Raw genomic sequence first — 72,089 nt, forward strand, 5'->3', positions numbered from 1 at the left:
CCTAGCTATGGAATGACCTCCCAAAGATGCTCACCTGGCACCTACATTGTACTCTTTCCAATGCCAGGTGAAGACCTTCTTATTCCCCCAGGAATTGTAGTTTCAGTCTGTTTTATATCCTATATTATATTTTTTAAAATCTTTGAGCTACTGCTAGGCCTTACATTAGCTTCTACTTCTATTTTATACCATAGTTTTTAAACATTAAATTTGTGCATTATATAAATTTATGCTGTGTTTTGTTATATTACCAGAAAGCTTGACCTATTGGGCAGTATAAAAATGTAACAAACAAACAATGCATTATCTTGCAAATCCCCATCCTTACATTGGAGCCATAACATCTCAACTATTTTTATTAGTATTTTTCATTCCCAACTCCTGTTCTTTTGTACCAATCTGTTTGAGGCCTCTGGAGGACCTAGAAGTTTGCATACTCTTTTATGACATTTTTGTTGACCCTAACAAAAGGTATTCCTCAATTGTGAATTCTGGATTTTTTCACTCATGAACAAACACTGCTATCTTTGCTTTTTATCAATGGAATTGTTTCTCTAGATCAACCAAATGCTATTTACAAAGAAATCCATTGTTATATTCTCTAGGGTCACTTTTTTGAAAGCTCATTAGTTAGCTATTTTCTATTTATTTTTCTTTTATTTTTCATTACTTTTGTCCCTATGAGTAATGTATGTTTATCAGCAATACATTTTATTTCTCTCATGTCAGCCCGGTTACAAAGCTGATACAAATCTCGTAAATCTTTCTTAACACTCAATGTGCGTTCATTATTCCTCCAATCATTGTGTCACTCCATTTAGCTAGTTTACAGTCAGTTCGTGAAATTTATGTAGATTAGAAATCACAAAAGTAGACCTGGAGGCGTCCCAGTAGGTATTCTAAATGGATATGATTCTTTCCTTGCTTTCTATCTTAATGGTCTCATTTCATTATCAGAATGAACCATTTGTAATGACACTTCAAGCATCATCCTGTCTGCTGCCCATAACCTTCCAGTGGAAGCTTGGAGGAACCCAGAGGTGAGGGCTTCTGCTTCACTCATCTTACCCTCCTGACAGTTCAGAAGATCAACTTTGACTAGCTAACTGTATTTGTCTTCTTGTGAGGAGAAGAGGCTGAGGCCCTGCCAGGATTCCTCAGAGGATGGTGGTGACCCCTCCACTCTCCATTCCCTGGAGGGCTCTGTCCACACCAGTTCTTTAGTGCCCAGCCACCAGGCAAGAACCACACCAACTATGAGGATTAGCAAGGACTGGGGAGTTAGGAGGTGCTGTGGTTGAAGCTAGGACTCTGCTCTATACTGTACAACAACCCCCAGACAATGTCAGGAAGCTTTAGTAGTGTCCTTTAGGAATGGGTAGGCAAATAAATCTATAAAACCCTGTATTCACAGCAGCATTGGAAAAGAGAATGGTAAGATCTGCAAAGAGAAGGAGCTCAGATTACAGGCTGGCTAAAGAATGGATGAGACCTGGGTTAGGCCACTCGAGGTTCTTCAAATGTTTTGGCCTACAGTTCCCATCAACCCAAGCCAGCAAAGCCAATGCTGAGGAACAATGAATGTTTTAGGCCAAAACTTATGTAGAACTGTAACCAGTGATGTGCCATTTTTTTACCATTCTTATTCCATTTGATAGAAATTAAATTTCTTTCCAAAATGAATTCAAAGGCAAATAAAATTTCTATGGCTTAGATTCAGAGTCATCGTGTTTGACTTATTTACAGGGAAGTCAAGGAGGGTATGAGAACATCTTCCCTTGTACAACCATTGAGTTTCTGCACTTCAGTGAAAGCCCAGGAGAAGGGCTTTCAGATTAGGCAGCCTGAATAGCTGCAGAGCAATGGAAAGTTGTATAATAGAAAGAAAACACAACCCATATCACTGGCCATCACACAGTTAGTAGATAAAGGGAAACCACCATCAAAAGAACCTAAAGTGAATAATAAAATAAGAAGGCAGAAAAATGGATGCCTCTTCATGTGGAAAGGAAATTTTTGCGAACTAAAGGACAGATTCTGGCATGGCACAAACAGCAGTTTTTTCATGGAGTCAGATGCAAAGCTGTCCTCCTTATACTAGTTAATGGGCCTTCAGGGAAGTATCAGGATTGTAAATATCTGCATTACAGACTAAATGTACCCACAATCACTCTGCACAGTTGATGCTAAAGTAGCACAAAACGACAACCAAGTCCTTGTGGGGAAAAGGCTGTAATATAAAACAGCCTTATGGTGAGCCTTACCTGTGAGAAACTTTTGAATAGCTTTTCCTGTCCTGGGGGCAGAAATATCCTTGAGATTGCCTCCCTCTACCATTTGTGAACATTTAGTATTAGTATTGCTCACTAATAGAGATGAGAATTTAAAAATGCAATTAGTGTTCAGTTCTATGCACAAGATGCCCACAAAGTTAGCCAAAGAAGAGAGAAATAGGCTGGCCCTGTAAATTTTTATAGGAATCAGGGCTTGTCACATAACTGATTTTCATCTACTGGGTGTTCAGGGTATACACTTTTTAGTTAAAGACCTAGGACAAGCATGTTAGCAATAAGCAGTTTGACTAAGAGTTCCAAGTTCTACAGAACTTTATAGATATCAAACACACAGAGAGATTATATTTAATGACCACTTAAACAGTATAATATAAAATAAACTATACAACAGTAAATCTAGGGAGGAAACTGCCTCTTAAGAGAAGATATGATATGCTGAAAGGCACTGTGAGACAGCCCTATAACCATTGTTTAATGGGCTCATTTCTAATTCTATCAGCCTTTCAGCATTTCTGTTTATTTTTGTTGATTCAGTGCATTGATGGTTCTTGTTTTCAGTAGATAATTACCTTTGGTTTATTTCCATCCCACCATCCACCCACACCCGCTATCTCTTATTGATATTGATTTTTGAAATGCAAAGCTAGCTTTAATATTCCAAAAATACTAACAGAGTCATAACTCACCCTTCATTAGTAAGCACATTATGGTCCTCTAACTCAGTTTTCTTTCCTCGTTATTAGTAATAGCTCAAGGGCAACACAGTCAAAATGTAGGCAATCTATCTTCACCTCCCCCCCCCCCCTCGGCTTTGATGGCAATGATGAGGCTTATAAAGTCCCTTGTCTAGTTTGCATGTGAAAGTACATTGCTGGCAGGTGGCTGGTGGAAGATCAGAAGCTGACTTTTCTCATGTCAGCAAGGGCAAACTCTTCTGACTGACATGAATTGGCAATAAGAGACATATTCAAAACAATTAAAGAACCCCTCCCTTCTTTCTTTTCAATCAGCTCTACCAGCTTCTGCTAGCCAGTATGTGGATCGGCTATTTCTCATGGTGTCACTTCTTTACCTCTCTTCTACAGCCCTGCACCCTAAATTCCTTTCTGCCCATCACTGCCTTTTAGCATGTGGAGTAAAAATCACCAAGGAAGTTTGGATATGTAGAAAAGGAGTCAAAGGTGTACATCTGCTAGCACTATTGATGTTGTGCTATCTGAAACCAACACTTGTGCAAGGGTGATAACATTTGCTAGCACGACTGGTTTCCTGTTGTGCTAGTAAGCACTACTGATGTTGCACAAGCATTGGTTTCCACTAGCACTCTATCAGCATTACTAGCACACAGACGCTGTTGGGTCCTTCCTATATAGTTCACCATTCCTTTGCATTTGGGGATGCACTTACATGTAGGGTTGCCATATATTATTCTTCACAAAGGCAGACCTTTGCTTGAAAGTATTCACTGTTTGAAAGACATCCAGTTCAGGTCTGGTTGAAAAGCGAGGAACCATGAGAAGGGAAGAGCAGGAGCCGTGAAGCTGCCCAGCAATCGCCCAGCAATTGGACAGCGGACCAGGCAGACGCCCAAGTTACCTAGTCTTCCTTACTTTGCTGAAAGCATATTTATTTAATGAACAGTAATCATCTCTGAATTTGTCTCTGAACATTGCACATGCATGTTAAGATCTACATATTTTATGCAAATCCGTATCCTCATTTGTCCTTTTTCTTGGGGACACGTTTGCTCTTTTGGAGCAATGCGTAAGCAGCCACTTGCTTATAACGCCACATCCTTTCTCCCGTTTTGCAGCAGAGAACAAAAACGCTTGAATTATGCACACATGCTCAAAAAAGTCATTTGCTATAGAAGTGTTTTATATTATTAAAGCCTTGTAAAATTATTGCCATACATCGTTTTATTATGTAGCTCATTTTAAATGGGGCAGAATATTTTAATAGTCTAAGAAAAGTAATAGTTTATGGCTTAAAACTGAAGATACATCTGTAATTTTTTTCCATTAAATATGCATGCATGATTTTCAGCCCCATTTAACTAATGTGTTTTGGAAAGACTTTATAATAGTAAATGCAACAAACTTCAGTCAAGGCAAAAAGTAATATATAAAGTTTGATTAATAGCAGCTGTGATTTTTTTTTCATTCTGAAGAAAATTTGAATTTTGAGGCATGAATTACTTTAGGTGGATAGACTCAGTATTACCATGCAGTTTAACAAAGCTGTATCCATTAGAGGCTAGGTAAAGAATTGAAAATTATGTTGGAGAATTAAACTGTCAAAATATCGTAAACTACTCACAATGTATTTACCCAAACAGAAAAAAATAGAAAGAAATGCAACAGCTCTTTAAATTGCTTAGAAAAGCAATCAGAAATTGCATATCAGCTGTTGAGAAGATGCATTTAAAATACATAGCTTTCTCAGTCCACATGTGAGGATTTGAGATTGAGGATTCCAGAAAGGACAAGCTTTTGGTTCTTTATGAACTAGCATGACGATATTCCAGGGATGTAGAGCTTCACTGCCTCAGCCTCACAATGTAGCAACAGGAAAAGATAGATGTGTTGATTTTTTTTTCTTTTCTTTTCTCAGAGCTCTTAAAACGAACTAGTCCACAAAATTGTGAAGTGAATAGATGCAATTCAATTAAATCCCAGAGTTGCTTTGAATGAGGCCCTTTGCATTTCAAACACAGCATGTAATGTGACTACATTATAGCCGTGGCTTGTAACCTCCTACCTGAACCATGCAATTAGTGAGGACCGAGGCTGAAGTGCAGGCTTCATGAATGTAAGGCAGATGTTCTACCACCACTGTAGTCACCCCAGGTGGTCCTTATGAGTTCTTTGTGTAGCCACAGGGTCACTTGCTCCTGGCAGTGCAGTGTTTGTATTCTGCAAGGAATCATTATAAAACAGCATCTGCATGATGTTTGAAGCCATTCTAATTTGGGCCTATGAAGTTAATTTGTTTCCTTTTTGCAAACAATTAAAATGTGTTTATATTAGAAGAGTTGTATAGTTCTCTTGCATCCTCCTTTGATGCCTTGATAGTTCTCCACTGAATTCAGATAGCTGAAATTTAAATTGTATTCCAAGTGGATTCTCACAGTGCCATTTTATAGCCTCATTACTAATCAGTATTCTGATCTTTATTCATAAGAAGCCACTGTTTCTTATCTCACACTATGTGAACAATTCTAAATGTAAACTGCTGAACTTCTAGGAATCCCTGAAATAAGAGACAAACCTCTCCCTGCACTGTGGCAGGGAAAATAATGTTGCTTCATTTTGCAAATTGTTTCTTACTTAGTTATATGTCAGATTACCGGTCATTAGGACGATAATTTCTGTGAATGAAAATTTAAAAACCTCTTAAAGACCTTAGCCTTAAACCAGGAACAAACAACATTTGTTAGTGCTTTCTTGCATCTCAGTTCCTCTGGCAACCATTCCCCTCCACCACCGCTAAGATGAGCGTATAGATCTACCAATCCACAGTTAAAATTTGATGCATCTGATGAAGTTAACAGTGTCCATGAATATTTACGTCAGAATGTGTTTGTGAGTTTTTTATGAGCAAGGACTGCATATGGCCTTACGGTCCCAGGCTGCCGACTCCTACCTTGTATCATCATATTGAGTTAACACCTCAATAAAACCTCATGATGAAAACGATGGTAGAGAAGCATGCAGGTCTGAGGTCATATCCGTGTACCCATTGTTGCTAAACCTCATTTTTCTTCTCAGTATCTAGTAGCTGTTTATGGCAAGTGGACCAGCTAATGTGGTTGTCATGTACAGAACAAAGCTTCCACTTTCGTACCAACAGTGCATCATAGCTAACGTATATCCAGCACTTGTCAAAAGAAATGTATGTGCAAAAAACCATGGAGTTTGGTTTTTTCTAGCAATGAATGTATTAAAGAGACTTTTTTCCCTTGTAGTATTCTGAATAATTCAGTTTCAAGAAATACTTGTCTCTGAAAAACTACATTGCTCTACTTATGCAGTATTTCTTACAGGACCAACCTTATGTGATTGCTGCCGCAAATAAATACGTAGCCAGATTTGCAATGAGGACAACTAGGTAAACACAAAATTGCACTGGCATTAGGTGTCTTAGGTGATTGTGTTGGAGTAGTAGATGAATGGAGGCCAATGAGCTGATTGCTCTTATGAAAGCCAGACGTGGCATTATAGCAATGTGCAAAACTGTTACTTTGCATGGATAGCAATGAACAAGGGACAACTCTCTTATATCTGGAGAGCCAGTGTGGTGTAGTGGTTAAGAGCATGGGACTGGGACTCAGGCGATCTGGGTTCTAGTCCCCGCTCAGCCATGGAGCCAACCGGGTGACTTTGGGCCAGTCTCAGACTCTCAGCCCAACCTACCTCACAGGGTTGTTGTTGTGGGGATAAGATGGAGGAGGAAATTTAAGCTGCCTTGAGCCCTTTGTAGGAAAAAGGCAGGATATAAATTGAAAAATAAATAAAATAAATGTTCATAAATTACATTCAGCTGCTAGGGAGCCAGACATATGGGCACAAATTCATGTGGATTGTGTCTGCAAAGAAAGTAAGAAGGAAAGCATGGGGTGTAGAAATCAATTCCTGTAAGGTATAACTGAAAGAATTGGGAATGTTTGTCTTGGAAAACAGAAATGTAATGGGATAGTCTTTAAATATAGAAAAGGTGCAACCTTGTTCTTCATTGCTCCAGAAGACAAGACTAGAACCAGTGGGTGAAACTTTCATGGAACTATTAGGGGAAACTTCCTAATCATAGCAGGTGTTTAACAAAGGAACAGGTTGTAACTGAAGGAAGCAGGTTCTCTTTGACTGGAGATATTTAAGTAGAGACTAAATGTCTGTATCTGCATTCTGTGTTGCAGATTCCACTCTGAGAAGGACGTTGCACTAGATAATTTCCAAGGTCCTTTCCAATTATTCTGTGAGGAATCATTCGAAGTCATATACATGCAAGATCCCCAAGGAAGTCAAAAGACTTTTATAGAACAAGATTAGTTCTACAGTCACAGCTTTTATAGAACAAGATTAGTTCTACTCTGTTTTGGAATATATTTTGATAACCAAGGACAGTCCAAGATATTTTGCTGAGCCCAGGTACAAGACCCTGCCTTTCTTCCATCCCATGTACACAAGCCAACTAGATTGGCAGTTGAATTTTTCTTCAATACTCCCCTTTACCTAACAGCTGCAGGCCATCTTAGGGAGCAGAAAGCAGATTTCATGATCCACAGCTCTGTCCTCCAACACTTTTGTGCTACCTCTCAGCATCTCCAGCCTGTGGCAACTGCCTCATTCTTCGTAAAGGTAGGGCCAGCCCTGCTGGCAGCACCACACAGAAACAAAAGTTCACAGGTCATGAAAGGCTCCTGTGGTTTGAAAACCTGGATACACATGTTCTTACCTGTGAATGCATGTTCTGACGTGTACACACACAGAACTTCTCTGGGTCATGGTTTTTATCTGTTTGTGCATATTATAAACTTGATAGATCAGGAACTGTGACCAAGTAATGTGAGTACATTAGAAGGGTGAGAAAACCTTCTTGTTGTCCTCCAGAAGGTTTATCCTTGAAGTGGTCCACTCCTGCATTAAAAAGATGAGGTAAAGTTCTTTAAATAAGTAATAATTGAGTGAAAACACACTTCGACCTGGTGACAACAGAAAAGACCACAGAAAGGGAAGAGCCAAGAAGTGCTTCTGGCAGTAAATTCCACTGAACTCACTGGCGCTTACCTCTGAGTAGCCATATATAGGATGCCCATTAAAGCAATAACCTGGAAAGCTACCTGGCAATGGAAAGTCATCTCATATTTGCAAAGCCTGACAAGGCAAGCACATCCTAACAGAAGCCAGGTGTTAAAACTAATTTCTAATTTAGCCATAAATAAAGAGAAGAGAAATGTGAGTCCTTTGAGCCAGTTGTTGTATGTGACATTATGGAATCCATCAGCATGAAGGAGTTTACCATACTTTGCAGGAAAGGTTAACTCTACAAATAGTATTGCATCAACAGAAATGTTAATGAGTTTGTGTGTGGCAGCAGGTAAGCGGAGAGATGGCAAAAGGAAGCTATTGTGATAGGCAGATAATTACAATGGAAGTCATGTCTTGGGTAATGACTAGGATTCACATCACATATCTTTCCAGTCGCAGTACAATTTCTCCAGCTCTGTTTATGGTAATCTATGGGATTATTTGACAGCAAGGTGACATTTTGACTTTGGAACAAATTTCTTTCATAGACAGTGCAATTACTCACTGGTACTGTGACATTCAATTAGGCACAGAACTGCTATGCAATTCATTTTTTTAGAGGCGGAATATACAAATATTGAGTCTATTTCTCATTAGTGCATGGGGTCTTTTGCTGCTTAAGATTCTGGCCTTCTTATGCAAAAAGGGATAATCTTACTAACATAAGTGTCCTAATTTACAAGAGAAATTAAGATCCTCGCTGTTTTTTTTTTTAAATTGACTGGACTGTAATAGGTAATGCTAGAAAAACAAAAACCAAAAACATTTTTTAAAAAATCCAGCAGTGAAATAATGTGCTTCAAAGACACAGTCATGCTGGGAGTTAATATTGCAGTTCAGAGGTAAGGTCCTTCTATGCCTTAAATATGCTGGGAATTAATACATTGTGTACATAAAAGGAAATATTGTACAAATGAGGAAATTTGTCTTCTAGTGCTCTGACCACAACAGCTGGGAAGCTCCCATATAGATACCTGGAGCACAAGCTGACTGGCAGGAGTCTTTAGGCAGCACAGCAGGTTGATGTGAGTGGCTCTTCCTCTTTGTAAAAGCAAAAGAGGCAAATGCCAGGCAGAGGTATGTGCATGTCTGGAGAAAGAGGCAAGTGTCACATTACTGGAGCATCTTAACAAGAGCAGCTCTTCCAGAACCATTATGGAAGTAACCGGCATACTTTACAGCAGCCTTCCAAACACAGTCCCATAAATCACATGGCTTATTATGCACTCGGTACTCTACACTTGGAGTTCTCCCATGATTTACTCCAACAAAACAAACGAAGCCAGATGATGCCATACGTGCAAGGAAATTGGTGTCTGTAGCTATCAGTGGTAGTGAAGAAAAATGCTACTGACACAGATGATTCTGTCCCCAGTATTAGAACACTGCTTTGCACCTGTCCAAGAGCCAGAGAATGTCACTTTAATAGTCCATAAAGTAAAAAGTTCACCAAATGATAAGATTCCACTTGTTGGAGGTACAATAACTCTGACACTTTTCTCAACTTCTGGCAAATGTCCAGATGGGTTTTGCTTCAGCAGACCTAGGCAGCAGGGATGTACACCAACTACATTCTACAAAGCAACCACAATATATACCACATTGTGCTTTGAAGTTTTTGACACTAGCTGGGTGAGCTGCTGTGATCGTATGGAATGTTCATAAACACACCAGAGCTGTATGGAGAACAAAGTGGTTGAAATAGTAGCTGTACAGTCGCTGAACAGGAAACACAGTAGCTGAGCTTGGGATTAAAACTTCAAATAGGGCCCAGGGCAATAGAGGATGGACTGTTGTCCACATGATCCCCCTTTTTCTCCAGGGTTCCAGAAATCAGTCCTTCAGTCCTTGACTCTTCAGAGAATGTGAAAGCCTTCACACATGCATAGCTGTAGGGAAAACAATAGAGCTGCCACAGTTTTATCACATTAAGTGGTATATAAATATTATTAGCAGTAAAATAAGCTCCAGTGAGTTCAGTAGGACTTACTCCTGGGTAAATATAGAATTGTAGCCTGGCAGTGCAATCCTAGGCAGCATCTAGCCTGACAAAGGATTTTTGGAGGCCTGGGTACAAAGTCAGAAAATTAACCTTTGCAGCTAGCAGGGAAATAACTGTGCTGGCTACGTCTCAGATGCTGCAAGAGCAAAAGCGACCTTGGACGTGAGGCGTGGGGTGAGGAGGGGAGGAGACAGGCCCCACAAAGCTATGAGGTATCCTGCTAGCCCCTTGGCCTCCCTCTGTTCCAAAGTGCCTCCTTGAGACAGCTGAAATCTCCAGCTGTGTTTTGGAAGTAGGAGGAGAGCAGAAACAACTTGGAGATAATCTGGTGTTCAAAGGATTACAGGCATCCCAAATGGATTTTGCCCAAAATTGTATTAAGTCTAATGATACTTGCTGTTGTAAAAGTGTGTTAAGGATTGCAAGGTTCATATTACTCCTAAAGTGCAAAATGTATGCATAACTTCCTAAAGCATCCTTCTGCAATAACAAATCCAGTTCTGCTATAAACAAATGTTTTTGCAGAGACAAACTATAATGAACATAAAATTACACTAGAATTACAGGGAAAGTAATAAAATATTTTGCACTTAAAAATAAGTCTATACATTTTACTTAATATTGCTTTAAAAAAAATCCTAACCAGCATCTTTCTTCAAAAGTTTGTCCACAGAAAAATATCAGAGAAGGAGAGATCTTTTCTCATTCAAAATATTTGTGTATGTGGCATATGATAAATAATCTGTATAAAAAGATGGCAAAGCTTATTAATCATTTCCATATTATTCCTTCCATTGGCTCTTGATTTAAATAACTAGACTGAAATCAGCTTCTGAAAAGTTGACGTAGGTAACTTATTTATAGTCATAGTGTGGAAAAAGACAATTTTCTATCAGTATCCCATTATTTCCACTTCTGTTCAGTAATTTGTGACCTGAATGAATAAAGCCTAAGGCTCTAATAGGCTGAGGATGCTGAAAAGATTTATGAGACCTAGTTAGGAATATCTCACTATTTTTCCTTCTGAGTACCAAGTTACCATGATAATGATCTTACATTTATTTAGAGTCTTTCACATCAAGGGATCTCAAAGTACTTTGCAAATATAGTAAACTATTGAGATCTTTTCATCCACCCAGTGCTACAAGTCTACAACCTCAGCTGTGAAAAAATATTTAAACAGTGTGCACAAAAATCTCACACCTCTGTGGTGTAACTAGTGTAAATTTGTGACATTTGCCAAGGAGAAGGAAGTGAGTACTCATTCTAGAGCAGAGGTCGGCAACCCGCTACTCTGGAGCCGCATGTGGCTCTTGAATCCCTCTGCCGTGGCTCCGTCGCTCAAAACACACGCCAGCACAGCCGCCGATCTGCAACAAGTGCCGATTTACTGAGCATTTCCCCCCAGTAGGACACCATGGATAAATTGAAGAAAAGTTTCTGAAGAAAACCAAATGGTACGCGGGTAGATTCATTTGCTTTTACTGCTGACGAATTTATGGGGTTTGCTGTTTAATGCATGCAGCCCTTTAGCACTGACTTTGACTCTGCAGGAAGCTGTTCTCCTATTCAAAATATATGAAAGGAGTCCTACTAGTTTATAATGTAAGATTTAAAAAAACAGTTTTTAGTGACTGAACAAGAGCTGCAGCTAAATCATAATGAAGATATAGATCTACTTCCTTGTTTTAAGAAGATTCTTATAAAAATTCCAGCAACATTATTGCATTGGGAGAGGGATGTTTGTTCAATATTTCACCAGACTATTATTTATATTTGTTGTATTGCAGAAACTCTACTTAATGTATGAAAATATCAATTAGTCCGTTTTTAATTCAGGTTGACAGCTGACTGCACCCTCCAGGACATGTGATAAAAGGATGAGGGCACACAGAAGCAGACAGCATTTTTGGTTTGCTGCAGGTGGATAATTTAAGTTTGGCTTTTTATTCCATAAATACAAGAAGGACTCAAATAGACATTGAGTATTTTATTTGAAAGTAACCTTCAACCCAGCGTCTTTTTTTCGGAGTTCAAAATGTTTTTGTTGCATAAAGAAATAAAAACCCCCCAATTTTTTTTTTTTTTTATACATAGCATAAGGGTAAAAAACGATATATGCAGTGTTATCTTCATTTTAGATGTCAAAAGGGTTTTGCGGCTCCCAGTGTTTTCTTTTCTGTGGGAAACAAGTCCAAATGGCTCTTTGAGTGTTAAAGGTTGCTGACCCCTGTTCTAGAGTTATATGTTTAGCCAGCCAACTGACTAGCTGGCTGGCTGGTTTTTTATTATTCATAAAATGAAGACAGTAACTTATTTTTTTGTAAAATGTTTTCTCATACTCTAGACAGTGTCTACAACTGATGCAAGAAATTAAAACCAGTCTTCTGAAGTCATCTTACAACACACACTTGTTAATACTTTCAAACACTACCCATTGAAATTGCATGGAAAAGCAGCTTAGGCAGCAAATGAAAATATTGCATGCACGGCTTTTCTGGGCTACTTTCACTTTAGACTTTACAAACAAATCCCTTCAAAATTAACTCCAACCCAGTACAACCTGGGAAAGTGATGGAGAGTCTTCCTGAACATTGTTGCCCAGTTTCAGATGGAATCTTTACATCCAGTTTTCAGCAAAACCTGGAACATGAAGTCTACCTCACAAGCAGAGTGGGAATTCAAAGATGCAAGAGTTTGAACTTCAGGGCGTTTCAAACCAGCCTTGGATAGGGAGCAGGGATAAGCTTGTAAAGCAACCAATAATATAATTTTATAAAGGAGAAAAATGTGCAGAGCTTGTATGTTTTAACAAATATTGGATAAAATGAATATGGGGGAGGTCTGGTGTCACCAGAAACATACCTATAAGTTGCAGGATACAAACTGTATTTGTGTGCAAATATACACACATACCCATGTGTATGCAGTACACTTGCATTTTTATGGAAATTCCATTAACTTTCCTTTTTAAAAATATACTTTTGGTTTTCAATGCACACTTCTTTCCTGTGTTTCTTTATTGAGTTTTTTTTACTGCTAAAACAAAAATAATATAAAGACTTTGGTGCTTCTCTTGCGACGTTCACTGTTACACCTAAGAATGAGAAATAAGTCAAGGAAAAATTGCTACAGAGTGAAATGAAGCAAGTGTATCCGTATGACATCTGTCTTTCACTAACAACAAAAAGAGTAGCTAGACTTACATTTTTAATCCACAGCGAATTTTAGTTGCTGCTGCTGCTTTTTTTCCCAGCAAGACACCCTTCTGTTGAGTTTACTTACTAGAACAGAAAGAATATAATTTGAGAAAAAGAGCAGCTAACACTCTGATTTATTTACCAAGGTGTACTCAGGATATGAAGTGACCCTGGACTAGGTTCCTTCTTCCCCCTTCTCCATGTGTTTACAGGGGCCCTAGGGGGCAGCGAATGCCAAAGCAAGTGAGCCCAGTGCTAATAAGAAAAGTGGCTCAGCTACTGCCATTGTTGACCCAGAATGTTCTAAGCCTTACGTTGGGCTCAGCGGCTTTCTAAGGAAATGAAGTTTTGTAGCAGCAGACATTTCACAATGTAATTAAAAGTAAAAATTAAAGGGTAATAAAAACTGAAAATCATTCTGGGTTTATTTTATTCATTCATTTATATATGAGATTTCTGTACTGCCCAAAATCTAAAGGTGGTGTATCTAGCAGCATCCATGTAAAAGTGGGATGGGCATGGTTGGTGGGAACATATTGGGGCAGTCTCCAGAGCAGATTTGTGGTGGGGTTGTGGCGAAAGGAAAGTCTCAATTCATGAGTAGAGCTAGCCTTGTGTGATGTTGGATTTGGCTCCCAAACTCAAGAAATGCAAAATAGAAAGAGACTAAAATGGACAGGCAGCAGGTTTCTCCTAAATCAAGAACTTTACATTCTGAGATTGTCTATATAAAGCTATTAATCTGCTGTGTCTACTTCTGATGTCATCGCAGAACTGAGATCCAAACATTATATAAAAATTGTTTCCTTTCCTTCCTTCACATAACCTCTAGGTGGCACTGTGGAATAGTGCAGTTACACAAATAGAAACAGCCATTCTTTTCACATTGATGAATAATATTGCCTTTTCTCTGCTCCAACCAAGACCACCAAAATGCTGTTTAAAAACAGAAGCAAAACTGGAGGGTCTAAAGAACCTATAAATATAATTATCTAAAGAATGTGTAAACAACTCTGAGTGGGGAATAACAAGTGCTCAGTAACTGTTGTTTCAGAAAGCTCTGTAGGAGACTTACAGAATGCAATGGCATTTGATGGGATAACGAATGATAACATAGAAAGATTTTAGAAAAAATACACTACATCCTACAAACAGAAGCACACTTTCCATGTTCAGTTAAAGACTTGACACATTTTTTGCAGTGGGCAATGCTTGAGTGGTGGTAGCACTGCTGGCAATCTATGCTCTTATAGCAAAAATCAGAGGCATAGATGTACTTAAGCACAGCTGGAAATGTGCTTTATTTCCCTCCTTGGTGCTGGAAAAACGTAGCTTGTGACATGAACCATGGTGTATCTCTCTGTCACAAAAGCTGGGTTTCATGGTGAGGTCCACCCAGAGCTAAGCACATTTTAGACTGAGGTCTTCAGCAGCCTTTGTATGATCTAGGGCCTGCTGAATTCAGCAAACAACCTTAGGACTGTGTTAAATGTCACCCTGCTTTAAATAGAAAACGTTCCTGGGTTCTCTGGAAGTACCAGGTTTGGCGGGATTATGTTCACATTCTTCAATCTGATTGACCTCACAATGATCAGAATGGGACACCAAGCCTATCCACATTCCCTTGAATCACGTTGGCACTAATGAGATGAAATATATTTGATTCCAAAGTCCTCAAACTCCGCATCATTCCCCAATGGAGCATGTTGTCTTCCTAATAAACACATCCTCACTACAAATACAGCAGCAGCATTGCTAAGCGAAATATATTCCACTTGCATTCTCTAGATCATTATTATGAGGAAGTAAATATTTCAATTTTTTGAACTCTCTGGAAGCTGAACAATGCAGTGGAAGTGTGTTTAATTTCTAATCTATTTTAACATTACAGTTATGTAAATTTGATTAAAATGCGGATTTGAATAAAAATGGAAATGCATGCTGAAGCCGCGGCAGATTTTCTGTTCATTGCAGCGTGGCTTTCAATGATACTCCAGCTCCCTCTGCTGTACTGATGCCTTTCCATGTGTTAAAGGCAAGAATTCAGCTTTTCTTGGCCTTTTCCTACCTTCATAATCACAACAAAAAAGATGCAGATGAAGATTATATAGAAAGCAAAGAATGAACAGCTTGGCACGATAAACACTATATTGGTTGCTACGGTCCTCTTGTCTTTCCAGGTTAAGTCAAAAAAGCCACCAGCACCATCCCCAGGCCTCTGTGTGACAGAAGGGCCTATTCTGTGCTAAGAAGGAACATCAAGTTACATATTTTCAGAAGAACTTGGTCAGTGTTCCATGGTGCTTCAGGCCATTCTGATCCCTGTCTCCCATTTTTGCCCATGCAGGCCAGATCTGCATATACCTGTTCTGGGAAATGAATGATTCTCCATATCCTACTCAGAAAATCTCTTTTAGCAGATACAAAATGGACACCTACAAGTTTTTAAAAATAGACCTTGGTGTTCTCGACAAACCAAATTTAAGAGTTTGGAACAAAGTAATTTCAAGATTGGAAAAATGAGAAACTAACAGAAGCTAAAATGGTCATATTCATCTATGAAAATTGTCATATTCATCACTACAGAAGCGAATGAACTTCTGTGGATAGAAACTACTTTTTAGTCATGGTCAAACTCTACCAAGTCACAATACAGCAAGATTCTATATCAACCTGTTGAATTGTTTCCTGCCTCCAAAAATAATTTATGGATTCTTTGTCCATTCCACTGTCTTTGGGTGGTTCTACAATTCATTTTACCAAGCATGTCCATAGCTTTGGTGATTTTTCTCTTTTAACTGTTCTTCCTTTAGCATCCCAGATTGCTTTGCAAAATGTTTTCATTTCTAGTGTGTTGACCCAGTCTCAGTCATTTTTAGAGTAGACTTATTTAGCTGACTGTGCTGTGAACATGGCTACATCTGGGTGAAACTAAATATTTCCAGGATCCAGACATTTTTCAACTATTTATTCTGTTAAAACACTCTCCAGAATAGATCGTTACAATTTTCTTGGACTTTGATTTCTTAAGTAACTGACAAATCCTTTGGCTCATTTCATTTTCCTTTCTGCCTTTTTGGCTTTCTCCTTTATGTCCTTGCCTTGGCTTCCTCTTCTGTATCCTATAAAGTGATTTGTATTCTATTTGTGATGCTGTTTCTTCATGTCTTACTCTTTGTTATATTTTATCATGGCACTCTTTTTATATAACTATTCATACAGTACTGCCAGAATCCTATCAATGGATCCTATGCATATGTACTGAGAAGTAAGCCCCGCTGTGTTCAGTACCCCTCACTTCAGGGAGAATGACTTCCGAATACACATACATAAAATTAGGTGGCACTGTTCTTTTTAAACCTTGTCTCTCATGTGCATTTATCAGATCTATTTTTATTTTCTTTATTAAGTGATAAAGTATAGATATGCACCTTTAAATATATAAGAAAATATAGCAAATCAATGCTATTTGAATGAATCCAATACAGACTTGAGGAGCAACTATGCTGACAATTGTTTTTGTTTTTATGCTCCACTTAGAATGCTTTTCCCACTATCTTTCCTTCTTTAGAACCTCATTTCCTTCTTGCAGGGCTCCACATTGATATTTCTGGCACTGTTCCTCTTTCCTCTCGATTCCTCTCCCTTGTGTATCATAATTTATTATGTTGCAAGCTTGCATCCATAAGGTCCTATTTCTTAACTTTGTGACATTCAGTGAAGCACAAACGATAAACATTAGTGAGAATGTGTGTGTATGAGCAATGGATGCTATTCTTCATCCCATTCAAACCAACGGCAAACAGCTGCATACTTCTGTTTTGCTCTTCTTCTTCCCATCCAGTATGATTAATGCAAGCATGGCAGAACACACGTTTCTCTGGAGCAGGAGTTTCACCATGCTTGATTGGTGATCTCTTGAAACTGCACTGAGCTTCAAAAACGGCTTGGGAATTGGACATCATGCAAATATGGAAAAGAAGAACAGCAGTCCATACAGTTGTGGCATATAAAGAGCTTGGTATTGTCACCATTATATTGAACAAAAGTCCATTCATTTCAGTAAACATAATATCACATCACAGCTGTGACCTAGAGACCTTGTTCTCTGGCAGAAGAAATCAAGTGAGCATCCAGGGCTTCATCTATGCCAGTGGGTATACACTCTAGTGTGATTATGGGATTTTGGACTACAAGTCTCTGGCAATTGGCCATGTTGGGTGAGGTTTATGGTAGCTGCAGTCAAAATGTCTTATGGGCATCAGGCTGCCCCAGTTAATATCTGAGTGGAATTATTCAGGTTCCACTGAATAATTACAGGTGACAGAGCTTACCTGACCAAGAAAATATGAAAATCAGAGCACATTTGTTTGGCATAAACTTAACATCATTATCAGTTGTAGTGTTATCACACTTGGATTCAGATGGAAGAAAAGATTTTATATGTATGACTTGTGTGTGTCTCCTGAGCATGCAATATCCTGCAAAACTTCATCTGAAACGGGGATCTGGCAAAGAAGCCAGGTTAAAGAAATATTAACAGGCAAGATCAGGCCACTGTGAGGCTAAAATGATCCCTGAGGAATTTAGAAAATGCAGACTGTTGGCTAGATTACATAAAAGGAGGGGAGCTTTTAGAATTTAGTGAGCAATTTTCTCTATAGGTGCAAAAAGTATTTTTCTGACTGCTTTTGTTCTCATATTCAGTCACTTTATTTATTTATTTATTTATTTATTTAGGAGACTTCTATGCCGCCCCATTCGCCGAAGCCTCGGTGAATTTACAGCCAGCAGCTATGCAACAGTGGGCTGCTGATAAAATTACCTCTTCAAAACAAGATTAGACAATTCTGCACATGAAATACAGGTGCAAGAAATGTGAAGTACCATTTGGCAAGTTAACTAAGTCTGCAATCCAATGCACACTTACCTAGAATAAGCTTTATTAAACAAAGTGGGGCTTAGTTCTGAGCAAGCATGCATAGGCTTGATATCTGATCTTCCAAAGCTAGTATCAGCCCTGGATATAAGCAATATCACATTTGTTAAAAGGGAAAATCAACTTTCATGGACAACTTATAAACACACTTTTAAATTTCCCTTCACAAGGTAAGACTGTGTTATTCATTCTCACCTGTACTCCCCATTCAAAGTAAACTCCGTCCATCTCTCCCAGATAATAGCAATACACTCATCATGGAATTCTTTTCTCTGAATCAATAACTGCGTGATGCTGAGGAAAATGAAGTATAGCACCATCAAGCAGTTACACTTCACCTATCTAAATTACCACTGCGCTTATAATTGACACACTATCATATACTTGGTTACACCATTACATTTTTGCAAATGTAGTTTGGCACTAACTTTCCTTCTGTGCACAGAGTAGCGCTGTAATCCACTGTGGCAGAAATAGCTAGAATGATTTGGTGTGACCTTCCAAGGACCCACCAAATTCTAATTTCAATGTATCCAATGAGGCAGCATGCTGGAAGAGTCAGGGCAGACAAAAGGGAATTGAACTTTGCACAGTGTATTGTTAAATGTAATGGAATTCACTGGTATAGAGACTTATGCAGCTTGAAACAGCAGTATCTGAAGCAACCTTTCCCAGCCTTGTTTTCCTTGGCTGTTGGGACTTCAGTTGCCATAATTCCCAGTGATCATGGCCAATAGTCAGACATACTGGGAGTTGTAGTCTAAAACACTTGGAAGGCACCAGGCTGGAAAAGCGTAGCCTAAATGAAAGTTTTCCCACTTATATGCCCAGCTCTGCATCAAGATTATCAGTGGAGACTCTTCTCCAGACTCCCTTTCAATCTTTGTCTAGAGGAAACCATGAGGAAGAGGGCCTATTCGGCAATGGTCCCCTGCTTGGGAGATGCTTTGCTCTGAGATTCCATTCTGGCATCTTGCTAATGTTCATTTGGCACAAGGCTATGACAATATTTTCCCTGACACTTTTAACACCATGCTTACCTCATTCTATTATTAGTTTCTGTTGATGATGATCAAGTTTAGCTTTACATAATTATCAGAGACATCTGGTGTGGCTGCCCATAACTTTCCAGACTGAAAGGATTTTGAGCATCCTGTCATGGGGAGGAAGAACATGGTGGCAAATGTTGCCTCAGTGCATCTCCCACTCTGCAAAAGAGGAATGTTCACCATCTGTCTTTTGCCCCACTCATGGGGAAGTTCAGACATTGCCAAGACACACTGCACCCAGTGGATCTTCACCCCTTGCACCCCGCCTCTTGGAACACCCATCCAACACTAGTTCTGAGGTTATTCTTCCAATCTCAGAACTGCAGACAGCATGGAAAGAACCACATTGCAAAGGTGGAGCAAGGGCATTCCAAGGCCAGAATTCCAGCTCTGACCTTGGAACACAATCTGTCCTATGACCATCCAGTTATGTAGCAGCCACAGGATTCTGCCCTGACTCTTACTGGTGCTGGTGTTTATCATATTCTTTTACAGGTGAATTGGATTTCAGTGCTAATTGGCAGTTTTCTATTGTTTTAATTGTATGTATCAAGTCATGTATATTGCCTAGAGAACTGTATTTTATAAAGGGACAGACAATTGTAACAAATCACTCTGCCACCTTCCCTTGCAAACATAAGAGCTATGGGTAATGGCAGAGTATTTTTCCTCCCAGAACATTTCTATATATTTTCTAATCAATTCACAATGCAGAGCCTTCTTAGGGGTGCTCAGCTGTAAGACAGATTCCCTCTCTCCACTCAGTCATAATTTAGGTTGTCATTTCCACAAGAACTGGATTTATCTTTTCTCTTTATGTTAGGTAAAAACACTATGCATGTTGGTGCCACTATACCAAATCTTCCCAATTAAGACTGCAGTCCTCTTTACATGTACCTGGAGTGAGTCCCATAGAATTCAATGGGATTTATATCTGAGTAGAGTTGTATAACAGTAGGGCTGTTAATTTCCTATTCACTTAACATAGAATGCCCACCAAGGGCTGAAAACCTTGCAACTATAAAAAGAGAACCTATTTCCTTTGTTAAATACTATGCAAAATATCTGTGGCAAAGTTACTGCAACAGATGGACTTCCATGAGGGAGTCTGATACTGCAAGTGACTTCCACCACCTCCAATAGACATCTACATATATCCCATTCTCATGGCTAGCTCCACACATATCTAGAATAGTTGCCTAAGAGATGTTGACAAGACTCTTAAGAACTACTTCTACTACATTCATCTGGACTCCCACTTCAGAATGGTATGGGAACACCATTTTCAAATTACTAAAACGAGTAACAAGATTACATTTCCTAGACAGCATCATGATCTGAATTTACATGTAGCACTTGAAACTACCAGATCAAACTTTTATGAATAAGGATTGCTTAGAACTCTGCCTAACAGCACATCCTTTCTACAACCAACCACACCGCTCAAAAACCTGCTCTTGAGGTTAGATAGGAAAGAATCAACCCACCCACTTCCACTGAGTGACACAGTTCCATCAATGGTGAGGCTTCACCATTTATCTGCTATAGTTTGACCCATTATGCAAGTTGTAGCAGAGGTCAAATAAACACCCAGATATTCTAACCACCTGGAGAGCTTCAGCTGTTGAACAGTATAGAAATACAGCAGTTGGAATCTCCTGCTTTTCTATTGTCATCCTCTAGCCTATTATTAGACCCATACAATAAACCCACCTTAGGAGTATCATTCATAGCCCTCTATATGCATAGGACTATTTCAGTGGATCAGTCATGCAAATGTCTGTACTTATCAGTAAATTATGCTTGTTTCAGACACACTCATGAACAGAAGAGTTAACAAATTTCTTCAGGAAACATCAGTGAAGAGGTGGTACTTTCATAGTAAAGCATTAGCAGCAAATTTTAGACCTGTTTACTCTGAAGTCAGGGGTCAAGCCTAAAGCTTCATTTCTATAAAGGCTACCTGGCAATTGTGAGCTTCAGCTCCTGGGCAGCCTCTGCATAAACAAAGGATATCATCCATTCCAAACTCTCAGGTTGACTCTAGAAATGTCATTCCACTTGTAGATACCATTCATGAAAGGGCCTAAAGTGCGCTAGCTGCAGGTTACATGTCAAAGGCCACTGAATTTGCAAATGCACTTTTAACATGTAACCTGTGATTTCAGCTACAAGTCTCCTATCATGCACAGCAGATGTGCCTCCAAGCCAGAACAGGCAATCTTTTTCAGTCAAGAGCCACATAGTTGAGAACTGGCTGCAGACAGCATGGGAAAGCAAAAGTAAGCTGATTACTCTGCTATTTTCCCATCCCTTTTCCTCTCCTTCCTCATCACAGAGGGCTGATGACATGCAGAAGGCTTTTGAAAATGGGATGGAGGTAGGTGTTAAGAAATGTATCTGGGGACGAACTGGACATGAGGTAATTGTTGAGACTGCTTATGAAAGTTTTTCACTTAGGGTTCAATGTTGGACTTAGTGAACTGCATCTTTGCTCAGCCGTGCAATGTTGTTAAATATATCAATGCACTGACCAATAAGTTAGGCCCTACAAAGAGAGTGTGTATATTAGATATAACATACCTAACATGTTTATATTTTCATATAACATATGGACCATTTACAAAATGGCATTTAAACCAAAGAAGAAAACAAACATTTGCAAATCAAATTACTAGTAGAATTCTCATTTATAACTTTGTTATAATTGAAAAAAATGCTACAGCAAATGTTATGCCGAATGAAACGCAAGACAGGAATTAAACAACATGGGTATTCCCTGCTCATGGACTCCAGTTCTCTTCACAGTTCATCTTCTGCAAATTGTCCTCAAATGATGCAGTTTGCGCTAGAGATGAACAGTCTATAAATTTGTATAGTATCGTTCACGGTTCTGGAACTGTCTATATGCATAGTTTGCATCTGATTTGTTGTGAGGCACTCTGTCAAATGGTTCGTGATCATTGAAACAGGATTCAAAGACTTCATCCACAGCTTGCTCTGCCATCTCTTTGCTGACTTTTCTAACAGCCAATATGGAGCGAATGGCTCTGTCTCTTACACAAGTCTGAGAAAAGGTAAAAAATGAAAACATGGCACAAATTATGAAATTTATTTCAAAAGATATTGCTAACTGGAAAGGCCTATTTTCAGCTTTCCACCTGAAGCACCACCCTCAGAAAGACAACAAGGGCTCAGTCCAGTGAGGCTGAGTGTAACCCGCTGATCTCGGGCCAGCTCTGCACTCTTCCTGCAGACTGCTGATTTTGGCAATCTAAGTGTCCAACCCTGAAATGGACCAAAAGAGTGCAAGGAACCACCAGGATATTCTCTATACTGGTCAAGCCTGTCTCCAGCCTTCTTGATTCCCACCCCTGCCCCACAAAGCCTGGTTCTTTCTGTGCGGGCTGTGAGAGTGTTGGGAATATGTTCTGAGTTCACAGTCCCAGCTCCAACCTTTAAGTAAGATTCTTCAGATCTGAGACTCCAAAAAACTCTGTGGCCATATAGATTCTGTCTAATTGGCCAATACTCAACTCAGTAGTCAATGTTAGATTATTTATAATAAATGCCTGTCACCTCTGCCACTTCTGGAAGAACAGCTGCAATAAATGGTCCTATCAGAAGGTGTAGCAATCTTTGTTCAGCTTCTGGCCTTTCAGTATATTAAGCAGCACACACATTACTTGGGCTTCAAATAATTGGATTTCCTGACAACTTGAATTCTGGAAATATTGACCTAAGCTTGGCTATTGCAGATGCAAGCTCATATAAAATACTTCTGTTTTTCTGGACATACTCTTTCCTCCAAAGTGCAATGTTTAATTCTTCCAGCTGTCTAAGGTAAAGAACAGTTGCCCTAGGGAAGCAAGCAATTTATATTCTCACTCCTTCCAGACACCACAGTATTTCCTCAAACTGGAATCAGCATTAGACTCAGAAAGGCAATTCACAGCCTGGGCATAATCAACCAAGGGCCTGGATCCGGTCTGTAAACCAGAGGTTCCCTAACACTCCTTTATACTGTGAGAGAACAGACTAGCTACAGACTGATGGGAGCATCACTCCAGGCTCTCATGTCCCATCATGTCCCGAGGTTATATAGCGAGGGGACAGCATACAAAAACTTTAAATAAATAAATAAATCACCCAGACCTTACAGTCCCTGACATTGATTCTTTCCTTCACATGAACCTTTTCCTCCCTTTGAGGCTGACTGAACCTCAGAACGCAGGCGAAATGCCAATGGAGAAATGCCAATGGAGACACCATTTGTAAATTTGATCCTCTTCTTCCTTTATGAGTCAACTTACTTGATGATGCTGTTTTAATCCAAATTTAAATCGGGCCATTTCATTTTTGAGGGAGCAATCTCCACTGAGATTAGCAGCTCGAATCTGTAAGGAAAACACAAAACTACCAAAACCTGAATAGAGCCATCAGAGAAACACAACAAATCCTAGCATGCACAAATTGCCCTAGAGTTTTCTGGTGGAGATGCCACTAGCTAAGGATCAGTAATTCTATATGCCATATCATCAAATCTTCCACCTAATGGCTCTGCATCCCCTACAGTTTGCTGCAAAACTACAGATTCCTACTTGTTATAATAATGAAATGCTTAAGAATTCTGGAATATGAATGGCTGACCATGCAAAAATTGTTCACTGACATGGCTCAAAGTTTGTCTTCTCGATCACATGTTCAATTAGCATTGATTTGTTTTGTTTAGTTTTTTTGGGGGGGGGGGTTGTTTGTTATGTTGCGTTGGACAAGAATGGGAACACATGTTGATGTGGGTGTTCTCTTGTTCCGCATGATAGCCAGCTCGCTCTGTTCAACAGTCTTTAAACTTTTCCAGGGTACAGAGTCAGACAGGTTCCTTTTCCACAGCACTGGAGCCAAGGAAAAAAAGCTTAAAACTAAGCTAAGCAACCAAGAAGCTTATACAGTAGCACCTTAAAGAATAACAGATTCATTATGATACAAGTTTTGATAGACCAAAGGGAACTGTAGTCTACAAAAATGTATGCCATGATCATTTTTCCTTCAAAATGCTAGTACAACTACCCCCGCCGAAAAATAAGTAAGTGGTCACACAGTGATTAATGTCCCCACACAGCATATGTGTGGTCTTGTTTAAATGCATATTGTTCACATAATTTATTGCACTTAGTTAACTGAGTGGAAGCATTATTATTTTATTGTCACATTTTAGTGCTGAAGAATTTATGGGGCAGGGCAAGTGAGATAGTGCTCAAGTCAGGCAATTTTCCAAGCCAGTATTTCGAGATTCACAGGATGCCAGATTCATTTGCTACCTGCTTCCTCATAATGCATTATCTTTCTCCAAATTTTCCAGGTCATTCTAGTCATACTTTACCATATTGTTATTTTTATAATAGCTTCTTCTATCGGTTAAAAGAAACGAGAGAATAAATTTTAACCTTTCAGTTTCTGTTGTTTTAAATCTGTTTCTGTATATATAAATATTTGCATTACTGCTAGGTTTTGTTTTGGTTTATGTTTTTATTTATACTGTAGGCCTTTATATTTAAACATTTATATTGTATCATATTGCATCTTTTAATTGCTGCAAACTGTTCAAGGAGCTTTGCTTGCTTGCCAGTTGTGAAGTCGCATCCGACCCATCGCAACCCCATGGACAACACTCCTGTAGGCCTTCCTGTCCTGCACCATCCCCCGGAGCCCACTTAAGCTCACACTAACTGCTTCAGTGATTCCATCTATCCACCTCATCCTCTGCCGTCCCTCAATTGTTCCCAGCATTATAGGGCAATATAGAACCCCAATACATGAATGAATAGATGCACAAGTGGAGAACAAAAAGACAAACTGATTTTGCTCTTGATTGTTTTATCTACTGAAAATGAAATTATAAATAAACCATTAATGTAATCAACCTTTCTGCTCTCCTATCTTTCTTACTGCCAGTAACTTACTTTCTTCAATACTACAGAAGGCCTGCAAAAAAGTTACATATTGTAAGAACTCAAAACATACCTTGAATAATTAAGCTAGCACTCTGAGGCATCTTCTATTCTATGCAGTAATAATCACCATTTTCACCCATGCCAATATATGGTCAGTTAAATGGACTCAAGATTCCCTGACTCCCATCTGCACTATAGCTGAACAGTCACAGGGTGATACCTAAAGCATCACTACTGCCCAGAAAGTACAGCCCTAGCCCTGATCTGAAAGTGGCCAGAAAACTGGAAGTAACTTTAGCAAAACTATCCCTCATTGGCAAGGAGAATCCTTCCCGCGTTCTGGAAACTGAGTATGAAAACATGTATGGTTGATTTTTATTACTGAGTCAATAATGTGCCCAAAATTTAATTTAGAAAAAAGCTGTGCACCACACTGCAAAACCTTGGTGAGGAATAAGCTTACGGTATTTTAAGAAGTTTTCTGGCTTGTAACAATTCTAATTTCTATCCTTTTCAATGCCTTTTCTGTTCCTATTTGTATATATGTAATATTTTAAAAGAGAATATTGATGTTTTCCCCCATTCATGGTCCCCTTTTTAAATAGAGAAAAACAAGATCTCAATAAACCAAATTCCCTCTTTTTAAAGGGACTAACTAAAATAAATTGTAACCAGTATGCTTTTCAAAGTGGAAAAACTGATAATCTCACTGATCGCTTTCTATATTAGAACCACTAAATGACAGTTAGTATACAAACTGGCCATCTTGCTCCTGTTAACAAAACTGGGTTCAGAATAAACCAAAACCCAAACTCTGAAGTAGAACTGTATTTATAAACAATATTTTAGGTTTGGCATTAATATGTTCTTGGCTGCCTTATTCATTCACATCTGTGAGAACTGTTTTAACTTACCTCTGAACAAGCTAAATGCTTGACGTTATTGAACCAGTCCACGTGCGCACGGCAATGATCGAATGCATGGATAAGTTCATGTGTGACCACTCTGTTCATATGAGCCTGATAATGAATATTGTTTTGGCACAGAACAATCTACAAAGAAGAGGGGTGATAATATTGTCCAGATAATTCAGAAAACAGTTTAACCTCTATGGTATATGCAGTTTTGCTTTAATGGCTACACAATACATTTGGTCTTCAGGATTTCCCTGTTCTATATACAGCACCGGTCAACTACATATCTAATCCGGAAGGGGAGGAACTTTTAGGAGTGCCATCATCCAGCTTTTTTCTGCCAAGTCTTGATTCAACCAGGTATAGTCAGCCTTGTCATAAGCAAGAAGAGAGCAAGTCACTGCTCCTTCCTCTGCATTCTTTGATGCAACTGGGGAAGAGGTGTTCCACAGTCAGCTACACCCCTAACATTGCAATGTGAAGAAGACAATACAATATGTTGCCATCAAGCCCTCTTTTAACCTCTGCCTTTGCTCTCTCTTTTCTGGGAGGAGGTGGCCTGTGGCCTGCCAGATCATACTGTACTGCCTGGTGCAAACTAAGCCTCTCCTCTGTTAAAGGCATAATTCCATGCATATTTGGACAGAGTAAAATTCTACAACCTCCCGTATTCCTTGATCAACCTTTCTGCTGGAGAGGCAGGAAGGTCTAAGACTTTTTTTTTTCCTTTTTAAACAAGCAAAAAATTGTGCCATAATCTCCTTAACTGGAGACAGCAAGAGAGCACAGTGCTGTGGTTTGCCTAGCCATGCAAGGAGGGGCCAGCCCAGGAAACTATCAGAGGAGCTGACATCCTCTGGCCCCACAGACTACAGCCCAAGTCAGCATAGCTAAGTTAGGATAGGGGAGCACCAAATCTTGTACATATATGTTGAAAATAGAAACGTAGAACTGGCATGTGATATGCTGGAGTTGGCAAGAATATACAAAAGGCAGGGCACTAAGACATTTCAGCTGCATGCCACTCAGGCTTACATAGAACTAGATGAGGTTTACATCAAATCAGGAAACTATACCCAAGAGCAGCAGTGTTCCATTGCTGCCTGACTTTTCAGCAGAGGTATTTAGAGGTTCATGATCACCTACTTACAAAGACTTGCTGTCATCTAAGGTTAACCTATCACTACAATAATCAGTAGATTAAAGCAGTACTGCAGCAAATAAGTCAATGGAATTCATTGATAAAAGAACACTGATGCGCATAGACCAACTATGTAGTATTAAAAGAGGAGGAATCCACTCGAGGACAAGAAATTGAAGAACTCAAGGGCCTGCTTCCTGAAATTAGAGGGAAGACTGAGGATTCCAAAAAGCGTGGAAGGATGGCTGAAATGTCTCTGAAAGCAACTTTGGTTGGTGGATTATCTTCTAGTTGTTTTTCCACAGAGGACTGAAAACAGTTTGGCTTCAACAGTCCCAGCTGGACAAACAGATGATGATGCAATTCAATGTATTACAAACATCACCCATCTTGTTAGGGGGGAAAAAGAAGAAGAAGAAACAAGTGGAAGAAATTCATCAGCTTGTTAAATTCAACAAGCTACAACTTAGCCAATGTAGCTAAGAAATTTAAACCAGGACTTGGTATCAGTGGTGGTGATGATCCTGCCGCCAGCATAAAATGAGGTTGCAGAGCGAATGGAAGAGATAAAGAGGAGGCCACAAGTTGAAACAGTTCAAAGTGCTATATAATAGTTCTTTAATGTTGGACAGTCTCTCCGAAGGACAACAGGCTTGTATGTAATGCACTTTTTCACTTTGGGAAAGTTCTGTGTTCAATAATGATCATGCTCTTGCTGTTACAAGTCATCAAGTCATCTCTGACTATGGTGACTTATGAAGAAACACCTTCCAACATGGCATCTTCTTGACAGCCCTGCTCAGCTCTTATAAATTCAAGGCTGTGGCTTCCTTTATGGGGTTGATTCATATCATAGTTGGTCTTCCACATCTTCTGCTTTTGACTTTTCCTAGAGTTATTGTCTTCTCCAGAGAGTCTTAACTTCTCATAATGTCTCCAAAGTACAACAGCTTCACTCCATCATTTTTGCTTCCACGGGAAGTTCTTGCTTGATCTTATTCATCTTTCTGTTGGCCAAGGGTATTCACAAAGCTCTCTTCCAGCACCATGTTCGATATACAAATAAAGACTACACTCAAATATTAACATTACCCTTTAATAAGATGCAATTCAAAAAAATCCTGCATTGAGCAGGGGGTTGCCCTGGCCCCTTCCAACTGTACCATTCTTTATTCCTATGAAACATGGAAAAGACTTTCCAATGTGCACAATTATATGATGTTGAACAGTCTGACTGGTTGACAGTGGTCTAATAGGATGCTCCATTTTAACTGAATAATTCTCTCCTGTGCTGGATTCCTGCATTTCAACCATTCTATTACTAGTAATAAAATTCACTTTTAGGGTAAAATCCTACCTGGAAGGGCATCCCAAGGGCCTTATGACACTGCATGCCTCTCCCTCCTTGAGCACAGAGTAAATTCACCAGTGGAGAGATAATTTGGCTCTCAGAAATCCTTTTTGGATGGTGACAAATCTTTAAATCGCATTGGCTGACACAATGGTGGTGCTCTGGTGTCATTAAGAGCATACAAGTAGTGGATGGGAAGAAACCCACCCTTAACTGAATATTCATCCAAAATAGGGTGAAAACTATGTAAGCCCACAGCCAGCATTACGTTTTTCTTCCAATGAAAAGAATGGGAGAGAAACCAAGCAAAAGAACAAGCAAAGAAAAGGAAGGACAGATACTTTCCATGTACCTGTGGTTTTGTCAGCATAAGACCAACACCTAGCAGTTCATCTGCTACATACTCTCATATTGCTAACCTCATTTAATGGCTCTATTAATGACTTTATTAATGTCACTGGAAATGTCAGTTCAGAGAAATCATGATTACTTCCACATGTGGAACATTAAACATTTTATTCTGTGAATTTATGCAGCAATTACATTTTCCTAATGCAGAAGATATCAAGGTTTGTTCTGATGCTGGCAAATTGCTCAATAACTACCTGTGAGGTTGACGAATCAAATCCTCCACTGACACACCCAGCACAATCTTCACATGAAAAATGTCGGTCTTTGAAAGCAGTGCTAAATGGTTAAAGAACAACATAGGTAAGATTCAAGAACAACTGCTAGCTTCAATAATAATATAAGTACAGTGAACATACAACAAATCAAAAATCTTCTTACCAGCCAGAATTCTTCATAGCCTCAAGCAACAGTTTTGCATATGGATCTAGAACAAACCACAAAGTCATTGGTCAAAAGTAAATATCCTTGTGTAGTGAAATAAACTGTAGGCTACACACTTTTGAGTGTCAAGAAAAAAACCTGTTATTGTCAGAGTGCACCATTTATTCATCAGAAATATTGCATTACCCAAAAACTGCTTATAGATGTCATCTTCCACATGACAGTCCCTGACATGGCCAATGCATCAATTACGGTCAGCTGCTTATTTGGCAGTACAATCAATCCTGTACAAGGTTATTCAGAAGAAAGTCTCAGTGAGACTTACTCCCAAGGACTTGTGTATAGGTGCAACTTGCATACCTAAAGGAACATAAAATTTTGCCTTATAAAAGGAAAATCACTGGCACATGTGGTTTAGGGCCAGTCTTCCCCAAACTGGAATCCTCCATGTATTTTGCACTATAACTCACAAAATTCCTGCTCCATGACCATGAGGTTAAGGCTGATGCAAGCTGAGGCTGGCAACATCTTTAAACATACTGATAGTTAACAAGCAAACTGACCGTTCAAAAATCCTGACAGAAGAAAGAGCTCATCACTTGGCACGAAAACTACTACCACATAGGCACCACACAAGCCTCTTTTGGGAAAGCATCTCAGAACTGGGGTGCCACAACTGAAAAGGCCTTTCCTTCGGAGACATCCATCACACCTTATTTAACAGGGCTACACAGGGAAGGGTCTCTGAAAAGGTCGGCTAACTCTTTCGTGATCTGTTGAGTCTTCAAATAAACTCCAGACTGTAACTCATGCAAAAGAGAAGGAGCAGGAACCGAAGTACAAGGAGCTTTACAGAGTAGCCTAAGTAGACAGTTCTTTCTCCCAAAATTTCGCAAGAGGACCAACGAGATAGAGCAATAAAAATAGATAAACTTTTGCTGTTCTCTCTCTCATGCACGCACATATATTGCATATGTATGTACTGCATATATATATATATATATATATATATATATATGCAAGTCCCACTCCTCCCTCTCCCCGCTCTCCAAAATCCTCCCTCCTCCCTCCCTCTTTCTGTGCTCGCTTCGCGCTGTAGGGCGTGGGGGGAGAAGGTGTCCCCGAGTTGCCCTGGGAAACTGAGCGGTGCATCGTCCACCACTCTGGGGGCGATGTACGTCGGGCACTTACTCTGCTCCAGGGCGACCTTCAGCATACATATACACCTTTTGTTTAACGTGAAAATTCTTCTATAGAGGAATGACCGTTCCTTCTTCCCCTCTCCGCGGCGTCGCTCCGGAAACAGGCCGTACCCGAAGTCATCCTCCTCGGCGCCCGGCTGCCGAGGCTGCTCCGAATTCATGGCGAGACTCGCCCTGTCCCCCTCACGCCTCCACGCCGTCCGGAAGAGCGGCCCTGCCAGCCACGGTACCCAATCCGCAAGCGGAGCAAAGGTCACATCTTACCCAGAACATAGAGATAGGAAATTAGGAAAACTATCCGTATGTCTGCGGAATATGAGGCATGTAGTTGAAGTAGCCGAATCCGAGGAAGAAAGCATTTGCCGATCCTAACACATACCTATTGCCTCAGGTTCATGCATATTTAGACAGAATAAAAATCCTACAACTCCCAGCATGCCGAAAGCTGTAGGACTTTTTTATGTCTAAACGTGCAGGTAGGAATGTATCCTAATTATCTTTTCAAGGAGATTTAAAAAGAAAAAAACACTCTAACGTCTACTCCTCTGCATTCGCTTCTCGATAACGCGTTCTTTACATTGCTGGCTTGGAAGAGAAATGGGGAATAGAGAAAAACGCCGTGACCCTGACACCAAAACTGAAGAACGAGGCGAGTGAGGGCTGCAGGTGAGCGTGACACTCCTTCTATTGCAGTTCTATACGGCGCTTCTTTTATGTCTCTATGGTTTCCACGGAGGGACGTCCGCTAAGGGCGTCAACGTCACTACGTTGCGCGCGGGGTGAGCTGGGAAGGCAAAGCGGAGCTTGGCGAGAGCGGTGGCTGCGAAGCGAGAGGGCGGGATTTAAACCACGCAGGTGAGGATGCGGGAGCTCGTGCACGTTGCGGCGCCCCGTGAGGCGGCCCGGGCTGGGGGACGCCTCATGTCTGCCCCGGGAACCTCGGGGTTCAGTCGCAGGGCTTCGGTTGCGGAAGGCGCCCTTGAAGACTTCTGCGTGTTTCCTCTCGTAGTCGGAAGCGAAGGGACGCTTGTTTTAGTCACTCCGTTACCACGTAGCAACAACCCCTGACATGAGGATGACTTCTGAGGGAGGCTTCCTCTTTTTCTCGCGCTCTTTCTCGTACTCGGATCTCGTTCTTGCATGCTTTCTTTCTCTGAGCCTGAACGTGAACCTTTTTTTCCCCAATGAGGGAAGATCGTTTGCGTGGTATTCCCGGTTGATCCCTGCCAAGGTGTTAGCTATATGTGTGACTCGTGTGCTTGTTCACGGCTTTGTCCCCATTCACATATAAAGCAGAGCGGAGAGGGCGACTTTACATCGGAGTGGGCAACTTACAGTCTTCCTGATGATTTGGTTCGCAATTCAGCCCTAGGCAGTATAGCCAATTAATAGAGTCGTAGGCCAAAACTTCTGGAGGACTGAAAAAGTTGCTCATTCCTGTAGATTAAGCATCCCTTTCATACACTTTTTACTTGTTAATCTCCCCGTTCTTATTTAGTTGCTCTTAATGATTTTCTCAGGTTCCAGTTTAGAAAGGGATGGAAATGAATTAGGAAAGATATAGAAGGAGTGATGACTCTGCACCCCTCCATTGTCTGATCCTGTCACTGAGAAAGTAAGACTCCTCCAACATAATAAATGAGCTGGGCATGTTATTAGCAGTCCTGTAATTTAGTCTCTGTGCTATTTTTGTTCACTAAACTTGGTTCAAATGATTGTACCTTGCTTTCCCCCATAAATAAGATATCCATGTGATAATTATTACAATATTAGAGAATCTCAGTGCATAACACATCATTTTCTTTTCTTAATCTAGTACTGCAAATGCTTGTTAGTGGCCTGACTTTTCCCTCAATATATCTGATTACCAGATGACATCTCCAAATAAAGCACTCGAGTTACAGTTGCAGATACGGCAGAATGCTGAAGAACTGCAAGATTTTGTGAAAGACTTGGAGAACTGGGAAAAGGACATTAAAGAGAAGGATTATGATTTAAGACAACAGAGTGGAATCCCACCAAAGGTAATTCACTACTCTGAGATTAGGAATTACAGATTTTTAAAGTAAAAATGTGTTCTTTATCTAGTGAAACTCATCACTCTGCCAACAAAAGTCTGTATAGTCAAAGCTATGGTTTTCCCAGTTGCAATGTATGACTGTGAAAGTTGGACCATAAGGAAGGTTGAGTGCCAAAGAACTGAGGCCTTTGAATTGTGGTGATTGAGAAGACTCCTCTGAGAGCTCCTTGGATGACAAAGATATCAAACCAGTCAATCCAGTAAACCAGTAAAGAAAATCAACCCTGATTGTTCTTAGAAGGCCAGATACTGAAGAGAAGGAACAACTCACTGGAGAAGATGCTGATGCTGGGAATGTTTGGCAGCAAAAGGAGAAGGGACAGCTGAGGATGAGGTGGCTAGATGGAGTCACCCGGGGAGTGGGTGTGGGCTTGGGTGGACTCCAAGGGATGATGGAGGAAAGGAGAGTCTGTGGATGTATGCTGTCCATGGAGTCATAGTGGGTCAGGCATGACTTTGCAACCAAGCAACAAATCTAGTGAAACTGCAAACAAATCACCTGATTCCCCCCTTTAATTTTGCCATCTTGTATTTAGCTTTTCAACTCGGTGTTATGTTATATCAGAAGTGTAAACTACACTGAGGTTTCCTTTCCTTTTAGATACAGAGCTTATCCATGTTTCATGGCATTCTAAAGTTTATAGAAAAGCAAGCAATCATTATGTAAGCATGGGAACTTTTAGATCATAGTCTTGATACTGTCAAGACAGGATGTCCAGCTAGTGATATGAGCTTTCTGGAAAAGTAGTAGAATATTTGTGTAAGAAAATGTTCACTTTTCGTAGAGCAGTTTCATTGGGGTAGACAGCTTGTGGTCTTCCTAATATTTTGGTCTACATGTATCATTGTTGGCTATGCTGACTGAAGTTTATGGGAGTAGGCTAAAACATCTGTTCTTAGAGATATCTGATTAGTCATTTTTAATTTACTTTTAACTAGCAAGCAACAACACTTAAAACAAATACTCCATGTTATCTTTTTGTACCAATGCACCATGTGTATAAAACTCAAAATAGTTGAAGAAAGGTGTTAATACACACTTAATATAATTTAAATGTTATACCATTTTATTGAAGTTTTTGTAAAAACTTAAAGATGATAAATCACATTATCTTTAACTTATTTAAATTTACAAAGAAAGGGAGAGCTAATACTGTTTATACAGTGCACTATATTATTAGGTTTATAAACCTAACTAGCTTCTAAGTTATTAGAGGTTATTTCGAAACTAATTACAACTTTTTCTGGTATTTAGGATTTACCACCAATTCGAAATGAAGCATATAAGAAAAAGAAGAAGAGCAAAGTTAAAGCGGTGTCTAAGAAAACTACTGAAGAAAATAAAAAGAACAAAATAAAATCCTATGATTATGAGGCATGGGGAAAGCTTGATGTGGTAAGTTAATCTTGTCATTAAAATGCTATGTGAAATTACAGGGTTTAGTGGAATTTAGACACAATATATTAAGCTTTATGGATTTTTTAAAAATCACATTTTTAAATAAATATATTTCAGGTTACATCAAAATGGACTTAATCTTTCTAATACTCCCATAAGTTCTGATTTAAAATGTTATAATTCATTTTTGAAATAATTGTCAGTGTACAAAATAAATTCCATATTTTAACAAAACACACCACCTCCATTTTTGTGTATGTTTGTGAAAAAAATACGGCCTTTCTTATGTGTTGTGTAATGTACCATGACCAATCCTAATTTTAATATGTGGCTATATTTCTACACTTTTAATTTAAGGAAAGTAATGTTTACTCTGTATAACTCTTTGTATAGTTTTCCCCAGTTCATATTCCCTTAGTTCCTTGTGAAGACTTCATTACTTAAATGGCGCTTTCTCAAGTACAACCACATTCGTGACTTAATAAGAATGCTTAGATTAGCCAGGATTTCTGTTCCATGTTGATCCAATTCAAATGCATAGTGATTAGACCGGAGTGCTGCTGCCTAGATTATATACATTCTTCCATCTTATTTTGTGATTTTAGTTGAAATACATTTCATATACCATTGGAGGCTTTTTTTAAAAAAATTGAGCTATATCTTAGCTTTCTGAGGACTATTCTATGCTTTATGTAGAAAGAAGTGACAGAATTCTGATAGATCTATGCCCTTTTCCATCTTTTCTTGCATTTAACTGGCCCTTGTTTTCCAATAAAATATGAGGGGAAAGTATGCCTCGACAAGACTGGACAGGGTGGTGAAAATCTGCAGAATTATCACATATACAGATTGTTGATGTATATCTTCTTGTAGCATTGACTTTGTACACAATTGGTTTATTCACCTTTACTGCTCCCCTGCTATATTATTTATTTGCTTTTAAATGTATGTTATCTTGAACTCAAAATATGTTCTTTTCATTTATATTTGTGTGTGTATGCCGTTCCAGGATAAGATCCTTGAAGAAATTGATAAAGAAGATAGTGCCCATGACTCAGTGTCTGTAGAGTCAGATTCAGAAGAAGATGGAATTCACATAGATACAGAGAAGGCTCTTGCTGAGAAAGAAAAGGTTACTTTGTTTGTTTACAAAAAGATACCTTGTTTTGAAGAAATATGATTGGGGAATATTTGCAAATATTCAGAAAGAAGCCATACTTATTTGGTATTTGGCTGCCTTAAAAGTAATTCTTCAAACTCAGTCCTCTTCACGGGCACTCCTGTGGTAATGGTCATATGCTCCCAAACTCAAAAACCTACCAGTATACAGCACAGAGTGGGAGAAGCAGTGTGAGCTTTGTCTCTGTCATCTTCCCCTGCATTTAACTAGACTGGGAAAAACACATTTTGGGGAGGGAAGAAGTTGGAGAGGCCTCATGATAACCCATACATGTTTACCTCTGATAAGGTCTCCTCAGGCTTGACTAACATAAAGTACTTTATTTGACAGCTGCTACTAGAATTGGTCTGAAACTTATAGCTGGTGCATACTACAGCCACCTGAACTGAAAATGGGAATACATAACTCAGTTCGAGTAGCTGTCTATCAGCATTTCAAAGTGCTTGTCTCAAGCTTTAAAACCTTAAAGTCTTTTGGCCAGGTTATGCGACGGCCTTCAGCCATACAACTCTACCTGCATACTAAGATCTGTTTTGGGAGTCTTTCCAGAGTGTGTGCTCTTTAAGAAGTGTAAGATTACCATGCAGTAGAGATGGAATACCACTGAGAAGTTTCCAAGTCCTTGGAACTCGCTTCTAATAGACCTGTGTTTTTTTAACATTCAGCTGAGCCTTTGAGAGGTTTGTTTTGCCTAGGTTGTGATTAATGCCACAGTTTAAGTTGGCAGGGTAGATTCACAAAAGTAACTTCGTACTCTTGTGCTGATACGATAGCATTTGAATTGTACCTTATCTCTCATTCATTTTTGTCGATTTCATTAAAATGCCTGCCTAAAAAGCAGCTTAAAATTAAATAAAAATCAAACTAGGAAAGGATGGAAGACAAAAATAGCCCTGAAGCATACCATAGAACTACAGCCTAGTAGAGATAGGACCAACACTATCACATTGTGGAAGCAGTTTTTAGGAAGGAGAAGCATGCCAGTCCAGAGAGGTATCATGACATGAAGAATGTCATGGCTGATAGTATTTATTTACTTGAATCTATGTCCTACCATCCTGTTAAACAAATGTCCAGAACAGTATCAAAAACCACTGAGAAGTTCAGAATTCAGGATAACCTTCACAATTCTGTCACTGGAGTAAGTAGTATGAGCCAAAAGAAAGTTTGAAATGGAACAAATGGAAGGTGGTCAGATTTAGGAATAGAAATAGTGGGGTGCCGGAGGTGGGGGAACAGATGATGAATGGCCGTTGTCCTTCCCATTCATTTGTTTACACTTAAATCCTGTCTTTTCTCCATTTTACCTCTTCCCTCACGATTTTATTATCAAGCCTCCATATGAGTTAGGTTGGTATAAGAGAAGGTGACTGGCAAAAGGTTCTCTATTGCCCAGTTTTCTCTTTAGGTGATTAGTCCTCCTTTTGTTCATCCTTTTTATTCATTCATTTTATAAAACGTGTATGGAGCTTTTTGGTCACAATGGTTCTCAGCGTGTCCAGATTTTATATAGTCTTGCTGAACTTGTAATTGAGGAAAATTCAATTTCAGGTGCTCCATATGAATAACAATTGAATGTGGGTGGTCCTAAGAAATAGGTGAGCACTGGTGTAAAACATGTAAATATGCTACCTTTCTAAAACAAATTAAGCTTGTAGTATATTTATGTCCCTAACTGGTATATCTTGCTTAATAGGGCAATAATTATTTTAAACAAGGAAATTATGATGCTGCAATAGAATGCTACACAAAAGGAATGAATGCAGATCCTTACAATCCAGTTCTACCTACAAATAGATCATCTGCTTTCTTTCGACAAAAAAAGTAAGTGTTGCATGGGGTGCATTTTTGCTTTATTTTGTGCACAAGTAAGAGATGATCCTTGATTGTAGACTGACATAGAAAAAGATGGAAAATAAATGGTGTTCTGTGTAATAAACATTTTTATTAGGAATAAGTGATTAACAAATAAATTAACCATTTTGTGAAGGAAGAATGGCATAAAAACCAGTGGGAATCATGCATTAATATAAAAGGAAGGTGCATAATTTAAAAAGACATTAAAGAAAAAGTAAAAGTAGCTGCATTAACATAAAAAATCAAAGTCTATATTAATGTAGTATATTTACTAGGTCACAGATGAACAAGCCTTCAGAATCAGGAGATCTGAACATATCACAAGTTTGCACATTCTTTGTGACATAACCAGAATACTTCACAGCTACATTTAGATTAGACTCAACCTGCTTTTTCAGTTTAATCCTACACTTGGGATACATGGGGGATTAGTCTCTGGCCGCTCTCAGTTTGTGTGCGTTCAGCTATAAGTCTGTGCCATCTATTTTCTGCAGATTTAAAAGCAATGATAATTCATATTTAAATGATATGCATTTTTCCCTAAAATATTAATTTTGTATTCATTTTCCACCAAAATATGCATGTTTGTACTGAAAACTACATTGAAAAAATCAGCGATACCTGCTTTTTAAGCTATTTATTCATCTGAAAAATGGGAATTAGGTTGGCCTGTTTAAAATGCAAACCAAACAAAATTCTCCAACATCCTTAGAGTAGGTAGCAATGGAGATTAGTTCCCTGCTCCTTTGGACTCACATTTCTGAGAAGTGCATGTCTTGTTCGTATGTAATTTATGAGCATGTATTTACGATCATAAATATATGATTATTTCAGGTATTCGGTGGCTGAATCTGATTGTAATTTAGCACTTGCCTTGAATAAAAATTATACAAAGGCTTATGCCAGAAGAGGAGCTGCTCGCTTTGCTTTGCAAAATTTTGAAGGTGCAAAAAAAGGTACATGTCTATTTCCAGCAAACCTGTGTGTTAAATATGTAGGTGGTCTTGAATTGTTGTTTTCTTCTTATGCCTCTGAATCAAAAACATTTGATTTATGGATCGACCAAGTGTAATTTCACTTGCAAATTTCAGTGTAACTGGCTTTTGCTACTTCCATTTCTCCTGTCTCTTAAAGTTGTATTAAAAGGTCTGGCCAAACTAGTAATACCTGTGTATCCTCACTGTCCACATGAGTTACTTCTTAATTGAACAAGAGTGTTAGTAAAATGTTCTCTGTACCTCAGATTTGCTTGGATATTAATGGTTTGTAGGATCTTAGAATCATCTTGCCATTTGTTTTACTCCTTTATATGTGGTGGGGGTAGACCTTTTAAAAATTTACAGTGTACAAATGAGTTCTTAAAAATAATCTTGCAGATCTGTTTTAAATCCAACTTAAAGATTTGCATTAAAGCTGGTCAGTTTGGTGTTTTTTTTAATTTCGAAAATTGAGATCTGTGCTCCTAATTGTGGAAGAACCCAAATATATTCTTAGATTCAAATACGTTGAAGCTGAAAATTTCCCAGAGTAAAATTATCTGTCTTTTGAACTATAACCCTCTGTTTGCTCTTTTCCCTAAAACTTAAAAGTCTAGTGTTTTGATAATTATTTTAATAGGGCCAGTGTGTGACATTCATTGTCTTGTAGTTTGTGTAGTTTTTAAACTACACCTTCATTACATTATATAAGCACTGTTGATGTGATTAGCAAATTCTAACTTCTCTCTAAGAATTCTCCTTCTGTAATACTATTTGTCATATATTGTATAGTATTGTATTATATACTGTTATATTTTAAAAATAGTATATGACCATCTTTTGTTCTTTAGATTATGAAAAGGTTTTGGAACTGGATCCAAATAACTTTGAAGCAAAAAATGAACTTCGAAAAATAGAACAGGTAAATAGCTTCAGTCTACCCAGTTTGTCTTGTGAACATTATTTTCTTTTTCGTTACATAGTGGAAGTATCCTGTATTTTTTATATATGTTTTAGGCCATGTCAAAAGAAGCGTCACAACCAAAAGAAACAGAAGACCAAAAGAAAATGTCAGTTACGGAACCTGAATTTAAACAAATGGAAGAACAGCAGCTTAAGCAAAAGGCTATTACAGAAAAAGATTTGGTAAATATAACAAAATAACATTTAAGAGAAATGTTTTTTGAGGTAATTTAGCTTTGTATCCAGAAATGTTTTATACAAATCTTTTTACTTAGGAAAGCTTGTGGTTCTATTTATGCACTGTACAGAACTAGAACCTAACGTTGAGTGTGTGACAGGATGAATATCTAACAATTACTTATCATGAGTTCAAGAAAATTTTAAGAACCAGTTGTTGAACTAAATAGTAAGAGAACTAGCTTTTTAGCTAATTTGCTTTTGTGACAACTTAATGCTAACCCTGACCTGGGTACCACATGATGCTTTGTATTGCTGTATCCCAAGCATGCAGTGCTTTGCATGATTGTCTAAAAAACATGCTATATGAGCACAATTTCCTTCCTTCCTTCCTTCCTTCCTTCCTTCCTTCCTTCCTTCCTTCCATTTTCAAGAGGAAATATTGAATAATAGCTCCAGAGTATTCACTTGTATGACAATATTGAGACTCCCATGTTATAACCTATGTCTGCATTCTTTTTCATTTCCAAATATCACAGGGTAATGGATATTTTAAAGAAGGGAAATATGAACAAGCAATTGAATGCTATACACGTGGCATAGCAGCAGATGGCACCAATGCACTTCTTCCAGCAAACAGAGCAATGGCCTACCTGAAAATTCAGAAGTGAGTGGTACAGATTCTGCCATTCCTAATTGTCTGTAAATTTTCTTACAATTAAGATGTTGTTGTTGGTCGCGAAGTCGTGTCCGACCCATCGCGACTCCATGGCCAACATTCCTCCAGGCCTTCCTGTCCTGCACCATCACCCAGACTCCACTTAGGCTCACGCCAACTGCTCCAGTGACTCCATCTAGCCACCTCAATTGCTGCCTTCCCCTTCTTCTTTTGCCTTCAATTGTTTCCAGCATTAGGCTCTTCTCCAGTGAATCCTTCCTTCTCATTAGGTGGCCAAAGTATTTGAATTTCATCTTCAGTATCTGGCCTTCTAAAGAACCGTTAGGGTTGATCTCCTCTAGGACTGACCGGTTTGATCACCTTGCAGTCCAAGGGGCTCACAGGAGTCTCCCCAGCACCACAATTCAAAGGCCTCAATTCTTCGGCACTCAGCCTTCCTTAAGGTCCAACTTTCACAGCCATACATTGCAACTGGGAAAACCATAGCTTTGACTATACGCACTTTTGTCAGCAGGGTGATGTCTCTGCTTTTTAGTATGCTGGCTAGATTTGCCATAGCTTTCTTCCCAAGGAGCAAGCGTCTTTTAATTTCTTGGCTGCAGTCCCCATCTGCGGTGATCTTGGAGCCCAGGAAAATAAAATCTGTCACTACCTCCATTTCTTCCCCATCTATTTGCCAGGAAGTGAGAGGACTGGATGCCATGATCTTAGTTTTCTTAATGTTGAGTTTCAAGCCAACTTTTATACTCTCCTCCTTCACCCGCATCAAGAGGCTCCTTAGTTCCTCTTCACTTTCTGCGATTAGAGTGGTATCATCTGCATATCTGAGGTTGTTGATATTTCTCCCAGCGATCTTAATTCCAACTGGTCTGAAATAATTATTAAGAAACCAAAAAAGTATTTCATTTGATATTCAGTAATGACTAATGATTAAAAATTCCTTTCTTTACTAAGATACGAAGAAGCAGAAAAAGATTGTACTCAAGCTGTATTACTAGATTCTTCATATTCTAAAGCTTATGCCAGAAGAGGGACTGCTAGAGCTGCACTGGGAAAGCTAAAAGAAGCTATGCAAGGTAGGATGCTGAACAAAAGCATTTCTGATGTGTTTTGCTTTACCCAAATCTCTCAGTTAAATGGGCTTAATGTGGCATTACAGCATGCAAGACCATGCTTACAGCAATTGGCTTGTTCATACCTTGTTCTGGGCATTGAACTGCGATGTAAGGGTACAAGAGCATTTCCAGAGCAAAGCACTGATACCTTAATTCTATTCATATAAAAACATTTTCATTTCCGTGTGAAAAAGGATGTGTCAGAATACAGACCCTGTCTGATTTGCAGATTGAGTGTCTAGTCAAATTGGCATTCTGAATTGCCCTTTTATCTTGATATACTGGAATCATGGCTACGTTTCAAAAGAAATCAAAATGTTTAGGCCTGAAAGAGAACAGATTAGACTGCTTAAGTAATATACAGTGTTTTGCTATTGTCACAGTTCTAATTACCCCAATATTAAAAAGCTTTTTCTTTAATGTCAAGATTTATCTACAGATGTGTGTTGTAATTTTGGAACAAATATTTTTCAATAGCCTGTTAACAATTGGAAACATTGCTAAGCAAGTCTTGTGCATTCTAGTTGAAGAAATCTTTGGAAGAGATATGGGGTTCAATGGGACTCTCTGGTGCTTAACTATCAATGGCTTGTGCCTAAACAGTTGTGGTTATTGAAGACTATTTGCGTTTTGCAGGACTAGAATCTTCCATGATGAGTTTATTAAAAGTGATCATTGTTTTACTTTGTGTTTGTATTTTGTATGTGTGTTCATCAGATTTTGAAACTGTTTTGGAGCTGGAACCTGGAAATAAGCAAGCCATGAATGAAATAATGAAACTTAAGAATGTAAGTGTTTTGGTGCATGTCTCTTTCTGTACATAGTTTGCAGCTTCAATAAAAGATAGTATCTGTTTATTTTCTGATTTTTATGGATAGTTATTTGATTAATCTTTTTAAGGAATTAATTGCAAAAGGGCTGTGGACAAACATAGAATGCCCTGGACTATCACAGAATGAAACACAAATGCAAAATCAGGTGAAACCCATTGATAAACCTTTGCATCTCAGATCAACAGTAAGTACAAATTATAAAAGATACATTTCTTTTTATATTTCTCTCTAAAACATTTTTGCTTCTATAAATTCAGAAAAGAAAATGAGTGCAACCATAACCCTTCCCCTTTCCTCACATGCACCTAAGAGAATTGATAAATCAGGATTGAATTTCACTTTGCCCAGTTTCTTGGTTTGTTACATGCAATCTAAAATCATGCAAAATAAAATGTAGATAACTGCTAAACAAGCCAACTACAAGCTCGGTATTATTTAGTTGTCTTTTTTTTTTAATCCTAAAACTTACTTTAACCATGATTCTTGATTTATGCTTAGTGATAAGCTAGGAATTGTCTAAACCAGAATCCTGGTCTGTTCCTCCTCTTGGTCACATAGGAGGAATGGGGGAACACATGAGTCCAACACTGTCCGCTGGCTCATTTTTACATGCATGGAGCAGTAAACATTATGCATAAGTGCAGTCACTGAGTGTGCAAATTCTTAAGGTTAGATGATGTGATTATATGTATATGCTGCCCTTCACTTCTTTGGTGAGGTCGATAGACAGAGGCAAAATTCTTCTCATCTCCTATTAAAGAGAAGATGAGAGATGATGTCTTCTTGTTTGATTGCCACAGTGAATTTGTTTTTAATGTGCCACAGAGCTCTTCGTTTTTTCTGTGACACTGCTACTCTTCAGGAATATATCTTGTTCACCAATATGTTAAAACTATGTGCCTGCAGTAATTAACTGTCTTCATGATTGTTCTGTTCAGAAACCATTAAGGAGACTAATAATTGAAGAAGTAGGTCAGGAGATGCTGAACACAAATGTGGCTACCACAAATCTAGAGCCTAATCAGTCTGATTCTTCAAGTGTAGAAAAAATGGAGGCCTCAAAGTCTACAACAAATTTAAGCAAAGATGACTTCTCTGCTCCAGCTGATGTTCCCAAAGCAAAGTTACTGAAAATAGAAGAAATAAGTGATTCTGTGGCAACAGAGTAAGTATGCTTAATATAGTATCAAATAGGAATAAGAGACTTGAGTAAATACTTTGCATAATGAAACAAGTAATTTTGGTAGTGTTTTAAATTAGCCTTCAAATTCTGTATGGATTAGAGGATTTAGCTCAACATAATGCTGAAAGGCATGGTTTCCTGGAAAGATTAGATTTTTAAAAAAAATAAAATATAGTTGCTAGAAATTACAATGAAAATAACAATCATTGCTGAGAGTGCTTGTATATTTGACATGCTTTTTTTGCGCTATGAAAGAAGAAAAAGCATTTACTTGTGTGGTTGGGTAAATTCACTTTTGATTCTGCAACTTGATAATGCTCTGTGGAAGCTATAAGAATTTGTTGTTTCTCACTTCTCCTTGCCTTTTAGAAAATTTGATGTATTTTGGAACAATTGTGCCTATTTCAATATTTGTGCACTACATAGCACAGCATTTTGAATTTAACCTTTTAAAATTATTCTGTGTCTAAACTTTTACATTCCTTAGAAAACTTTTTTTCTGGGTGGGCAGAAGCATTTAAATACTCCAGTTGGATCTAAAATGTATTTCATGTGTAGGCAGTCCTGTTGTGTAGGATTAATCTTGTACTTTAAAGCTAATGTTTGTATGATTAGACTTTGAAATCTGTGTGTATTCTGCCAGGCTCTTTTCACAACAGTGGTTTCCCATGAAGGCTGCTACTGAGATTTCTTTTGGGGAAAGGGTGTTTTTATAGACTGTCCCATGAAACATGCACAGTGATGGTGCAGAATAGTGCCTGTGCAGTATAGGTACTTTGCACGATTGATGCCAACTGAGTCTTGCATTGCTGTACTTCTGCTAGCTGTTTTCTTGCCTCTTCACTGTAGCAGGCTGTCTCTGTTTTGACAATCTACTCCCTAGTTATTTTAGTCGAGGTGAGATCCTTGTATTTCCAGGAACACAAACAGATTTTTGTGCCAATAAAGCACTTGCTGGAGATTTTTGGTAAGGGTGATTGTAGGTGGGTACAGCCTTAAATGTAATTGCCAAGCTGTGAATTAATTGTGTTAAAGTTCCCAGTCACTTACATTGAGTTTGTACTCCAGCACAAATCCCAAAGAAATTGTGCAACAGTGGTGCATGATGCCTCGCATTCTAAATCATGGACTGGTGTGTGTGTGTATCTACTTAGCTTCTGTTTAGGGTCTGTTTTCATATGCATTATCTGTCATAATGTTTTTAGATCTCTTAACAAAGATACTGTGAAAGAAAAAACATCACATATTCCTCAGCCTGTTGCTATGAAAAAGCAAGCTGAGACAGAAAGCCAAACACTTCACTCTATACCTGCATTTCCTGTGCCTCCAGTTCCTGTGAATTCTTTTCAGCTTGAATCAGATTTCAGAAAATTAAAAGGTCTTCCAGATCAATTGTACGCATACTTGAAGGTAAGTTAAGTCATTCTTTATAGATGATTGGTTTCTGCCATTTTTTCAGTTTCATATCTGGTAGAATCAAAGTGCAGTCTTGCATACTTTTCCTTGGGCTAAAATTTCAAACCTCTATTTTGTTAAATTCAATCCATATTTTGGCCTTTTGGAGAGCATAATTGATCCTATTAAAGCCTTAGGGACATATAGGAGTGCCTTACTGGTGTTCTCAATAAGCATCCAGTTAAAGAAGCTATTTCCAAAACCAGTCTGAGGAGTACCATGCTGCCTGTATCTGTGGGGAGGACTGTAGATGTATGGCAGATCTTCAGGGATTTGGAAGTTAGAAGGTCTTGAGCTCCCTTCTTCCTACTCTGATGCTTACAATGACTCTTTTGAGATAGCTCAAGCAGAGCAAATTATTGTCCCAAGATCACCTGTTAATTTGTTACGAACTTTAGGACTGAGGAAGGTTTTGAATCCAGGAACTTGGAGAATATGTTAAGGCATGTATTCATTTTATGTAGGGCATTAGCTAAACCTTTTGAGCCTTACTGTCTCTCCGCATGTGTGAAAGAAATTTACCTTTCTATGAATTGTGAAAAGGGAAAAAAAACCTCATTGATTCCCTGATACAAAGAACATCAGTGGTGAACAACACAAGCTGCATGTTCAAAGGAAACTTTTCCATCATTACTCATCTTAGTGAAGAGTGCTGATAAACTGCCAAGGAAATTCTGGATTCCCTAGAACAATTTAAAACTATGGGTGTGGTGAAACTTGTTAGTTTGGTTCCCCACTATTAATGATTTCTTTTTGATAGGCCCTTTGCAAAAACATGAGTTTTGCTAGTGTTGAATATTTGCTGAATTTTTATACATGTCTTTTTTTCGTTCAAAGCAAATTGATCCTTCATTTTACCCTAATTTGTTCCAAAAATCCTTGGATCCAGATGTATTTAGCCAAATTTTGAAAATTCTACAAGAATTTTACATTGGGTGAGTTTAAACCTGTAGCTTTTTAGACTGATTTTATTGCTAAACATCTGTGCTTTTTTATTTACATTGAATCCCTTACTGAAATGTGATGTTGATGTTTTCCATGGTATGTGTCTGGTTGCATTTCAAGACAAATTTGTTGTAGCTGATGCTAGCAATATGCCAGTGTCTGAAATTAATACTTCTTGAGGTAATCTGTAATAAATATGATATTAGGCATTTGAAAATCAGAGGAAATAGTTGCAAAACTATTACCTAGAACAGAAACACTTTGTTGTTGGTAGGTTAGTGTCAGGATACATAAATCGAAATACAGGGATGGCTACTGGTACAGCAGCCCATAAATATGGTCACCATGACAGTGGTTTGTTCACTCATTTGTAATTTCTTGGTGCACTTTGCAGCATTCTGACCCTCTGAAGAGCAGCTTGGAAAGAACTTCTTTTCTAGCATTGGGAGGGAAAGTATCTCATCTTTGAGTTAATGCTGTGCTTTGCTAGACATTCAAATTACAGAATGGAATCCACAAGTACCAGGTTAATTGAAAATATAATTCATTCTCTCTTTTTGCACTGTTCTTTGGAAACACTTGGCATGTCTGAAGTTCATATGTTACGTTCAAGACAAGATTCCTCCTACACCAAATTGCCTGTGTTTGTTAAAGAGCCCAGCAAAGGCCAGAGATAAATAGTCTGAAATGGAATGGAACAGGATATTTTCTGTAACGAGAATGACAGCAGCTATTACTCTGAATAAATGAAATGGAATAAATATACTTTAAAGGGAATAACTCCACATTCTTCTTCATGGTCTCTGTACATCACAAATAATGGGTACTGCGCCTGCGCCGAGCCTGTTGCCAGCCAGAATACCCAAGCTGCAGTGGTTTTTGACGGAAACTCTGCACCTCTCCCCGCTGGTGCTATATAATGTGGAGTGCCCGCCATTTTCCTCAGTCTTCTTTCGACCGCTAATCGCATTGCCTCGAGCCATTACCTTGTCTTCTCGTATCTGCTTGTTCTAAATCGTTCTTTCTTCCCAGTTGCATCCAAGTTATTTCTCCTTGTTCCAGTTAATTCTTTCCTCTTTCTGTATACTTAGTATATTTCTTCCCTTTCTTCTCTTTACCTTGCTATCCATTCGGCGATGGCTCAGCATGCGGCGTTTAGAAAGTGTTCGAAATGTGGGGCTAAGAAGTTCCCGGCGGACCCTCACGAGCTCTGCCTCCTTTGTTTAGGAGAAGGGCATCACACAGATAAGTGCAGACACTGCCTGGCCTTTACCAAACAGGCCAGGAAAAATTGAGAGAACAGGCTGAGAAAGATCCTCTGGGATCAAGCTTTGCAGGATTCTGATGAGCTTGCCTCTCAATCTATGTTGGCCAGGTCTTCCATGGTAACCTCCCCTCGACCATCTGGGGGAGCGGCTTCCGAGGAGATCTCTCACTCCTCCCACTCCTTGCTCAAACAAAAGGAGAAGCAGAAGCATTCTGACCACGGGGATCCATTGGTCCTGAAAAAGGCCAAAAAGGACAAGTCAGGCAATCCCACTAAGAAGTGCAGATCCGCTCCGGAACCACGAAAGGACTCGGACCCGACTGTCTTACTGGTCCCGGCGGCACCTTCAGTCCCGACAACCTCAGCACTGACGCTGAGAGAAATGATGCAAGTCATGCCACCAGGATCCCCACGGAGGATTGAGCCTGTGGACCCGATACATCCTCCCGAACCGATCATTCACGGGTCGATGTCCGATGGGGAGATTCATGATTCCCCCCGAGGTCCTTGCTTTGCCACGACCCCAATGCCATCCTCCCCAGAGGTTTCCAGGAGGACTACGGCGATCAAACCCGACAGACAATGGCGTTCATTGTGACAGTCCACTAGGTCATGGATTCCGTTGCCATATGAAGGACCAGAGGCATCTCAACCTCAATACTGGGGGCCACCCCCATTCGGCTATTACATGCCTAAGGATGACGCCCGTCGGTCCCGACAATCCGGAGAGAGGGCTCCATCTACTTCAGCCCCGACGACCTCCTGCCATCCTCCTTCTCCAGCGCGTTCATCCTCTAGTCCGCCCTACCCATATGATTCTGAGTCAGAGGACTCTGTTGACTGCTCTACATCTCCAGCAGCAGTCATCTCCACCCAGGGACCTGGGTCGCAGAGGAATCCTACGCTACCTTCGGGAAGCTTATGGGCCGACTGACAAGAGCTTTGGAGATAGAGGTTGAGCATCAACCCAGTACAAATAAGGACAACTTGTATGACATTGTCCGCAAAGAACAGTCATCGGCAATCACCATTCCGTTGATTACAACTTTGCGGGAGGCTATGGAAGAGACATGGACCTTCCCCGATCTACCTCAGTCGACCTCGCGGAGGTACGAGTCCATGTACAAGGTCAGAGAACAGGAGATTCTTTCTGCGACATCCAAAGCCCAATTCGATTGTGGTCGAATCATCTCAAGGGTGAGACAATAGAGAGCACTCGGCCCCCAGGGATAGAGAAGGGCAGAAAATCGACCTCATAGCTAGGTGAATTTACGCAGTAATGGGACTGGGCTTGAGAATTTCAAATTAGGAGGCAATGATGGCGAGGTATCAGTACTTTCTGATGCAGCAACTGGACTCGATTACCTCGTCCATCCCAGAACAACAACACGATCTCGCCCATGTTTTTATTCGAGAGGTGATGCAGCTGGCAATACAGTAGCTCACCACAGCCTGCCATCATGTTGACTGCGATTCTCGCACCCTAGTGGGCTCAGTTGCTCTCTGGAGGCATGCCTGGCTACGTTTCTGCAACTTCCTGAAAGAAACTAAGAAAAGGATTGAGGGGATGCCGTTAGACGGTTCAGGCCTCTTTCATGATTGGATGGAGCACAAGCTCGAGCATACCTACAGTGCTCGAGCCACTACCAGGAAAATGGAAATCCCCGGCTCGAACCATCGTAAGTGGCAGCAACCTAGATATCATCGATACCAGCCATACCATCGGTACCAGCCATGCCAGCAGCAGTTTCCTCAGCGGCAACAGCGAAACCATTCGCAACTGGCTGCCCAATATCAACAGGGCTGCCGTCGCCAGCCTGTCGATAAAAGGCAACGTTGATGGGCACCGCGAACCCATCTTCTCTCTCCTTCTACACCCCTCCCCCCTCCCTACAGGGGCCAGCTGCAAAGCCGACTCCCTCTTTGGGAGACCATCACATCTGTTAAATGGGTCCTTTCCATAGTTTGGCTACAGAATCGAGTTTGATCTCGTTCCTCCTTCGGGACCGAATTCATACACCGCACCATCAAAAATTCTTAGAAAAGAAGTATCTCAATTACTCCAGAAGGGAGCAATCCGCCAGATTTCACACTCTGATGGACTCTGCGGTTTCTACTCGAGGTACTTCACAGTACCGAAGAGAGATGGCGGCTCACGCCACATACTCAATCTAAGAGGCATCAACGCCTTCATCACGACTAGGAAATTCCATATGACCACTCTCCTAGAGAGAGATTATTGGTTTGCATCTGTTGACTTAAAGGATGCCTATTTTCATATCGGCATCCACCCATTTTTAGAAGGTTTCTCCGATTCACAGTCGGTCCCGACATTTTTGAATATAATGTACTTCCTTTCGGACTTGCCAAAGCCCCTAGGGTATTCACAAAATGCATGGCTCCGATATGTGCTCACCTTCGCCAACGAGGACTCCAAATTCACCCATATTTGGGCGATTGGCTTATAGTCTCTTCTTCTCGGGACCGACTTGTGGCAGATGTTCACACCACGTGTGCTCTTCTGGAAGACTTGGGACTCCTTATTAATACTGAGAAATCCTGTCTCACTCCTTCACAGGTCATCGAGTTTATAGGAGCACAACTCAATTCGGTTTGAGCCCGGGCATATTTACCATGAACCCGTATGGACAGACTTTGCTCAATAGCCCGTCGGGTCCAAAGAAGCGGACGGGTTCAGGCATTACTCATACAAAAACTGTTGGGCCATATGGCATCCACAATTGTCGTAGTTCCCAATGCCAGACTTCGAATGCGGCCACTTAAGCTGTGGTTCAACATGGCTTTTCAGCCCCTCCACAATTTGCCAAGACGGCTTCTTCTTCCACCCACTTCGGTTCGTCAGGCGCAAACTTGGTGGATGGACCCGGACAATCTCATGGTCAGCGTCCCATTTCACCAGCGACAGCCCTCCATTGCGCTCCATACCGATGCGTCCCTTACAGGATGGGGAACATACTGCTCCAACCTACAAACTCAAGGCACCTGGCAAGCACACGAGAGAGAAAATCAGATCAACTTCCTCAAGCTGCTTGCAGTGTTCAAAGCATTACGATCTTTTGAACCCATGCTTCGAAACCGATCAGTACAAGTAGCCTCCGACAACACAGTTACCGTATTTTACATGAACAGACAGGGTGGAACAAAATCGGTACTGTTAGCTCAGCTAGCCATGCAGATCTAGGACTGGTGTATCCCCAGGGGGATTTCACGGCAATCAGCCTTGCGGGGATTCACAACCAGGAGGCAGACACCCTGAGCAAGAAGTTGTTGTCGACCCAGGAGTGGGAACTGGACGATCAAGTGTGCAGAGACCTTTTTACCTGGTGGGGTACCCCGACTCTAGACCTGTTCACGACAGCGTCGAATTCGAAGTGTGTGACCTACTGCTCCAGGGCGGGAATGGGTCCGAACTCATTAGGGGATGCATTAATGGTGACTTGGTCGGATTCATTCCTGTACGCTTATCCACCAATCCCATTGATCACTCGCACTCTGGAGAAAGCTGCTCGGGACTGGGCACACCTGATTCTCATTACTCCATGGTGGCCCCACCACCCCTGGTTCTCGACCGCTCTCAGGCTGTCAAGACACATGTTCTGTCATCTACCACGAATTCCTCACCTGATTTCGCAGGGGAAGGGGACAATCCTTCACTCCGACCTCAATACTCTCAACCTTACCGCATGGCTCCTACACTAACAGTCGCGGTCGACCCCGTCGTGCTTCCACAGAACTCCTCAATCCCGACGTCACAAAGTCAGTCGGTACCGGGAGAACCTGCCTGATTGTCTTCCGACGCTACATCACGGCGAGATACTGACTTTATCTTACAATTCGCCTTCGACCGTCCACTCGACGAATCGTATGAGGCGAAATGGAAATGCTTTACCACATTTGCAGAAGTGATTCGTTTTACCCCAGAATTAGCTTCCATTGATAATATCTCCACTTTCTGCTTTCTCTACATCAATTGGGACTTAAACCTATGTCGATTAAAATCTATATTGCAGCTATATCACACTTCTTTGGTTCCCTTTTGGGTTCATCTGTGTTCTCCCATGCACTCATCTGGTGATTCCTTAAGGGACTGCAAAATCTCCACCCTCCAATCTGACCATTGGTTCTGACTTGGAGTCTGTCTGTAGTCCTCCATGCACTCGCTAGAGCTCCCTTTGAACCTCTTGCGACGACGGACCTGAGACTGCTATCTTGGAAAGTAGCCTTCTTGGTTGCCATTACATCAGCAAGAAGGGCAAGTGAACTATCTGCCCTCCGCGTGGATCCACCATATCTTAATTTCCATAAGGAAAAAGTAGTGCTCCATACTGATCTGGCGTTCCTTCCCAAGGTGGCCACACCATTCCACTTCAACCAGGACATTGTGCTTCCAGCGTTCTTCCCATCCCCGTCCACACCAATAGAGAAATCTCTTCGCTCCCTGGATGTGCGCCACTGTGTAATTTTCTATCGATCACGTACAGAAGGCTTCAGAAAGACTAAACGTCTGTTCATCGGATACTCCGACCCTGATAAAGGCGCACCTCTCTCTTCACAGAGATTATCAAAATGGATAGTCCAGACTATTGAACTGGCCTATAAACTGGCGAAAATGGACCTTCCTGTGACACCCAGGAGCCATTCCACTAGGGCCATGGCAGCCTCATCAGCCTTCTTGTCGGGCATTCCGCTGCATATCTGTAAAGCAGCTACACGGACAACTCCTGTACCTTTACCAAACACTACAGGCTTGATGTCCGGGCCAGGCAGGACTGCTCCTTTGGACGGGCCGTCCTATCATCCATTCTTCACTGATGACACCGACCCACCTCCAGTGAGTGAAGCTTGTTAATCACCCATTATGTGTGATGCACAGAGACCACGAAGAAGAAAGGTTACTTACCTGTAACCCTCGTTCTTCGAGTGGTCATCTGTGCAGTCACACAACCCGCCCTCCGGCCCCACTCAGTGTCGAGGGACAGGATAGTAGTCTTTCTTTCTATCGACTTCTCTGATGAGTGGTACGCTCCGATAGGGGGCGATCTACTGGTCTCCAGAGCCTGAGGAAAATGGCAGGCGCTCCGCCTTATATAGCACCAGGGGGGAGGGGTGCGGAGTTCCCGTCAAAAACCGTTGCAGCTTGGGTATTCTGGCCGGCAACAGGTTCTGCGCAGGCGCAGTACCCATTATGTGTGACTGCACAGATGACCACTCGAAGAATAACAGTTACAGATAAGTAACCTGACTTTCTTTATACCTAGAATTTTAGAAATAAATAAGAAAAGTACTTGAAAGGGTTTCTGCTTTTCTGCATATTTTTTGATATTCAGATTATCCTTAGTTGTATACCTGATTTGTTTGTACTTGTGAAATGAACCTCTGGGTTAATTGCTGCTGTATGTATTTTACATATCCATATGCAAGTAAATTTAGTATCTTTGTATTCTACTTTTCACTTTATGATTGAGTTTGATAATGCTATATTCATGTGATGGATTCTCTTAATCAAAAAGAGTTATTTATAGTTAATGCCTACCTATGTTGTAGGAGAGAAGAACCTTCACTTATCTTAGAAATTCTGCAGAAGCTGTCAGAATCAAAAAGATTTGATATGGCAGTAATGTTTATGTCAGATTCAGAGAAAAAATGTAAGTAAATATGCATACTTGAATCTTTGATTCTTAGTTTTTCATCTTTTCCTTCCCCATCAGAAAACAAGATAATGTAGCTGCTACTTTGGTAGGTTTGAGTGGAAACAGGAGTGGACATACTGGTATCCAATCTCAGCCACATTAAAATCTTGTTCTGTCCTTTGGGTCATTTTAAAATAGCTTCTCAGTGTGGAACAGGATATTACCTAACTAGACGAAGAGATGGCTATCTCTGCTCCTTTTCATTTTTCTTCAGTAATTAAATTTATATCCCAGCTTTCTTCTAAAATAGAACTCAAGAACCCTAACAATGAAATACAGAAGAAATTTAAATTCTTCTTGAGGTGCAATCCTGTGACCACTAGAGGGCCATAGCAAAATTTGGAATCCCAGCTCCAAACTTGGGAACTTGCTGCGAGGTCAGGGCTAAGACTCTTAGGTTGGATTATCCCCTCTCTATTAGTGCACCATTGTGGAAATACTGTACTGGCTGTGACTGTCTGGGTGCAAAAGCAACCTTAGAGTTTCATTTGCGTTCTGTGGGCAGAGAAGGGGAGAGGTTTCATCAGCATATGTAGTATCCTGGCAGCACCTGAGCCTGTCTTCTTCATACTCTGGGGCAAAACAAATGACTGAAATTGGCCATTTAAGTGTTTTGCCAGGAGAAAAAGCATGAAGGTAACCTTCACTTCTATGTTCTTCCAGTGTCCCTAAAATGCCTGTAATCCTTCAACTATGGAGGTTTACGGGCAGTCCTGTTTCTGTCAGATGAGAAAGAACAGTTGTCCACCTGGCTAGATATAGCACAACTGCAAGTTAATTTTAGGCATACTTAACTCTAAATAAGATTCCTCTATCTTCCTCAGTGAGCCAATCTTACATCCTGTAAGGGCTGCAGAATGTTGAGGGAGATTTTGCCTCACATGTTAGAGGAAAATCATGGCATTGGTTCACTTTGTGTCTTCCTTCTTGTGTAAACATGAAGTGAGGTTTTTTAGTTCAATTTAAAAGGTTCTGATGAAACATGGTGCCTTTCATGGCTGTGTTATACCATATCATATGATGGCCCTTTGCACTTTAAAGTGACTGCACTTTAAAGTGACTGCATTTTTACTGTAGCATGAAGGCTGTATCTTCTTTATTATAGCTTAATTGTTCAAATATGTATTCTGAAACATATTTGGCTAAGACAACATATAACAGCTGATAAAAATCTTAAGAAATGTATTGCTCTTTCTCTCCTTATAGCTGTACGTTCATTATTTGGTCATCTGGAGCAATCAGCATTAAAAGACTCTTCCATTAAACAACTGAAGATCAGATACAGTGTTTGATATGAATGGCTTGTTCTCTCTGTAAAGATACAGTGGAGTATGCACCTTTTTGGAAAGGCAATTCCAAATGATGAAAGACTATGGCTGAGAGGATTCAAAGTGCCTTTCACCTGTGCATAAGAAAGTCTTCAGTCTCTTCTCCTCTCCTCTGCCCTATGTCTTTTATCCTCGAAAGTCCCTCCACTTTAAATAATGACTCTTGTCTGGGTGTGGGAGGAAATCCCTTTGTGCATGCACTGGTCCATGCACAGTTCTTTAGATCAAAGCTGATGAAAACAGGTAAAGCATATTTATGTGGAAACAGTTTGATCCTTCAGTTTAGCAAGGTACCTCATAGGATATAGTGTGACCATTTGTTATCCTTTGGTCATAGTGTAGAATCAAGGCTGATAAAATATTTTATAAATTTTATTTTTGTGTGTATAAATTAATTTGCTTGTTAAAAATTATTCTGTATTTTTGTTCGTATAAATAAATTCAGAAATGTTTAATTCCAATGTTTTCAAAAGTGTGTTATTTCCTTACCAATTCCAACTTTGTGATACCTCTTGGCTCATTTTCAGGCTTAGACAAATTAGAATCCCCCCTTTTTAAGCACTTGCCACCTTGTCTTATTGTCTGTTTCACTTAATCATTACCTCTGGTTGAGTTCTATAATTCCTTCTGCTAAGTATCCATTGGTCATTGCTTAGGTTGTACCAGCCTCATCTTTTTGAAAGTAGATGACTTATGCATCAAGATTGTTTTTCTAACAGTGCAGTTTTGGGGCTATCCTTTCTCCCCTTCCTGGAGGAGGTATTGATAATCAGCAATGGACCTCGTTTCTTTTAGGTTAGTTTCATAATAAAAATAACAACACATGCTCATATGCATGTCACTATCACACCAATCTTAAGTAAATCCTTTTTAAAGACGGATAAAACCCACAAAACACCTTACAGATTCTGTACCATTACTAACTCACATTCTAGTAATGTGAATTCAATGTGAATTGAATATGACTGATCTGATCAACAATGCAATGTGCTAAATGGGTCATTGATTCAGTAACCAAAAGGAAAGGCTTGAATACAATTAAGCTAGTAATAAAGGTAGTAATTCACCTGACAGAACTGGTTTATCTTTTGTTCTGAATTCTAATGCTGAACAATAAACACAACCACTACACCACACTGAGAGCCAGTGTGGTGGTGTGGTTAAGAGCATGGGACTGGGACTCAGACAATCTGGGTTCTAGTCCCTGCTCAGCTATGGAGCCAACCGGGTGACTTTGGGCCAGTCACAGACTCTCAGCCCAACCCACCTCACAGGTTTTTTGTTGTGGGGATAAGATGGAGGAGGAGATTTAAGCTGCCTTGAGCCCTTTGTAGGACAAAGGCAGGATGTAAATTGATAACTAAATAAATAAAACTTGAAAGGTAAAAGTTTTTATTTGTAAGCATGAACAGGAAAATATACTGTTTAAGGTTTCTGCTTCTAATTCTGTTGGCCCATCATAGCAAATCAAAGTATTCTGCCCAAGATACTGCAAAAGGTTACTTTGTTTCTCTCTTGAGAAGAGTAAAAGAGTAATGTGTCTGAGGTGATACACATGGACCTGGGCTTGGGTGAGCATACTATGTATTGCCAAAAAAGGTTGAAAGATGCATAGCATTGTCATGTGCAGATTTGGTAATAACTTAAATAGAAAGGAAATATATGCCACCATAGTGGAGATGGCTAGTTAGGTGACCTATGTCTGATTAGTCTGCTGTAGATCAGTTGCTTCCAGGTTCAGGTTGTTTTTCTGATAGCTATTCATCTTGAAACAGGGCTTGGAGTAGACACAGGGCAGTCTAGCAGTTGTGCCCTCCATGACCTTAAGCTTCTGAATGCAGAGGCTTACAATCACTCTACACAAGGTGGAAGGGGCGGAGAGGCAATCCTCACCTCACCATCCCCCCACCCATATCTTTTGCTAGATGAGCTCTCTTTCTGCCAATCTAGCAGTGGTGCTTCAGAGGGGGAGGGACTGAGGCCAACAGAGATTCAGGATAGCCAAGGGACCCTGCCTCTTCAGTGTTCCACCCACTGAAACATCCCCTTTTCCCCTCTCAGAGGTAGCCTGGTCAGGGAAGCCGACCAGCACACACAAGCTGCAAGGCTGACCACTAGGGAGGACTGAAAGGAGAGGGATAGGATTGCTTCTTTCTCCTCTTCAAGCTTTTTAAGGGGCTTTGGGAGCTTTTACTGAGATTGAGATCTTGCTTTCATTGTTTTACAATCTGGCTATGCTAATAGGATTGATCTTTGTGGCGCTGTGTTTTTATATAGCTAACATATTTATGCCTTATATTCATTGTATTTGAAACCATTTTGTGAATGCTGCTTGCTTTGTTTATGGGGCAGCATAAAATAGAGCAAATAAATAAGTAGTTGAAATGATTATCTAATGCATCTACCCTTATGAAATACAGGCTACCTCTTTAAACAACAAATGCACAAAGAAAAGAAGCTCTGCAATTTACCCAGTGTTGATATTATGAAACTTGAGTACTAGGTTTACCCTCTTTTCATACGTTATGACAGTAAAATAGTTGGGGGGAAATGCTTTTTAAAACCTTTGACTCGTTTATAAAAAATTGTCAGGATGGCAATTTCGGGGTCAATATTCCAGTATATAAGGACAGGCTGGAGTAACAAAATCACTTGTCCATGCCAGACATTGTGCCCAGACTAGGCTGACGCATTCCCTCATCCCCTTTTGCTCTCACTTACCTTGGCTCATTTTGGCCAAAGACAAGAGAGTTGGAATTGGCATTGGGATACCTTCTGTAGATTATTTCAATCTTACTGCTCTGTTTTTCTCAGACTCACTGGAGAAAGTTAAATTCTCTACCCTCGACAGACAGGTATTGCCAAGACATTGCTAGGAGTTGTTGTACAATGCAGAGCAGCTGAGAAAGTCTTTTGGCAACCAGACAGAACACTACTAACAGGCACAAGAGCTAATGAATCATGTGACCTACCACCTCAGAAGCCCTGCTGGCTCATGCTGATGGAAACAGGAAGCTTCTTTGGGATGAGTCGGATGGGTTCTTTCTGTTTCCAGCAGTTCTATTTCCATTCCTACCCCATTGGTTTCAGTTAACTATGGAGAAATTAACAATGTGAGTTCCAGGTTCTACTGACAAACCAGCCCATGACTGGAAACAGTTCCCCTACTTCTGTCTTCCAGAATTTTGGAAGAGGGTGTGAGTAGCTGCAACCTTAAAGAGGATTCTGCCTTTTGTTACAGGCCTCATTTGTCATTACCTTGTTTCCGAATTGGGTCCCTCTGCATATGAACGCACGCCAAACAACGGGCATACACATGTACACTAGACAAAAGGCTAGACTAGCGGCTTCGCTGGAAAGGGTTGGGCATCACTTGCACAGCACCAAGCTATTGGATGGCTGAGGAGGAGAAAAACAAGTTTCTTTAATGTTCCTACTGTATTCTGGTTCATCGCCTTTTGCTTGGTGAGGAATATGACTTACTGTATGTTGAAAATGTTTGTAGCTTCTTAACGGATTTATCAAAGGACATCTCTCTGTGCTACAGGCAGCCAGAAAGTTAGCAAATGCCTCCGCTGCACAAAATTGAAAACTGCCTTTTTGTGTCACTGAGATGCCAGGACAAGCGTTCGGCTAGTTTGCTTTTGCTGGTTTATATGGCACAATGAAGGTATAATATTGGTGTTGAGGTCCTTGCTGGTACTGCCACCACTACTTCATTTATAACACCAAGCATCATTCCAGGGCATGGGGGAGTGCAGAAAGAATGCAGCCACCGCAAACAAGTAATACTGAAGAAAATCTGGAGAACATTCTGTGCAGTGGCCTTTAATTTCTAGGAAGGATGAGAAAAGAAGTCTCTCAGGATTTTTCTGACAAAAATGTCTTCTGAGAAATCTGACTCCGCTGCAGTTGCCCTCCTTCAGCACGTAGTACCATCTCCGAGATCTTCCAAATGAATACAATTTCTTCAAGGGTGGTTGTGGACACCTCCTTTCTCAAGTGTGGCTCTGGTTCTTCTGCACCATCTCTAAAAGCCTCTTGGGGTATGAGGGTCGCATCCAGCTCCAGAGAAAAGCTGCAGTTAGTGCCTGAAGGTTTCTTATCTCATGAAAGAGGCTTCCATTTTTCTGCCTCATTCTCCAGGCATTTAATCCTTTTTTTTTTTTTTTTGCATGTATGTTGGTGAGGGTTTTATTTATTTATTCATTTTTTACTTTCCCCAATCACTTTGAGGTGGCTGAAGGTGCCACATGTGCTTTCCAAATGTAGAGATCTCTGCACCCTCCCTGGTGACCCACATTTCCTGATCAAAAAGTCCCCATGGGGAGATTTAAGCCATGACGTTTTCCCCGGTGCAGGGATTATGAAAAAACAAGGACTGTCAGGAAAATGCCAGTTGGGTGTTGCACAATACAGGGCAACCCATTTGTAACTGGAGGCTTGCTGGGACCTGCTGCTTGGCCTGAATGAAGGTCTAGCTGCTGCTACTTGTCCCTGATTTTTTAAAGAACTGAGTGTTCTGCTGGGAGTATAGAAGGGGCAACCCCAGGTCTGCAGGTTGCTTCTGTTGCATGCAGCTTCTTGGGAGTCTCAGAAAAAATGCTTTAGATATAGTAAGTGTGTTATTTAAAATTAGTGTGTGGTGTAGTGGTTAAGAGTGCAGGACTAGGACTCAAAAGAGGTTCAAGTTCCCGCTTAGTCATGGAGCCAGTTGAGTGACTTTGGGCCAGTCGCAGCCTCTCAGCCCAGCCTACCGCACAGGGTTGTTGTTATGAGAATAAGATGTGGGGGGAGGTATTCTGTAAACCACCTTGAGTGCCTTGGAAGGAAAAAAAGGTGGGATAGAAAAATAATAAATAAATGAATAAATGAATAAGTTGGTCTCAGGCTTCCAGAGATAGGACTGTTTAATGAAAGACAGGACGCCCACACACACTCTTTGGCCTCCACGTGACTAAGGAAAGCACAGGCACCTTAAACCATGAGAATTTATCTGAATTTCCCCCCTTTCAATTTCTTTATTCTTTTCTACTGAATTGAATAAAAACGTGGGAGAAATTTTTGGCCCAGCACTCTCACCTGCGATTAGAGTCACAGTGTGCAAGCTTGAGATGAGGGGTTTTGTTCATTGTTAGTGATGTCATGGAAACTAGCAACAGATGCCTATGATGTTTAAACAACCACACTCCACACAGCACTCAAAAGTTTAGTGGCTCTCCCAGTGCTGGAAAAGCAGAATTTATCCCAGCAGCAACATTCTTCTATTTTGCAATCAAGGAAAGTAACCCCAACAAAGGAGCAATAATTAACTATGCATTTATTAAACTATAAATGGAATGATCCTAGAAGTTTTAGAGCATAGGGTAGCTGACAAGTGCCAGTGCTATTTTCCAAGGAATTTAACATGCTTTAAAAGTCATTGTGTGCTGTTCTGGGCCTTTGTTTCTCTTGTCCTTTTTTCCTGTTACTTGCCACTGCTTTGATTCCCCCTTGGAGCACACAAAAACACTTTTAAATGTATTACATTCACTGATCTTAATGAATTAGACTTGGGAATGGTAATAGGTTTTTACATGAGCGCATGTACCCAGTAGTGTTTCTTAGCAGGACCACCTCCATCAAGATATGCAAAGTACTGTTCTCTAGTGCATTGAATCTGCTATGTTTTTGTAGATGAGGTTCTCTTTTCATGCAGCGCTTGACAAAACCATTAGTTCCCATGAAAACATTAAGAGACCTGGCACAGATTTCGGTGGAGTGCAATGTTATGGTTCTATGGTTTATCAGTAAGGTCTTTTTACCGCATTCTTTAGTGCTGTGATATTCTTACTGAGTTATGCCCACTGTTGTTGAATAAATTCAGTGCCAAATCCTTTATGCTGAGTAACAAAATGTGATCTAGCATAGCACTATAGTTACATTGGTTGCATTGCACCAGAGTGGCCATGACATCATAGAGTCATTTTGCCATTCATTACCAATGATAAATTTGCATGCCTAATGGGCCATAGTTGTACAAACGTCTGTTGCAGACAAATGCACAGGCCACAAAATGTGAACAGCCCCCAGTGTAATTGTTTGGAAAATGGCCTGATCCTGCTCAAAATGGTGCGGACGGTGTGTGTTTCAGCTGGGGTATGGAAACCAAATCAGGATGTTAAAATCTGAGGCTTCATGAGTCCCATTGACTGGGAAATTGGAGAGGAGAGGAGAGGAGAGGAGAAAGTATTTTCTTGTTAGATATAGATAAAATGTTTGGGTACAGTGGCTCCTTAAGACCTGTCAAATATCAATAAAATAGGTATAGTGGGTTTTGCACTATGTGCTTTATTTTATTTTTTTTTCTTTTTGTGAGGGGGACCTAGCAACAACTTTCTGTTTGGGCAGAATTAGATGAAATATGCAAGGAAAGTTTCTCTTAGGGAAATCAAGCCTGCCAAATTTTGAATGATAGCTACAGGAGGAAAGGATGCCAGAGCTTTTTCATGCTGAGGTTATCCAAAAAGAATGTGCCAATTCTCCATGTTCCTTGTGGAACATTATTCTGGAAATAGCAGACAGCACAGATAGTGAAAAACAAAACACACTGCAAATGTTCAGAAGGATAGGTGCAGCAGTTAATATAACTTATGTGGTTGGGAAGAAGTTACTGATTAACTTCCCTCCCCCCCCCCATTGTTTTGTTTTGTTTTTGGTATGAAAAGCACAAATTATAGAAGAACCTTCAGCCAAAAAACCTGCAAAGTTTTAGAGAACACTTGTAGAGCCAAGGAGCTGTGATGACTGAATGCCAGCTAAGGGCCTTTCTCCTATTGAAGCATGTTGCCTTTCTCATAGTTCCATCCTTGCTCTCCTCCCAAATGCAATAACTGGAGAGCCCCTGTGAACACATCAGGCATATCTTCTCTATGACTGAACGGCAGAGCCGGCAGTCATTCAGCCCCCACTCCACTGCACTCAATATTTAAGGAAATGAACGCGAGATATGCTATTTGGGGAAGATACATTATGACTTTCCAAAGTCCAGATTGTGAATGGAACTTCATGCAGGGTACAGGTTTCTTCTGGTCACTTCAGAGAGAAGTCTCCTACATCTTGCGAAGTGTCAGAAATGGTCCAAGGGCACCTAGTTTAGCCCAGGTGAATCTGAGACACATCCCCAGTGCTTTGGCCATGACCAAATAGGTTGCTTGTCTGAAAGATATCGTGGAAAAGGCATAGAATGGTATTGTCTAAATTTTCTCTTCCCTGTGATGTGATGTTAGCAAAATATGCTTCTGTATAGCCTGATGTGCCTGATCCTGACTAATTGTGGAAGCTAAGCAGGCCTGGTTAGAATCTCACTGGGAGACTTGAGTCCTGCATTGCTTTCTGAGCCTCTTCCAGCTGTAAGATTCTATGAATAACAAATGATAGAACTTTATCTTGTATGCTGATATGAAAACTGTCCATGGCAAATGAGGAGGAGGAGCATCATCATCATCATCATCCACTGCCAGAGAAAGTACTGATGGCCTCCAGTCTGGATGGTTTTAAAAGGAGTTTGGACAAATTCAGGGAGGTAGACTTGCTGGTTATCTGCTACCTCCATTATCAGCCTGGCAGGCAGAACTCCTGTATGCAGGATCCTGTGGGCAGCTGGTTTGCCACCTTAGGAATGGAGTGCTGGACTGTCTGATCCATTGTTCTGACCACTGGGTTTTCTGTTCTGAGTTATCCTATTTTTAATATTCAAGTAAAATTGGGAGATCAGTAGAAGTAATCTTTAAAAGTATATTTGTGCAGATGTGGATCTGTGTGTCGGTTCAGTGCCTGCTAAAACACAATGCTGCTGAAGGTGGAGGTGGCAGGGGTAGTTGAACAGCCGCGGGAGCTGTCTCTGTCGTCTACCCTAACAAGAAATGAATGAGAACACGTTATTTTTAGCCACATGTGCCCTTGTCCCTTCTGCCTCCCACCCAGTTCTGAGTGTCAAATGAAATTTATGACATATTCAGGTCTCCTCTGGTTTCAAATTTTCACCCCTGGGGGAAGAAAGCATCTCTCGTAAGCATGCCGGGCATGCTATCCATTGTGACACGTCCTTGGCTTTTGTGACGCAAAGCGTGTTGCTCAGGATGGGAAATGGCCTCAAACTGGGTCATAGCAAAGCTAGTTACACTTCACATCCTTTCAGCCCTTTTCCTTCTTTCAACAGAGACAAAGGAGAACAACATTAATAAAAAGTGTCCTGATATAACAACTCCTGCAAAAGGCAGGTATCTTGTACGGGTTTGATCTGGAAAAATAAAATACAGGCAAGGAAGCATCCAAGTCAAGCTATGTGTGTCAAACTATATAAAGGAGGCAGGTTTGGACATGCATGATTATCACTTCATACAAGGACTGGTGTCAACAGTAGACTTGATTGGGTACCTGCTGAGGGACTACACTCTAGCAGAGGTCCACTCACAAGAGATCCATGGATCAGCTCCTCTTCACCATAACAGCCTGCTTGTTTACTTGCTTGTCGCTCTGGCCCAGAGAATGATGGGAGTAAAAGTCCACAGCCTACTTCATAGCAAGCAAGTAGCAGCAGTGAGTGGAAAGACAATGAGGAGCATTAGTAGCTGGTAGCAAGTGACAGAGGGAAGGTAGCGTCACTGAGGGCAAGGGCTCATGGGAGGTATCTTTGCCAAAAGCCCTTAGCTGTGGAACCAACACTGCTTGATATGCATTTGACTATGAACTGTCCCTATGTCAGCTTATAGATTTCTGCTTTTCCCATCCCAATCCACAGTTAGGCAAATATGGTTTGTTTTGGCAAATTCTTCTTATACCTCCACTGTCTGTCAGACACTTGATCTTCTTTGCACTTATATGGACTTATATGGGTTATGAATTGGCCTATGGAGAGCAATCACTTGGGCTGTTACAGTTTTTAGGACTATGATGTGATACTATTTTGAATGCTTTTGGGTGAAAGCCGTCGCCACCTGAGTAGGCAACAGATGCTGTGGCACCACATATTTGCCTGGGACGGATGCATAGGAACAAGGCAGCCCCACTTGGGTGGTCCAAACAGATCATTCCATGTTTGCAACACAAACTGCAGGTCATGCTACACTCTCATCTGGATTGGGGCTGCAATTGGGAGCAAATGGCTAAAGCCCATTACTTTCCCATGGTAAATGTCCAGGTCTAGAGGGTGGGGACTGGCAACACGTTTCACTAAACAAACAAACCATCTTATAGACATGCTCAGACAGCATAGCAATGGTAATAGTTTGGGCCTATGCACAGTTGTTTGGAGAGAGATTTTACCTCTGGAAACAGATAATTTTATCTTGAGTCCACACAAGTCAGTGGTGAGCTCAGAAGGATGTCCATTAGAGTCTGGCAATTTGTGGACTTCCAACCGTTTTGGCCTATGGCCCTTGTAGGTCAAAGCATTTGGATGGCCACAAGTTGCTAGCCTCAAAAGTTCTTCCTTCTAATGAACATGTCATAGTTCAAGCTGAGACCCGGGGTGGATCTACCTTAGGCAGTTCCGCTGGCATTGTAATGTGTAACCCATGCCAACATCCTGTTCAGCTCACACCATCCTTCTCTGCCATTTTGTCCTGGACTTCTTCAAGACAGCTAGCTGAAAATGAACTGTACTCAGAAGTATATTACATCCAAGTCTATGGTGCTTATCTCCCAAAGTAAATCCATTGTCTTCAATAGTGCTTAGTCTTGAGAGTTGATATGGTGGAGGAGAATGGGGTAATGTGCCTACTAGATTCATCCCATGGGAGGTTGGAGAAGGCCAGCAAACAGCACTCCATCTTTCTCCAGAATCTTTGTGAAAGGGCGTGGAGAGCTGTTGATTCCACCCGCCTTTCTTAAAATCCCCACTTGTACATAGCTTCTTGCAGATGGAAAAGCACATTAAAATGGCATTTCCATGCTTGCATTAACTTTCCAACTCCTACTTTTCCCCAGTTGTATTTGGGTATGACACAAGATCACATTTTCAATACAAAGGAAGCTGTGCTAGACTCATTAGCATGCACCCAAGAATAGTAAATGCATTTCATGTAAATACAATGACATTTCCTGATAAAAAGGTTGTTCTGTTGATCCCACCCCCCAGGGGGCTATGACTGCAGCTGGAAAGCAACTTCAGAATCTGCAACTGCATTTAGTTGTCTTTCCCATTAATAGGGCCATGGAATAGTAGAGCAGGAATGGGCCAATAAGGACTTTATATGATACTGTGACAAATCTTTAATTTTGTTCATGGTTCACTTAAAGCTATTGTGTGCTTTTGCAGCATATTGAGAAGCAATGAAATCCAGTGCTAGTATAACATCACCTTCTCCATGGTTGGTTGGTGCATCTTTCTTAGCACCTCCGTTGACTTCTGAGCCTACAGTGGTGCCCCAGGTCTTTGCATCATCTGACATCTCTCCCATTCAGGTGGACATCAGGTAACCTGTAGATCCAGCCACAGTGAAAGTGGCACATGCAGACGGGACATTGATTGGAAGACAAGTGTCCAGATGCCCCACTGCTGTTGACTGTGGCCATCTCTTCCATAGCTAAATGTCAGCACATGAAGGGGACCTGGTCTTCCACTTCCTTTTTTGAGTTGGTCACTTTTGAGGGTACGGCTGTTCCCCCCATACCAAAGTATTTACTGGGCTTTTATCAATACCAGATGGGTGTTTCCACCATTACTTCCCCAACAGTACCATTGCCACAGGTGGACACACCTGCTGGCTCTGGGAGCATGGCCTTCAACCCTTTCATTTGTGCTACCATGTCATCTCTCACAGTGGCTAAGGATTCACTTGTGCTCCATTCATGTAGGAATCAGGTCACTCAGGATGCCTATATCTGTTGTGGGAAGGTTGGTTCCTCTCCCCAGGCTCTCCCAGTCACAGGAATGCAAATATCTGCTAGATTGACTGCCAAGGTATGTCCCTCTGTCTGACAAAAACCAGCCTGAAGAGTCTCTATTCCTGGTAGGCTTGTAGCAGCTAAGTCAGTTGACAATTATCCTGAGGTGGCAGATAATGGGATACCAACAAGCATCACCTAGCTATGTGAAGGTATCATCTACTGCATCTGGCCAGGGAGTGGATTTGGAAGGGTATTGATTGAGTTTTCACTGATAGTTCTCCCTGCTGCTCAGCAAGTCTGAGGTCAAGGAAAGGGAGAAAGGGTCTGAGATAATTGTGACAGGATCAATAAAAAGCAAGGTGTTCAGACCTGAGCCAGCTGGTTCCTTGCTTTTTGATATAGATGAGTGTACTTTTGCAATAAACAAACAAACAAATAAAATCCCTGGAGAAGGGGTGCATTTTGTCTAATTACTGCATATATTATTTTGAACATATGTGGAATATGAAGTTGGAGGTTGGATAGTGCTTCTGAAAAAGAGAGCCTTACCATCTTTGCCTTGTTGAAATAAGATGTTCTATAGGGGACAAGATAGAAAAGCTTTTAGATAGATAGATAGATAGATAGATAGATAGATAGATAGATATCAAGGATTGGAACCTGGAGCTTCATTTTATGACCCCAGGCAAGCCACCGCCAAGAGACTGCTCCAATTGTGGCCATATCTTGTCTAAACAGTTACCCTGAGTTCACCTTACAGGATAGGACTTGACTTTGCAGCACAGGTCAATTTTTGGAAGATTGCTTGCTGGCTGTGTAGTCACAAGCCAGTATTCCTGCTTAATGCAAGAGTGCCAGAGCCGCACAGAACTAGGCATTGCCTTTGCAAAAGGAAAGTTTGGAGACCCTGTGCCACACATGACATTTTGGGAACAGAAATGTATTCCATTCGGCAGTATAGTAGGTTACCTGCTGATAAATTACACGGTATTAGGCATGAATAGAACAAGCCATTTGTCATGGTGGGGGAGGGGGTCACTCTTCCACAGTCACAAGAACTGTTTAGCCTTCCTAATTTTGCAGGGTCATTGCCTCCAGCGGAATCTTCATCAGGAGGCCTCAATGCCTTTGTTGGTATGGCTACAATTCCTAGAATGGTTCAGTTAGTGCCATTCTGGAGACAGAAGCCTGGCTAGAAGCAAAGCTACCAGTGTGATCAGGTGTTTCTGCACTTTTGATTTCTGGGTAACTTTCAGGGATTAATGGTGCACAGAGCGGGGCAGACAGAAGGTCCAGGAGTGAGATTTTTAAAAACCTCACCTTCTTGGAAATGTTCCTGATTTATGCTGCAGTTCATTTGTGGTCCTATCCATTGTAAAGAGTTCACTTTGATTATTTGGCCACCAGTCCCATTGTTCAGACTGCTGAAGCCATTACAACAATGCTGACTGATTCCCACAGAGCAGTTGTTCCATTTCTGCATCCTTTCCAGACAGAAGGGATGATCTAGGACCATGAAGGTAGCTGTATTGGCTTTCTGGTACAGAACTGAAGGGTGTTGGCTGACATTACCAGTTTTACTGTAGAAGGTACTATAGAGCTGGCCTAGATTGTAGTTGGTGGTACCTGAGGCATTCCTCCTTTTTGCATTATTCCAGCAAGGTGTGATGTAAATCCCCCTGTAGAATTTGTTAATGCAGTGGAGGCTGGGGAGCAACCTTGAGCAGCTGAATGGCTGGAATCTGCAGACCTTCATAGACTGGTGCCTGGTTCCATGCAGAGGCCTACGTTAGTCATTCTTCAGTCAAATGTCTTCCATGCATGTCTTGGTGGATCATGCCAGAAAGGGCTCATTCAGGTGTGTAAGGTGACACAGGAGATTCAATATGACTCACCTCTTTTTGGTGAAGAGGTCTTTCTCCTTCAGGAGATTTCCCTGATTCGGAGGCAGCTAGGTAGACAGAACAGTGTGCATTGTCAGGTTTAGGTCACAAGTATTCTTGGCAGATCTGCGAGTGGACCTTCCAGGAGTGTCTCTTTGCAGAATTGCAAAGAGTGAACTCTGCAGTGAAGTGTTGAGTAGAGGCTTCCTGCTTTCTGTGGCAGGTACTGTAGGTGCAGGCATCATTCAGTTAGGGTTGGTGAGAATCCATGCACACATTTAGGGCAATTGGTGATTCTGGAAGCTTCACATGCAGAGCTTTGCAGCCCAGTATGGTGATGAGGATTGTCCCTGAGACTAACTCAGCTTATCCACATGGAGTTTTACAGCTCTTGGGGGTGCCTGGTATCAATTTGCAGGGTGGTGAGTGCACAGAATGCCACCTAGCAAGGATTTGAAAGTTTCTACCCTCACCAAGTAACAACCCTCACCATCCCCATGACTGCAGATCTGTTCTAAATAAAGTTGCCTCAAGTTAATACCAAAATTCAGTGTGTCTTCCTTTTTATTCCTCTCCACTTTCACTCACAAGAACAAAGGGTCTAAAAGCCAGGAAGTTCTATCTCCCAGACAATAGCAATGGCTTTCTTAATTCTTTCTTCTATGGCAGAAAGCAAGATTGATGGTATTTGCACACCGTTAACTTAAGTACTGGCATTGCTTCTACTGGGGAAACACAGATGTGCATCTCCAATGTAATTACACTACTTATACACAGAGACTTAGAAATCTAGCATAAAAAAGAAAACACAGTTTGTGACCATATTGCATTTATGCTAAGCAGATTTTCTAACAACTCCCTCAGGACAAGGAAACATCTGAACAAGCAAGAGAACAAGGGAGCAAAAGTAATATAAGGACGTATCAGTGGACCATGGGAATAACTGAGTTTGTAACCTGCCCTTCATCTCTGTGTATGTGTGGATAGTTTTGTTACTTTTGGATTGTGAATGTTTTATTGAGGATTTTTTTAAAATGTTTTTACCCAGGATATTTTATATGTTAAACTGTCATATAACCCTTCATGGTGTCTTTTTGCTTTACTCGAGAAATCTATACATTGATTAAATACATCTAGTTACATTTAGATATAATTTTAACATTTCCTCAACCCTGACTCTTTCTCTTACCCTGTTTTTTATTATTTAATGAAAATGTGTATTGAGCGTGTTTCAGTAGGCACACTGAGATAGTTTTGCTTGCTTGCTTCAGATTCCTGCTATTCCCCCGCTCCATTCTGTTTTGGTTTTCATTTTCCTCTGACTTATTTACAGCAGTAGTGAACATACTGTCAAGACCCGGGATAACATTATGATGATTTGGAATGTGTGTGTTCACAGAAGAAAAAGACAAAAAGATTTACATAATAATGGATATATTCTGAAATGTCAGCTTGGCTGATCCTACCATTAGATAAACTGAGATGGATGCTGCAGGCAGTTGACTTTCTGCATGTCATGAAAGGACAGCAAATGGTCACCAAACACATTTTTACCATATTTTTTTCTAGCACTCAGAGGGCTTTGTGGAATGCTCCATCCCAGATGCCCAAAAGCTTGGCTGCAGAGGTCTTGCACTGTCCTGCTTGAGAGACAGCTGGTTTGTCACAGAGTTCAGGGAGTGCTGAACTAGATGGACTTAGGCCTGATCCAGCGTGCCTCTTCTCCTGCTCTTATGTGTACCATACATCTTGACCTTGGTTTGGGAGGATCAGGAGACAGTTGATAGCAACTTAGGCCAGAGCTGATGGCCAAGCTGCCATTTCCTATATTCTGTCAAGTGTGCACTGTCAAAGCAAACAGTAGGAGTGACTTTATTTTCCTTTTTTTTTTTTTTTGCCACCACTACTTTGGCTTTTTGCTTCCCTCCCTCAGCATGTATCTCCCCTTTTCCAGCAGTGTACTGAAGGAACAGAAAAGGGTTTAACATTTTCTCTGATAGGTTATTGGGGCACTCTTGAAAAACCTCATTTTTGTTCTCTTCATTGATGGAATGGTATTCATGACATGGAGGAGACTCCCCAGAGAAAACCTAAATCCTATGGCTCCTTGGATACCCTTTAGGGGATCATAGGATTGGTACGGAAGAATAATAATTTTCAAGGGGGTTTTCAACATCCCTAGCTATGTGTATCAGCTGGCAGCTATACCAAAGTCTATATTTTTGCAAAGAAATAATACCTGATCCTCTGTGTTCTAGAATATAGATCTTGTAGGACAAATCCGGTACCCTAGGTTATAGCTTTTTATAGGAAGTTGTCTGGCTACTACTATGCTTTTGCCATAATCAGAGTGACTACACTGTATTCTCTTAATAAACCATTGTGTTTCTGCATAATAAGGTACATTTTATATCACAGTAGCTCCTGGAGAGAGTCTGTTGGTCTTTTGGGGAAATGCCATTCACTAAGTCAGGCTGCAGTGAGGTAAACAGAAGCGACATCTTTCAAGCTTCAATAAATTTACATGGCTTCCCCTCAGAAATATTCAGTAGACTTTCTCCTGGTAAGTAAATTCCAAGCCAGACCATTTGGTTTTATAAGATTTGGGCTGTAGGGGAAGAAGCCTAAGTATACATTTTAATATGCAGCTGAGCGGAAATACTAACACTTGAACTGCCTGATAAGTACTAGTATATTGAACCATGTGCTTTGCATCTTTAATCATACCTTCAGGAATAAGATTTCTGGAACCATATTAATTTTGCAGTGTATTCATCAGAAGCAAGCATATGGCCTAAAGACTGGTTCATAGAGACCTTTGTCTCTTGTAAATAGGCTTAGATGAGGAGTTGCTTGTTAAATCCTTAGAATGACCCTTGGCTCCCCCCACCTTTTCTTCTTTTTCTTTTCTTCCCCCTCCTTTTGTCCTTCCTTGTGTTTTTAAAACAAATAAAAATTAAGGAAAAACATGCATATGGCTAACTGGTATGTATCTTACTCAGAACAATTCTATGTTTTCCACTAAATGCCTCAAGCAAAAGGTTCTGATCTGAAAATGAAGGTTTGTAACTAATGTAGTTGATATTCCTTGGGATAAAAAATGTTCACAGAAATTATAAAACACAATCCAATTTGACATTTAATACACAATCATGGGTAATACCGCCCTCCCAAAAGTCTGCATGGTGTTACTGCTCAAATATTTAGGAATATAATATCAATATAAGAGCAGAACCTCCTGAGGGAGAACAAAAGTATCATATGCTTGGTTATGAAAGCAAGTTTCATTAAAAATATTCCACATAGCAGAAGGAGAAGCAAAGCAGCAAAGCATCGTCAATCATCTGGATGACTCTTGTAGCTATAAGGAGCTCTATAAAATGTTTCCTCTTCTATTTTTTCCCTCAAGGTTAAGGATCTTGAGTAGAATGCAGTGAGTGGAAAGTCGAAACGTTGATTTCTGAAGAAGGGAGCAACTCTGCCAACCTGCATCCTTCCAGAAATGAGTCTTACAGTTTGTTTGGGGTCTTTCCATAGGAACTGCTAAATCGTCTGTTGGTGGAAGGAAAGGGAATTGATGGGGGCATAATGGCTCCTTTGAATTCTGCCCATTGGCATTGTTGCTCCTGAATGTGGACCAGATCCAGGATAGAGGTCCACTGAATATATAAAAGGAAATCCATATAGGCCTGTAGTGTTTGTCTCTGGTATCCATTTCTGTTGGGCCATTTTTCTCCTGTAACCACACGTACAGAGGAGAAACATAGGTGGAAAAGACTTTCAGAAAGCCCATAAACATGGTTGCTTGGAATTATTGATTTTCTCTGAGCCCACTTCCCAGCACAGATGTGAGACGGCCTCTTTCAATCCTTTAAAAAGGATTGACATATTCATGGAGGAGATGGCTACTGATCATGAGGACTGTTCCAATATCAGAGACAGTATGACTTGATTCACCAGTTACTGGGGAACACGAGTGAGAGGATGCCCCTGTGCCCATCTGCTGCCAGTGGGTTTCTCATGGGGACCAGGCCAGGCTCTTTGGGGGCAGAATTCTCTATTTGCGGAGGCTTCCAGTCTAATCCAGCATGGCTTTTTCCATCCTTCGGTGCATGTAGGACACCAGTAGGGTTCTCCAAAAGGGCAGCACCCTCTCTTGCATCAAAGACATTTGTTGTTTGTTGTTGTTGTTGAAGCAGACCTTTGACATGTAAGCAGATCTGTCAGGCTGGATGTGGACTTTATTCCATTATTGCTATGTTTTTCATTGTGTTTTATCACATTTGTGGCTTTGTTTTAATCATGCTTTTTATCATTGCATACTGACTTCATGCCATTCTTCTTAGCAGAGAAATCAAAGTACAAATCCAATGAATGAATTAGTAAATTATGAAGGAAACAATGAAGCACATTCTTATGGCAGGGTGAAGCATCATGAGGGCTAAGCAGTTAGGAAGTGGAATACTGATGTTGTGGTCTTTGTTTCCTTTGAAGAAAATAAAAGTCAGTCAAGAGCATGAATTTGGTATGCTTTTGGCATAGATATGATGTCTTAGCACAAAGGATTGGGCTGAATGATCTAAAAGCTTTCCAGTTTTGATTTTTATACACAGATACAAAGATCTCTCTCTCTCTCTCTCTCTCTCTCTCTCTCTCTCTCTCTCTCATGTGTGTGTGTGTGTGTGAGAGAGAGAGAGAGAGAGAGAGACTTCTTATGTTATTTCCTAATGAATGAATGTGTATAATTTAATATCCTCCAGACGAGGCAAACAGCAATTCTGCCCCCCAGAGCTTCCTCAGCCATCTCTGCATAGCTGCTGATAGAGGGAATTATTCTTCCATTCAAGGCTTGCAAAACAAGCTGGCTGAGATTCAGAATAACACATTCCCTCCTAGAAGAGCAATTTCAATCAGTCCCTCCCTTTTTTTACTTTTAACTTGCATGAATTCAGGATTTTAACTTGGCTTCTGCTCATCAAGTCACCATGTTTTTAACAAGATGTTCTGCAATTAAACAAGACAATGGATGAAATTTTCTCCCTAATAAGACTAAACAAATAAGTAAAAAGTGCTGTATGTTCTGTATTATATTCTCAGTGATTGAAACAGAGTAGGCTTTTTTCCCCCTGCATGTGGTTATTCCTTTCCATTTACTTCTGGAAAGCCATCTAGAAGGGAGCAGTTTTTGTATTCTTAATTTGCCATAAGCTCTGCTTGTTATGCATCTCTGAGCTGTTAAAGTCAGAAGTATTGAAACTCTCCTTGAAATGATACCAATTCACAAGATTCCTGCCCAGATACTAAAACCTATTCATCATTAGTATGAAGGCATTGCAAGGAATAATTATTTCAAACCTCACTCTTTGGTAACGGTATTGATTGGCTTGCTGAGGAGCAGCTCTTTTGCCAACATAGCAGAAAGGAAAGACTTTCTCCAGCATGGCACATTATTATTTTCCTCATTGTGGGGTGGTACATGAGAACCTGCTCTATACAAGAGAACCTGCTTGAACCTTCTATTCAAAATTGTCAACATGAGC

The 72,089-nt window shown here is 40.4% G+C and overlaps 2 protein-coding genes across 4 annotated transcripts; one reads left to right on the forward strand and one right to left on the reverse strand.

The window, feature by feature from the left end:
- Nucleotides 1-21,962: 21,962 nt before the first annotated feature.
- On the reverse strand, nucleotides 21,963-30,874 carry ATP23 (ATP23 metallopeptidase and ATP synthase assembly factor homolog). The gene is made up of 6 exons (XM_044423099.1): nucleotides 30,635-30,874; nucleotides 29,441-29,486; nucleotides 29,257-29,338; nucleotides 26,160-26,297; nucleotides 23,605-23,688; nucleotides 21,963-22,358 (listed from the first exon to the last, which is right to left on the reverse strand). The coding sequence occupies exons 1-6, from the start codon at nucleotides 30,804-30,806 to the stop codon at nucleotides 22,155-22,157; spliced, it is 726 nt and encodes a 241-aa protein (XP_044279034.1). The 5' UTR covers nucleotides 30,807-30,874; the 3' UTR covers nucleotides 21,963-22,154.
- Nucleotides 30,875-31,415: 541 nt separating this feature from the next.
- RPAP3 (RNA polymerase II associated protein 3) lies at nucleotides 31,416-54,255 on the forward strand. Of its 3 annotated transcripts, none has more exons than XM_044423068.1 (17): nucleotides 31,416-31,500; nucleotides 32,462-32,669; nucleotides 33,981-34,121; nucleotides 35,134-35,256; nucleotides 37,001-37,128; nucleotides 37,996-38,117; nucleotides 38,990-39,060; nucleotides 39,156-39,284; nucleotides 39,818-39,945; nucleotides 40,912-41,033; nucleotides 41,790-41,860; nucleotides 41,973-42,089; nucleotides 42,844-43,070; nucleotides 44,294-44,498; nucleotides 45,381-45,478; nucleotides 52,321-52,421; nucleotides 53,673-54,255. In XM_044423068.1, the coding sequence occupies exons 2-17, from the start codon at nucleotides 32,517-32,519 to the stop codon at nucleotides 53,756-53,758; spliced, it is 2,022 nt and encodes a 673-aa protein (XP_044279003.1). In that variant the 5' UTR covers nucleotides 31,416-31,500; nucleotides 32,462-32,516; the 3' UTR covers nucleotides 53,759-54,255. The 3 variants fall into 3 exon arrangements, with proteins under 3 accessions (XP_044279003.1, XP_044279004.1, XP_044279005.1); XM_044423069.1 differs by having other exon boundaries at nucleotides 31,417-31,500; nucleotides 32,517-32,669; XM_044423070.1 differs by lacking the exon at nucleotides 31,416-31,500 and adding an exon at nucleotides 32,244-32,260 and having other exon boundaries at nucleotides 32,517-32,669.
- The last annotated feature ends 17,834 nt before the right edge of the window (nucleotides 54,256-72,089 follow it).

This window comes from Varanus komodoensis, unplaced genomic scaffold (genome assembly GCF_004798865.1).
Source record: "Varanus komodoensis strain SLA01 unplaced genomic scaffold, ASM479886v1 scaffold13_1, whole genome shotgun sequence".
Lineage (NCBI taxonomy): Eukaryota > Metazoa > Chordata > Lepidosauria > Squamata > Varanidae > Varanus > Varanus komodoensis.

Excerpts from the sequence above, each read along its gene's own strand:
- ATP23 (XM_044423099.1), bottom strand. The coding sequence starts at position 30,806 with ATGAATTCGGAGCAGCCTCGGCAGCCGGGCGCCGAGGAGGATGACTTC. Across the intron at positions 29,339-29,440 it reads GCTATGAAGAATTCTGGCTG|CACTGCTTTCAAAGACCGAC; the intron begins GTAAGAAGATTT and ends TTAACCATTTAG. Across the intron at positions 23,689-26,159 it reads AGCATTTAGCTTGTTCAGAG|ATTCGAGCTGCTAATCTCAG; the intron begins GTAAGTTAAAAC and ends TTTTCCTTACAG.
- RPAP3 (XM_044423068.1), top strand. The coding sequence starts at position 32,517 with ATGACATCTCCAAATAAAGCACTCGAGTTACAGTTGCAGATACGGCAG. Across the intron at positions 34,122-35,133 it reads CATGGGGAAAGCTTGATGTG|GATAAGATCCTTGAAGAAAT; the intron begins GTAAGTTAATCT and ends ATGCCGTTCCAG. Across the intron at positions 42,090-42,843 it reads CTTTGCATCTCAGATCAACA|AAACCATTAAGGAGACTAAT; the intron begins GTAAGTACAAAT and ends TGTTCTGTTCAG.